This window comes from Rhincodon typus, chromosome 14 (genome assembly GCF_021869965.1).
Source record: "Rhincodon typus isolate 14 chromosome 14, sRhiTyp1.1, whole genome shotgun sequence".
Lineage (NCBI taxonomy): Eukaryota > Metazoa > Chordata > Chondrichthyes > Orectolobiformes > Rhincodontidae > Rhincodon > Rhincodon typus.
In genome coordinates, this window is record NC_063345.1 from 59888204 (window position 1) to 59960292 (window position 72089).

A 72089-nucleotide genomic window follows, 5' to 3' on the forward strand; every position below is an offset into this window, starting at 1 on the left:
GGCTTGGAGGAGAACTTGCAGGTGGTGGTGAAACTATGGATCTGCTACCCTTATCCTTCTGTTTGGAAGTGCTTGTTGGTTTGGAAGGTGCTGTCTGAGGATCTTTGGTGAATTTCTGAAGTACATCTTGTAGATAGTACACACTGCCACTACTGACCATCAGTGGTGGAGGTTTGATGTGGATGTAGTGCTAATCAAACCGCTGCTTTGTCCTGGATGGTGTCGAGTTTTTTGAGTGTTGTTGGGGCTGCCCTCATCCAGGCATGTGGGGAGTACTCCATCATAGTCCTGACCTGCGCCTTGTAAATGGCGAACAGGCTTTGAGGAGTGCATGCCTTGACCATGGTCAATCAAACCCTGGATGACAAATTGACCTTCGCCTTAAATTAGGACAAAGATCATGCTAACCTATGTTAAAACTAATGGTCCAATAATCTCTTGCTTGTCAGGGATTGATTCTCTCTGACTTGGTTTATTAAAACAGTAAAAAACATTGCAAATGATGAAGCAGACAGTAGAGCAGCAGACCAATTTCTGTATATGCAGCTTGGATACCCACTGCAGAAATGGAGATGTCTGCCACCACCCAATGTGATAACCTGAGACCCCTAAAACATTGCTCTTCTGTCATGTCCATGGAGAGGCAGCCACCACCTATACCGTAGATGCAGAACTCCCAACTGCTACTCCCCCATTTTCTGCACCCTGTTTTCAGTCTAGAGACTAGGCCCGAAACGTCAGCCTCTCTGCTCCTATGATGCTGCTTGGCCTGCTGTGTTCATCCAGCCCTGCACCTTGTTATTTCAAGAACAAACTGCTTCTGCTGCACATTACTGTCATATTGGTCACCAGGTAAGTTCCTATATTAATAATGCTGCCACCCATCCTGCTGTGATTCAAAAAACATCCAGCAAACATATATTGGAATAACTCTTTCCCACTAGTCAGTAAGAAAGCGGCTACGCACATTGAGTATTTTTTGTAGTATTTTCTTAAGATTGCTTTAACCTCCTTCAACTCACATTGTGTTCTTGTCTTTCCTTCACTGGCAACTTACAGGAAGCTTCAGATCACAATGCCTGCACGAATAATTTTGAAAACCAGTTGAAATATCACTCCAGTTACGTGATTAACACATTTCACTGGACCTGAAATGTTAATTCTGATTTTTCTCCACAGATGCTGCCAGACCTGTTGAGCTTTTCCAGCAATTTCTGTTGTTGTGAGTGTGATTAGCAATTGTAATTGGCATTGTTCTTGGCCACAACTGATTAACACACACTAGTTAAGCATAGGCATTAGTGGCTTAATGCTACCTTCCCAATGCACTAACATTTTTGTTGTTGTCAATGCCACACTAATATCTAACCTCACACATTTCTCTTGGTTAATACACCCCCTGCATGTGAACTTGTAGTTATGTGAAACTGTCAAACATGTGGACATATTAGGAGATAGTGGTACAGTAGGATTAACTCCTACACCTAATGACACAGAGCTGACCACCATCAACCCCACCAAAATACTCAGTTCCATCTCAACTCAGAACTAGGGCCAACACTAGACCAAAATTGGTTCTGTCACTGTGATCTCATTAGAAAAGAAAAGGGAAGGCTTAGTGGAAATTAGAAGTCATGTATAAAATTAAACTGGCACAAAACAAAATCAATCTATCCCAAACATTCAACAATTACCTATTTTGTCCCCAATTAATATCTAACACACAATCTGTAAAACAACCTTGTTCCTAAATTACTGAGTTTGGAAATGTGTCCTTACCCCAATGGTCCTTCTGCTTTCTCAACTTAATCAACGTCTGACTAACTTTCCACAAAATGCTGCTATTTTGCTGCTGCAACATATATCTGAGCAGGCAGTGAGGTGAATTGATCGAGTTTTCCAGACAGTCAAAGGAGGTGACACAATAAATAACTCTTAAAGTATTTTGTCTTATGCAGGAAGGCAGAACAACACAAAATTAGCTTCAAGTTGGAGCAAGGACATTCAAAGTTGATGTCAGGTACAGTTCTTCACACAAGGAAATCTGGAACTCTCTGCAACTGGTGAACTACTGAGGTGATATCAATGAAAAATTTTAAAACTGTGATTGATCGATTTTTGTTAGATTAGGATACCAAGAACCAAACCAACCAAATTGAGCTAAGGTGCAAATCAGTCATGATTTCATTGAATGGCACAGTAGCCTGAAGGAGCTGAATGACCTACTTCAGTCCCTGTATTCCTAAATTCAGAACTAAAGATTGCACAAGCAACCATAAAAATAATTAGATAGATAGAGTATGGGGCCTTGATGCCTTCTCAGAATCTCTGACTGACGGCTGACACAATTTCTAATCAACCTGTTTATGCTTACAAACAATTATAAATCAAAAACAGATTAGTAAAGTCCCTCTCTTTGGCTTAATATATATTTTATGTATTTTTAAACATATGCCTTTCATCAGACTCAGCCTTCTCCTGAACTTCATAAAATTAAAGGAAACCAAATCTTTCTTAAATACACAGTTGAATCACAGCATGCATTTAAAGAGATTATTTAATTTTGGTAATATTTAATTGAATATTTTCATTATTTAATATTGCAATGGGACAACTTGCTTTTACCAAAAACCTCCAAATGAGGTTGTAAGAGAATAACTCGGGAGCCTACAACCAAATGGTCTCAATGTGGACTTTACCAGTTTCAAAATCTCCCCACCATCGGCCTCATCCCATGACCAATCCTCCCTCTCTTCCTCACCTCCTTGACCTGACACAACCTGTCCATCTTCTCTCCCACCTATCCGCCCCTCCCACCTCACTGACCAATCCCCACCACTGCCTACCTGCACTCACCTATCACCATCCCACTTACCTTCCCCAGCCCCACCCCTCCTCTCTATTTATTTCAGAGCTCCCTTCCCCTTCCCCATTTCTGAAGAAGGGTCCTGACCTGAAACATCAGCTTTCCTGCTCCTCTGATGCTGCCTGGCCTGCTGTGCTCCTCCAGTTCCACACTGTGTTATCTCTGACTCCAGCATCGGCAGTTCTTACTATCTCTTGTAAGAGAACATCTTGTTTGAATCAGGAACATTATGGCAGAAAGTATTCCAATATGTACAGCACTACTCATTATTACAATGTGTTCTTACATTTCAGCTAATCTCCTGTAACTCTACAATTGAAAAGTAGGATGATATAAGCATTGATGCAGCTAAGTGTAACATAACAACATGATGTTTCTTTTTGACTTCCTTTTCCCAACTTCTTGTCTTCCCATGATACCTTCACCTGCTGGGCTGGCTCTTCATCCCTTCGGGGCAGGTAACAAAGCAGTAGTCTCCAGAAGCCTACTGATTTCTGTCTTAATCTTGTTTGATGATTGAGCTTCCATAGAACTCTTGTGTGGAGAATTCCAAAGAGTCACTACTCTCTGGAAGAAGAAATTCTTCTTCATCTCCATCTTGAATAGCTGACCCATTATTGTCTAATTATTTCCCCTGGATTGTGAGTTACCAGCTAGGCAAAACAGCTTATCCACATCCATCCTGTCACACCTTCTATGACTTTTAGACCTTCCATGGAGAATGTCTCTCATTCTTTGAAACTCGAGGGAGTACAGATCCCGTTTCCTCATTCTCCCCTCATAAAACCATCCCACCATCCTCTGGATTAATCTGCTAAATATCCATTGCATTCCCTCAATGGTAAGTATACAATTCACTAGAGAAAAAGGCAAAACTGTACACAATACTGTAGGTGCCATTTCACCAAGGGTCTGCTTACAACTCCAGTGAGACATCTTGACATCAGAAGTAATTCTGTACTTGAATTTTCTTTAAATGAATCACAAAATAGAACCTGCCTTCCTAATTGCTGGCTGTACCTGCATGCTCGATTTAATAACTCATGAACAAGGACAGCAAAATCTTTTTGGATACTCACACATTCCAACATCTTACCATTTAAGAAATATACTAGTTTCTGTTTTTTTTTGACCAAACCAAACAACTTTGCACTTATCCATGTTATATTCCAACTGCCATGTTTTACCCCTTTAACCTGTCCAAATCGCCTTGAAGTCACCTTTTATTCTACTCACAACTTATGTTCCACCCAGACTGGTGTCATCAACAAATTTAGAAATTGTTCCTCACATCTGAATCGCATATATAGATTGTGAACATTTGAGGACCTAACAATATAATTGTGCTACCCCAATAGCAATAGTCTGCCTCCAGAGATTGGGCCATTTATTCCTTTTCCCATGCTTTCTGCTTATTAAGCAATTCCTAATCCAAACCTCTGTATTACCCAACTCTCATGCTTTCATTTAATTCCTGTGTTAAATCTTATCTGTGTTTCAAAATCCTTTTGAAAATCCAAATCCACTGGTTCTCCTTTGTCTATGCTACAGGCAATATCCTTAGAGAACTCCAATAGTTTTGTCAAACATAACTTTCATAAATCCACATTGACTCTTCCCAGTTTTGTTATTCTTTCCTAAATGTCCAGTTATCACATCCTCTATATGACATTATAACATTTTTCATGGTACTGGCGTCAAAAACTAACAGGTAAGTAATTCTCCTCTCTCCTTTATTTTCACTTCTTAAATTATGCTATCTTCTAGTTAATAGTCACCCTTCTAGAATTTTTAGAATTATGAAAGATAATCACCAATGCTTCAACTATCTCCACAGCTACTTCCTTCATCATTTTGTCATGACACTCACCTAATCCATGAGATCTAACAGCCCTTAATCCAGTTAATTTTTCAAGCACAGTCTTGTTTACTAATACTAATTAATTTTATTTCCTCGGTAACACAGGCCCCTTGATATTACAGAAGATTTTCTTTACCTACTTCCATGATGACAGATGCAATATAAATATTTAGTTCATCCATTATTTTTATTGTATCCCACTATAAATCCCACTGTTCCCACATGCAAAGGACTCACTAATACTTTTCCATTCACATATCAACAGAAACTTTTACAGTCTGCTTTTATGTTCCTTGCCAGCTTGCATTCAGATTTTCTTTACTATTACCTTAACAGTTTCTTGGTCTGTCTTTGATTGTTCCTAAATTGCTGATTGCTCAGATTCCTCAGGCTTATCACAATTTCTGACTTTCTTATAAGCCACCTCCATTGAGTTAATGCAATCCTTAATTTATTTCTTTGACCATAGTTGACTCCCTTTAGGTGTTTGTGCTTTAGTGTAATGTATGTCTGTTGTTAGACCTTGTTGTTTTTCTTGAAATACTAGGTATTGTTTATTGGATATCAAATATTTTCACACATTTTCCCAATACACCATTGCAATACCCCATCTCATACCCTCATAGTTTCCTTTGTTCAGACTTAAGACATTAGTTTCAGAATGACCAAAATTGTATTCAAACTTAATGTAAAATTCTACCATAATATGGTCACTATTTCCCCAAGGATCCTTTACACCAAGGTCTCAGCAGCATCTTTCTCATTCCTGACACGATCACTTTTAGCTTCTTTCCATTGCATTTTTAATCCAGTCACCCACTTTTAATCCTTCCTACCAGCCGCCCACTCCCATCTCTCCTGAATTTCAACAAACCTTCATTCCCTATCACCTACATCCACCCAGCTCCACTATGACTACCATCTCCATGTCTCACTCCGCAATGCATAACTTGGCAACTATTCTATCCAACTCTTAATTTTGATCCCAAAAGTGGCTGTCGAGATTGGAGTCTCCTCCTCCTCCACCCTGCCATCTTCACAATCCCTATCTGTTTCCCTTCAGGTGATAAGCAGAATGTAAAATGACCTGGCGGTTTGCTACTGGCCATTTTATGTTACTGCCCAATGTCGGATTTCACATCTTCAGACTTGATCCAAATTCAGCTCGAAACGGCAAAACTCTATATCAAAGCTGAGATAACAAGGTATAGAGCTGGATGAACACAGCAGGCCAGGCAGCATCAGAGGAGCAGGAAAGCTGACGTTTCGGGTCAGGGCCCTTCAGAAATCTCCAGCATCGGCAGTTCCTACTATCTCTGAATCTATATCAAAGCTGTAGCTTTTGAGAGAAGTAAAGCCATTAATAGAAACATTGTTCATCAACAATTTGTAATTTGTTTTTGTTATTCATTTGCAGCTTATGGGAATCCCAGCCCTGACCCTAGTTGCCCTTGAGAAGGTGGTGTTGAGCTGCCTTCTTGAACTGCTGCAGTCTGTGTTGTAGGTAGTCCCACAATGTCCTTACGGAAGGAATTCCAGGATTTTGACTCATTTATGTACTGGGAGAGAACGAGGGTAGTTAAAATTTGTCAGGGCTTAAATTGAATAGCTTCTGAGTGAGAGAATCAGGATTAATTAAATGCATGTCGGAGCACTTAGCCATGGAGGCTCATGCCAAGATTCGAGTCAGTTGCAGTGTTACTTGCTGTAGGACATTAGTCGAAAATAGCCCAGACCAAATAAGAACGTCATGTTTCCAAATCTTAAAAGAACATGATGAACTGATTGGGTTTTGCAAAAAAACCAACGTCTTTGAGTCATTTTTGCTGGTACCAGACTTTTTGTTTTAGACTTATTTTAATAAAAGACCAAATTTATAAGCAATCTTGTTGGCATCTGGGGTCCATTCCCTGGATGATGAGTCCAATAACTAAATTATTGTGTTATCCTAACCTTTGATTAATTGTTGTTCAATAAAAGAAGTTTACAGATTGTCAGATATTTGTCCATATCTGGCTCCACAACAGAAAAGAACTTTCCTCCTCTTAACACTCCAAAGGTGTTTGCAGCAGAGAGAGGTCACAAGTTGTAAGAAAGAACTGGACATTGTGACAGGAGGCGTCCGAGAGATGACTTCATTGAGGAAGCCAAGATTGTAAATTGTTTGAGGAAAGATAAATCCAGAACTTAACTTTAAAATGAGTTAAAAAAGTGGGACATGAGGACTGTGATTCAAACTGGTAAAAAGGTCAATTCAGCATTGACATATTAGATGTCCAAATAGGGTAATGGGATGAAAATTCAGGAATTTTATGAAGTAAGTGAGGGCTTTAGGATCTTTTTGAGTGAAGGTTAGATGGGTCAAATAGCTGTGTTTTTTCACTGTTCTCTTGTAATAAGATTAGATAGATGGGGAGCACAAAGCTGAAAGGCTGAACGGAACTTTGAAAAACTATGCTAGTTCACGATCGTGAAATAAAAACAATTTGAGACTTTAAATCTATTGCCACTCTGTTGTTGAAACATTCTTAAATGACACTGGTGGTTAAAGTAACTTTGCGAAGGAGGAAAAACTCTCAGGAATGAGACTGGAAAATATTAATACAGTGTTCACTATTTATAGTGGTCATGATGGTATTAACACAATAAACTCTTGTAAATATAGAAGTTAGGTTGACCTTGCAAATTATGTGTTTGTGACATGCACAATTGATATACAGAATGCGCAGGTCATCAATACAATTAACGTTGTAACCCAAGTGAAGGTTTTTCATACAGCTCTTCAGTTAAGTTCAAGATTGTTGAATATCTGTTTCTCACCAGTTTAGCAAAACAAAACAGATGTCTTCTATCTGATCTTACTGATCTTAGCTACTTCCTGTGTGCTTTAATTGAGGAATTTAATCAGTGAGTCATGTTCCAGGAACACCATTAACAATTTTTGTCTGAAACTCTTGCATCCCATTAATATTTTTGATATTATGTCTACTTATTCAGTTAAACTATGTCAAGACTAATAGAAGGGAACATTTTTCTACTTTAGGCTTCCAGTCTGAGCATCAAGCACTCTTACGTCAGAAGAAAATTTGATCTCCTTTTATTGTGTTCAAAAGATGTTTTTAACCAACTTTGAAACCATCACTGCATCACATCACCATGGGTTTTTCCATTGCTCTCAGCGATCCTGAGTGGGGCCATCCATTTAGAGATGTTTTGTGGTCAATAAGGAGACATTTTTTGTAGTAGCTGCAGATCTACTAGGAAATGAGTTTAAGATTCATAAACTAATTTTTGGGGGACTCTTAAAGAGAGAAAACCTAGATTTTCAGTCTGCATATATGTCAGACACTGCCCATTTTGCAAAGATTCCAAAGTTTCCAAATCCTGTAATCCAGTTATCCCAGAAACCAGTAGCAAGAACAATTAAGTTAATTTTTATATTGCGTCAGGTTTAGAAGAATTTAAGTACTATGTGAGGAAATGTTCAGGCAAATGGAACATAGGTTCTAAGGCCTGACAGGGGAGTTAAGCATTAATTAAATTGATCTCAAACAGTATAGCAAGTCTCCTGCTCCAATTCAATTCATGGGGTTATGAGGAATAGGATTGATTACTGCTGAATGGTAAGTGTGCCTATTGCAAATGCATATAAAAATATATGAAGGTTAACATGTGCCTAATACAGTGTAATAGGCCTGTCAGTATGTTGGCAATTTCTAACATGTTCACAGGTACGAAGAAATATCAATTGGCAACGTAGAAAATGGCTGGTTTTAACAAATTGAACCATATCCTAGAAACAGTGAAGGAATAGAGCAGAGGGAGAAACATTGATCACCTTTGGTATCCAAGAGGACTGAATTATAATTTTATTCTGAATGCAAATTCTCACACTGACATGGTAAGATTCAAATGTACATTGACAAATCTCAAACCATGCAACAATAAAGCCAGCAACATAACAGCTGTACAACTGCACTTCTAACTTTCCTTTTTCTGCTGCAATCTCAGGAGATGGAGACAATCCAATTCACAAATAATTTACTTTTCTAAACGTCAGACAAAATCGATTCATGACCTTCATTCAATTAGCTGGATTCTGTCTCCACCTGCTGGAGGTAGCCTCAATTCTCAGATTTTATCTCAAAAATTCTTTTGAATTTGTGTAGCTATTGATAACAAAAATTTCTATGAGTTCTATGCCACCATATCTATCAGTGGTTTCAAAATGTGTTCCATATCTTCTACAGGCTCAGAAAAAGTCAAGTGATCCCTTCAATTGTGATAACTGCTACGCAACTTTGTAAGACAATAGCTGGTCCTCAGTAATCAGGCTCAATAACTGCTAGTCACTTAATTAATTCATCCCCTTTCCAATGGAAGATACAAATGTAGAACACGCGAAGAGATTTCTGACCTTTTCCCTTATTTTTTTGGAGATGCTGAACAGATTTTTTTGAAACATACCATACAATAGTTTAATGATCAGAACCACAACCACAATCGCAGACTTTACAAGATTTCATGACAATCTCTCAGCTTTCAGCTATCATTTTATGGTGTTAGCCCAGAAATTGGAAAAGAATTGTGAATTGAAAATCTCAAATTGCTACAGTAGGACTTGAACCTACAAATGCTAGGCTCGAACATTGTAGGTACTAGGCTATTGAAGCATCTCACTGAAAGCTTTTGTTGGAATATCGTAATTACAAAGTTTAACAATGTGCATCACTACCTTCTCTGGGCCAGTCAATAATAATGGCCTTGCCAGCATTGCTTCAATCCTCAAAATGCCAGTACGTTTTAAACATCTGCCTTGTGGTGAAGCATCAAAACTTTGGGTCAGAACTTTAAAAATTTATTTTTGTAGCAGCAATGAATTGTAGAAAATCCTATACCCAATCACAGCTGATCAGTAGCCCACAAAAATGGTAATGAAAATTAAAAAGAAAGGTCATGGAATCTTGAAACCTTACAGCAAAAGCAACTATTTAGTCCACTGCATCTATCCCAACTTCTGTGAAAGACCTGTCCCATTTACTCCTATATTTCCTCATAATGGGTGAGTGTCTTCTGTAATTTTATTTTGTTTATTTTTTCATGAGATATGGACCTTACTGATTTTTGGAGGGTCTGTGCAGACTCGATGGGCCGAATGGCCATTATCTGCACTGTACGGGTTCTATGATATTAAACCTTCTTGATTTTGATTTGCAAATTTGTTAACAAGAGTTTTCTAGGCCAATTCAGGATGTAGTTAAAAGTCAACAGGATTAGTCACATGTCCACCACAAGACCAGGTTTTTGTCCCGAAAGAGGAATATGTGAATCAGGTAGAGTTTTAACGACAATTGTTTCATGGCCATTACTTTCAATATCACATTTATTACTGAATTTAAATTTAACCAGGCACTGTGGTGGGTTTTAAACACACCTCCCAACATGCCTTTAAATTACTAGCTCAGTGATATCACCATTGTTCCACTGACTTCCCCTATGTCACTCTGGAATTTAATTCCAATACCGTTCAGATTATACCAAGGCTCAGTGTGGAAAATATTGTTCTCCCTTCCCCTCTAGTTCCTTTGCTAATGGTTTTAATGCTATGATGTGTGGTTACTGACACATTCTTGAGAGGAAACAGTCTCACCCTAATCGCTACATTTTCATCCATGCAATTCCTGTGCTTTCTTCACCATTCTTTCTTCTGTGTCAATATGGTGTTCCTCACTAACTAGGTACCTTATGTCTCCTACTCATTGCCGCATCTCGGAGTGTCTGCCTCTGTGAAATTAGTTTACAGCCTTCCATCTGTAAGGAGTGTCAGGGTGGCCTTAAGAATGTAGCATCTGTTTGTTTCTCAAACTGAAAATAAATATTTCCTCTGGCTACATTGTCTAGATCACAGGAGAATTATAATTGAACAAGCCCACTGAACTCATTTTCATTCAATTATACTAAACTACCCTAAAAGACATTCATGCAGCACTTAATTGCTGCTCAATGATTCAAGGGACTTTGTATCCTTCCCTCCATTCCACATATGGGTTACTCTTTGTGTGAAGAATTTCTGGCATCTGTTCTTTATTTACCATTTATTGAATTAAATCTGTGATCCCTTGTTTCACTCTCATAACAAGTTAATTTTAGACCTTATTTTCTGATTCACCTTTGTCACACAGTTTATTGTCTCAAATATGTGTTTGCGATCAATCCACAAATGCTTCTCCTTCAAGGTTGGAAAGTCAAAGTTAATCCAGTTATTTCCTCATATTTTATGGTCGTTAAAAGTGACATCAACCTTATGGTTCTTCTCTGGAAGATCTCCAATACGTGAATGTTTCCTTTGTATCACAGTGAGAGGAACTGGATACTAGCCAAGGAATGTGCAACAAAGCACAGTATAGTTTTATCACAACATCCTCTGACTTATGCTGTCATAGTCCAGCATTCTGTTGATATTGGACATTTTGAGTGTTCAGACTACTGAGATTCCTAGATCTTTATCAACTTGATCCTTACCTCCTCCAATACCAGTCATCGAATTATGTGTTGTCCCGTTTGGCTTCCTGTACATAATGTATTAAAGTTTATGCTAGGAGTTGTTTTCTGAAAAAGTCACAAATAATTTTCACAAAAATTTTGGATTTTACCAAAGGTTAGAATTTTCAACATAAAACAGCAGCTATTCACCTCATTATAAGAGTGTCAAGTCTTAAACTTGATCCTCCTATTTTCATAAAGTCAGAGCCATAAAGCCATTTTCTAGCACAAGTGATCAATCATGTGGTGTGTGAATATGTGTGGTAGTAGGGAGATATTATACACACTGGCTGTAAATTATCTGGACTAATGGAGATCTATCAAAGGATACCGAGGGAACTAGGGGCAAAGAAGTGGGAGGGATTATCATAAAGGTATTGTCACTAGACTAGTAATCCCGAGAACCAAGTTAATGCTATAGGGAAATGGGTTCAAACCCCACCTTGGCAGAATGATGGAAATTTGAATTAAATCAACAAATTAAAAGTTAGTCTAAAGGTGACCATGGAACAATTGCTGCAGAAATCTAGTTTTACCAATGTCCTTGAGTGAAGAAAATCTGTCATCTCTAGCCTACCTATAACTACAGATCTCCAAATGCATGGCTGACTCTTCACTGCCAAGCAAGCCACTTCAATGTATCAAATCGCTACAAAGACTCATATAAAAAAATGAAACCAGATGGACGTCCTAACAGTAATAAAAGCACTGGAAACAACAATACTGCACGTAGCTCTGCCACCCATACAAATTCATCCTTCCTAATCCCGGGGGCTTGTGCCATCAGGACACCTCACCATTTTTTACCTACCTGCATTAGCATGCATAGCTGTGCCAACAACTTCTGTCTCACTCAGTCTCTTAGACAGCCCAGATCAGGGCAGAGAGATCCTGTAGAGGTGCATGGGTATTGGACAATTGGGGCACCCCATTCAATAGGAGAATCCTGATCTTCTCAGGAAAAGGCGTGGATTCCGAGACATCTGTGTTTTGCCAATGGGGTAAAACCCACACTTCCTTCAGTCCAATGAACTTCTTACGGTAACTCTGATGTCAGTGTCATTCATTGTATATCACTTCTAATCATTAGTTACAATATCCTCTCTCTCTTTTGTCTTGCAGGTACTGCCAGTCTCTCCATCACCACTGCAGTGAAATGGCCAGCTCCACCAAAAGCCACCTCCTCCTCAACCTCTGAGGACGAGAATCCTCTTGGCTGCCTGCTGCGTTCCCCCCTACCAGCTCAGGTACTGATATCTTGGGTGGGAATCTGGTGAACAGCTCACTGTGCCAGCTCCCAAGTTAGCTGAGGAAGAAAAGCCCCAGGAGGCTGCTGGCACCTGGATGACTACCAGAGACTAGGCCACTTTCTCAGCCCCAGGCAGGAGAAGAGCCTGTAGTGCTGGCAAACAGGGACTACATTCACATACACAGGGAGGAACAAGAACGTGGGGCACAATGCCCTCATTGCCAAGAAGCTGCTGTGGCGTATTGAGTCATGTAACCATCTGGCTATCTCCATGGGTGGGTTGGCAGGGGGCCAGGGAGAACCAGGTGCAGGGCCTGCACTCCATTGCTCCAGTCACTGGTCCTCAGGACTGAAGGTATGGTGATAAGGGGACAAGGAAACTACTGGACCGTCTAGATACCCCTTCCTCACCAGGAGGTGGAGCGGGGCCAGGAGGTACCCAGCTGGATGAGGAACCACGGCCAGCCCCCTCAAAAGCTCCACTCAGGAGAATCCAAAAGAGTTCAAGCCTGTAATCTCCACTCTGCCTGCAGGCACACTCCCCCTCCACCTCATTCAACCCCAGGAAGTTCACAGAAGGAGGGGCAACTTGCATCTGGTGAGAAGATTGTTGGCAGGTCAGCTCTGCCCAGAAACAAGTGCCACCCCACCCCCCTCTCTTGCTGCAGAGCCTGGGAATATAACAACACCCAATGAGGGAGAGGAAGAAGATAACGCATTGAGGGCATTTTGGTGTCAAGGGTACATAGCTTTGCATTTTTTTGCGTAAATGGTACTTTCACCATTCGCCTGATTGCTTGTCTCTCTGTGTAGCCCTGAATGTTATTGTTGTGGCATGAAGCATAACTTTGCGACCATACAAGATGTGCCATGTCCATGTTGAGAGCCCTCTGCAGCATCTAGAAGCAAGAAAAACAAGGCGTATATGGGGCATGGGTGATGCTGACACTTTTGCTCCTCATCCTACCATATGTCTATTATTTCCCTGGCCTCTGTGTCCCAAACTGTAGGTATTGAAGGCTGCCCTTGACTCATTGTTCTGGGATGCCCTCACTGGTGGGTACCCCCATGGACAATGGTGAGGATAACTTCCCATAAGTCTTTGAGACATGGCTGTTTGCTTGATGCACATGCAGCGTGTTTGTCACAGGTCTCCAGGATGAGATTGACGGAGCACCACTCTCGTACAACAAGATGTGAATGAAGGAGGAACAAATTACTGCAGATGTTGAATCTGTACTGAAAACAAAAAATGCTGAAGATCACAGCAGATCAGGTAGCATCCAAGGAGGGAAAGCAAGCTAACGGTTCGAGTCTGGATGACTCTTCATCAGAGCTGAAGATGTGAACGGGTTAGTCAGCAACGCCTGGGCCAGGGAGATGCAAACCAAACGAGGGCAGTCCATTAGGATGGCCAGGGATTAGGGACCCTGCTACTCTGTATCCTGTACAGTGTGTACAATGTTCCCTGTGAAAGCCCTATTATCGGTGGTGGCTGCAGGATCTACCGCTCACAAGTCCAATCACTCCCCCTGCCCACTCTGGATGTCGTCACAGCCATTTCCTTCTCCACTTTTGATTTCTGGCACAATGGAAGGTGACGGTGAGCCCTCCTCGGCCAGTGGCTTGCAGACTTCACCTCAAAGTGTTGGTGAATTCTCCAAACCTCCAAATCCCCTTCTGTAAGCCCCACAGGATGCCCACCTTCCAAGGCAACCTGTCTACATGAGTGAGCACTAGCCCACCGTCTCCTCTCCACCACCCCAGCCCCTGATTTATTAGATGACCACACCAGGGTGGACTATACACCGAGCACATTGTGTTCCTGGTATGGATAAATGGTCCTCCCACATGCCTTCCTATCGTGCCTTTCCATATCCCCAACTTGCAGAAACTGTTGTGCCCTTTCACAATTATCATCCCTGCTTCCTCCCAGCCTCGTGCCCTCAGTAAAATAACATGTGGAGTCTCCTTCCCATGGCAGTGCCACTCCCACCCACCCAACTCCCATTCGCCTGGGTGTCTGGGGATGGATTTTACAGACTGACTGTGGCCCACTTTCTTAATTGACCTAATCACACAACACTGGATGACAGATGCCCAGACCTTTAAACTAGTGGGTATACATCTCCCTGACTGTATTAATACTACCCCTAGACTTGGTCTGATTGTGATCACTTCCCAAACTGCAGTAATATGAATCCCTCACTGAGATCACACCAACTGGATTCCTGACCATGGCCAATTCCCTGGACTGGTAGTGAAGGCTGCCAAGTGTTCTGGGATGCCCTCACTGGTGGGTGGATGCCCCCATGGACATTGGTGAGGACAACTCCCCCTACGTTTTTGAGATACGGCTGCTTGCTTGAACGTGCAGTGTGTTAATCACATGTCACCCAAGGTGAGACATGTGTGACAACAAGATGTGTGCCTCCCTGACTAAAGAGTGCTGACCAGAAAAGCAATCTGCTCGGTTGTGTGACTGGGCTAACTGGCCTGGCTAATTGGTCAAGGCAAGGCAACGTTTGTGTATGCAGGTAAACGCTGAGTGACCACTGGAAGAACAAGCGAGCAGGTAAGAGATGCAGCCTGGTCCAATCAGTGAGCTGGGTGTCTGTCCCTGAGTACAGAGCAGTCCCTTTAATGCAAGTTGCTAGCGAACATTGTAATACAAGTCTGTGCCACGTCAGCATTCTGAAAATGTGTCAGAGAGATGCCATGACGGTTGTGAGGGGTTGACAAATGCCAGATGTCCATGTCTTTAGATGAAGACGGAGCTGGTACTTGTGGATCGAGCTCTGCAGGGCAGTTTGATTGAAGATAACATGAAGGGCCTTTGGAGCAAGCAGCAATCTCACTTCCATGTTGAGATTTCCCAATGTGTAGCTTGTTTGGAACGTTGGATAAGACAGAAATGAGGTGAGTGGGACAATTAAGAAGGTGCTTAGCAAGTTATAAATTCCCCCTCAAATTGGTAAAGCTGCCACTGCCTTGCGAGAATCTCACTGCAACGCTTGTTAAAAACATAAAAGAGGGAGTGAGACACCCCTGACGTTGAGATGGGCCTCACTATACTTCACATTCAATTCGTCACAAATCTCACATCGCTTAGCCCCCATAGAATACAAAGTTTCACTTTATAAAACAAACCATTCGCCCCAATTGGAGTACTGTGTCCAATTTTGATCCACTTAATAAAGAACTGGTTGGCAAACAGGAAACAAGTAATAAGAATAAACGGTCTTCTTTCTGAGTGGCAGCCAGTGGCGAGTTGACTAATGTGGTATTGTAGGGATCAGTGCTTGGACCCCAGCTATTCATAACAGATATTAATGGTTTAGATGAAGGAACTAACTGTAATACCTTCAAGTTTGCAAATGACACACGCTAGGTGGGAGGGTAAACTGTGAAGAGGATGCAAAGATGCTTCAGTGTTATTTGAACAGGATATGTGATTGGGAAAATGCATGCTAGATGAAACATAAAAGGTCAGTTTATTCACTTTGGTGGCAAAAACAGGAAGGTGGATTATTATCTGAATGGCAATAGATTGTGAAAGAATCATAGAACCCCTACAGTGTGAAAACAGTTCATTCGGCCCATCAAGTCTACACCAACCTGCTAAAGATCATCCCACCCAAACACCTACCTTATCCCTGTAATCCCACATTTACCATAGCTATCTCACCTAGCCTGCACATCCCTGAATAATTTAGCATGGCCAATCCACCTAACCTGCACACCTTTGGACTGTGGGAGGAAACCAGAGCACTGGAGGAAATCTACACAGTCATGGAGAGATTGTGCAAACTCCACACAGACAGTCACCTGAGGGTGCAAAAGAAACCCAGGTCCCTGATGCTGTGAGGCAGCAGTGTTAACCACTGTGCCATCCACTAGGGAAGTGGGGAGGAGCAACAAGACCTCTTGTCCTTGTACACCAGTCACTGAAAGTAAGCATTCAGGTGTAGCAGGCAATGAAGAAACCAAATGGCATGTTGGCCTTCATAACAAGAGGATTGGCGTACAAGAGCAGGGATGCCTTGCCGCAATTGTACAGCGTGTTGGTGAGACCACAGCTGGAGTATTGTGTACAGTTTTGATCTCCTCACCTGAGGAAAAATGTTCTAGGTATACAGGGAGTGCAACAAAGGTTCACCAGACTGATTCCCGCAATGGCAAGTCTAATGTGTGAATAGAGACTGGGTTGATTAGGACTATGTTTACTGGAGTTTAGAAGACTTGGGGTGGGGGGGGGGGACACGTACCTCATAGAAACCTATAAAATGCTAATAGGACTAGACAGGGATGAACACAGGAAGAGTGTTCCCAAGGGCCAGGCAGTCCAGAACCAGGGGTCACAGTCTCACCAGGATATTGGGTGGCCCATTTCGGATTGAAATGAGTGGAATCCTTTTCACCAGAGAATGGTGAGCCTGTAGAATTCTCTTCCACATGAAATGGTTGAGGCCAAAGCATTGAATATTTTTTGAAGGAGTGAGATATAGTTCTTAGGACAAAAGGAAATCAAAGAGTATGTGGAGAATGTAAGTACAGGGGACTGAGTTCGATGATCAGCCATGATCATACTGAATGGCAAGGCAGGCTTGAAGGGCCGAATGGCCTACTGCTGCTCCTATTTTCCATGTTCCTGTGCACGAGGCTTTCTAAATAAGTGAAGGCATTAGGGACGGTGCAGAAATTATTTCCAAGAATTGTTTCAAGAACTTCAGTTACCTGGCTAGATTGAATAAACTTGGGCTGTTCAGATTAGAAAAGAAATTTTGAGAGGAAATTTGATAGAGATCCTCAAAATCAGAGCAGGTCAGGTCAAAGTAGCTGTTCTTATTGGTGGAAGGGTCAAGAACCTGACGATATCAATTTAAGATAAATGGCAAAAGAACTAAAGGTGGCGTGAGGAAAAGTATTTTTACACAGGGACAGCATAAGATGTGGAATGCACTTCCTGGGTATACGATAAAGCAGGTTAAATTTTCTTTAATTTTCTTTCAGAAGAGAATTGGATCATTTCCTGAATGGAAAAAAGAAAATTGCAAACCTAAGAAGAAAAGGAGGGGAAATGGGACTGGGAGAGTTGCTCTTGCAGAGAGTTGGTACAGAGATAATGGGCCAAATGACTTGTGTCTGTGCTGTAACTATTCCATGATTCAATGTGCTGTTTTAAAGATTTACTGAACTATGAATTGAAGAACAACTTTTGCTTTAAATGGCATTGTTTTCCAATACTTTGTATCTTTGTATACGATGTTGTAGAAAGATGTGAAAATAATTCTCTAACATGTCGTCATTACATGACACATCAGTGGATCACTATTTGTGGTTTTTGAGCTTTGGACCACCTTGAAGGAAAGTATTTAACTTCTAATCAGAACATTTGACTGGTACAAGAACAAACAGAAAATCAATCTAAGGTATAGTTTGATCTTTTGCTTATGATGATACATTATTCCCACACAGCAGTGTTCCAGTCTCTTTTAAAGTTGGCTTTAGTAAATTTCACATGACACAATTTGTCCAATTATGGTCAAAAATTATCACAGATAGAGAGGATGCAGAGATGTTCTATCTGCTACTCAACCTGCCACTTCCTTCACAGGTTTTATCTTTTGTGCACATAGCACTTCCTCTCAATTATGAAATATCAATAATGTTTCACTTACTTTTATTTAACCAGAGATTTTTTTAACCATTCTTGGGGTGTGAGCACTGTAGGCAACGCCACAACAAAAGACCTTAAGAAGGTGGCTGTGAGCAGTTTTCTTGAACTGTTACATTCCTCGTGATGTAGATAGAGGCAATTCAGTAGAGTTTTAACCACACAATAATGAAAGAATGGGGATGGGGTCTGACATGGAGGGGGATTGTGCAGGTGGGTAGTGCTCCCTTGCATTTACTGCCCTTTTTCTTTCCAAGGTTTTGAAGATGCTGTCAAAAAACACTTTGGCAAGTTACTGTGGAACACCTTTTAAATAGTACACCTTGCTGTCATCGGGTGCCAGTAGTTGAGGGAGTGCATATTTAATCTGGTAGATGGATTTCTTATCAAACAGACTGCTTTGTCCTGGATGGTGTTGAACTTTTGAGTATTGTTGGAGCTGTACTCATCCAAGTAAGTGCAGAGTATTCCTACACATCCGTAGCTTGTGTTTGTCCAATGCACAGACTGTGGGTAATCTATGGTTGCTCTTAAAATTAAAGTAGTTATTTGGCTGGTCTTGATAAGTTTCTGGTCAATGGTAGCCCCAAGATGTTAATAATTACGAGGGGACATAGCTTTAAATTGAGGGGTGATAGATATAGGACAGATGTCAGAGATAGGTTCTTTACTCAGAGAGTAGTAAGGGCGTGGAATGCCCTGCCTGCAAAAGTAGTAGACTCGCCAACTTTAAGGGCATTTAAATGGTCATTGGATAAACAAATGGATGATAATGGAATAGTTTAGGTTAGATGGGCTTCAGATTGGTTTCACAGGTTGGCGCAACATTGAGGGCCGAAGGGCCTGTACTGTGCTGTAATGTTCTATGTTCTATGTTCTATGATAGTAAGGTGTTGATGACAATACCACTGAATGTCAAGGCAAAACTGCACGCTAAGCCCTGACCAGAATGCTATGCTTCAACAAAATTATACAGCATTTGTCATTGTCACTGCTCCCAGTATTTAAAACTGCAGACATTCTCACAGCTATTCTAACTCTTCAAAGCAAAATGGTTCATTAAAAATCTAAGAAATTGAATCCTTAACATATGATACTTTTCAGAATAGTTAAAGAAATACCTAATAAGAATTGATTTGTATAGCATGAAGCCACTTTAGTATTCCACTTTTGGAACACTGTGTTCAATTCTGGCCTCCCTGCTACAGAAAAGAAGTCGTTAAACTTGAAATGGGTTGGAAAAGATTAACATACGTGTTGCCAGAATTGGAGGGTTTGAATTATGGGGAGAAGCTGAATAGGTTGGGGATATTTTTCCTGGAGTGTCGGAGGCTGAGGGGTGACCTTATAGATGTTTATAAAATCATGAGGGGCATCGATAGGGTGAATAGCCAAGGTCTTTTCCCCAGGGTCGGGGAGTCCAAAACTAGAGGGCATAGGTTTAAGGTGAAAGAGGAAAGATTTAAAAGGTACCTAAGGGGCTACTTTATCATACAGAGGATGGTGCGATTATGGAATGAACTGCCAGAGGACGTCGTAGAGACTGGTGCAATTACAACATTTAAAAGGCATCCGGATGTGTATATAAGTAGGAAGGGTTTAGAGGGATATGGCCCAAATGCTGGCAAATGGAACTAGATTAATTTAGGATACCTTCTCAGCATGGACAAGTTGGACCGAAAGGTTTGTGTCCATGCTGTACAACTCCATGACTTTATGACCAGGATTCTGATTCCCTCTTCAGTGTCAGTGCTTATCGGAGAGCTGGCTTCTTCAACTGGAAAGTGGACCAGCAGAGATGGAAGAAGACCCAGGGAGAGATCCCTATGAGTTTGGTCAGATAATGGCATGCTGCCTTCATAAGCTACTGAGATCAACACATTGGGTTTCAGCCATCTGTTCATCGTCTGGAATCAGTGAACTTCCTTCAAGTGTCACAGGTTGTGTAACTTTTTTGTCTACTGAGGTTGTGTATCATATCCAAACTGCTGCTTCTTACCAAATCATCTTAAAATTGCTTACACATAACTGTGGATCCCAAATCTCAAACCTTTCAACACACTGAAATAACTCCACAGAGGCTGGTATCCTGTCACCAAGTCACACTTTATTTACACGTGGAGAGTCCTTGACACTGATCCAGCTTCCTCAGAGCCAGCTCTCAGAGTGAACAGAACCTCTAACCCTCCTGTTTATATCTGCCAGCCAGGGCACTCTGATTGGACCAGGCTAACAGCCTCAAAAAGTGGACTCATATTCTACGATGCCTACCTGTCTGACTTCGTTACAATCACCACACACACAATATTCCCAATCTCAACCAGGGTTTAATGTTTCTTTGTAGTTGGAGAGAACTTACCTTTCAGAATTTCCCTGTGATAATCTTTAGTTTATATTTTAGTAACCAGTATCATTCTCAAACCTTTAATACTTGTAATGAGCTTTAAGGTGCATGGATACATTGTCACCAAATCAATCACTGTCATCTGCCAGTATTCCTCCTTTCACAACATTTCTGTACTGGCTAAGATTCTGAGACTGTCTAATGAAATTCCCAATGATATCCTTTCTGCTTACTCACTCTCCTCTCTTGTACTCCACATCTCAGCCACACTGATTGATAGTTTTGTTCTCTCTGTGGCACAGCTCTCACTGGATCTCTTCTTAAACAGTATTAACATAGCCAATTCTATTTCTGCGATGGTTATTTCTCACTCCCACATAATAGCTTGCAGAAGACTATCTCTGCTCCTTCTTCAGTTGTTCACCAATATTATCTGTGTGTGCTGGATTAATTTCCGCATGCTGATGACCACCAGTTCCAATATTCCAGTATTGTATCACTTCTAATTACAAGAGCCATTGTATTCCCACATTCATTATTATCGAAAATCCAGTCACGGTTGATCCAGATGTGTCTGCAAGTTAATTTGGCAAGACATATAACATTAAAATCTCTAAACCCTTTAGGATGACCCTTTCAATCCTCTTTTAACCCTTGCAGGCACTGAAAGCAATAAACCTGTAATGTATTCAAACATTCCAATCAGCAGAAGTGGACATCAAATCAAAGAAGAAAATTTTAAGACAAGTTTCCAATGCTTTTAAGCAGCAAAGAGAAAGCAGTGAAGAGGAAATTCCAGAGCTGAAGACTTAGATGGGGCCGAAGATTTGGACAATGGAAATGCAGGATGCACGGAAAGGAAAGATTACTCATGTTTTTGTTACCAGCAATGCCCTTCTAGTCAATACTTAGTATACATAAACTGCATTTATTATCAAAACTGATGCAGTCATCTTATCCTAATTCTTTCTCATCAATGTTTGATTTGATATGATTTATTACTGTCGCGTGTGCCAAGGTACAGTGAAAAGTGTTGTTTTCTAGCTATACTGGCAGATTGTACAATATGAGCACATCAGGGTAACAGAACAGCGTGCAGCATACAATGATACAGCTGCTGAGAAGATGCAGAGAGAGACCAATATTAACATTAAAGAGGTCCATTCAAATGTTTGATAACAGCTGGGAAAAAGCTGTTCTTGAATCTGTTTGTATGTGTATACAAACTTCTGTATCTTCTGCTGGTGGAAGAGGGTGGAAGAATGTAAAACCGGGGTCAGAGGGATCTTTGATTACGTTGGTTGCTTTCCCAATGCAGCAGGAAGTATAGATGAAGTCAATGGATGGGAGGCTGGTTTGCATAATGAACTGGGCTGTATTCACAACTCTCTGCAGTTTCTTGTGGTCTTGGGAACAGCAGTTGCCATACCACACTGTGATGCAACCAGATTGGATGCTTTCTATGGTGCATCGACAAAAAAAAGTTCTGGCTTAGCTGCGTGTGTGGCTGTGTGCCATCCATGAAGTTACTGCATAGGTCTTCCTCCGTCTCAAGTTTCACAGAACAATTTAAAGGTACCATGCATTGAAGACCTGGTGCCACACAACATCGACATTTTCAGGGAACATTGCTACTCACCAGTTCACCCATATCCCTTTATTGGTCACTGTATTACAACCAGCTGAGGAGAGGTGCAACGGTTCTCTTCTTTTCCCACTTGTTTGATTTTAACAGAGATTTTGCATATTACAAGGTTGCTTTCGCCTATTCAGAGTGTGTCTATCTGTTTACATGTGAATGATAAAGAATTAGCCAGGCAGGATTTCTTAAGTTAAATAAGTAAGGGGTTTATTTATTTTGCTGAGGCCCTCAGAAGGAAAGATATTTAAAAACTTAAAAGGTAAAGAAACAGCCTGTTTTCCACAAAGCACATACAAGCACATAGCACTCAAACAAACATGCAAGAATACAGATAGATTACAGACTAAAAGAGATTAACTTGAGCCAAATTAAATTCAATCAATAAAATAAGAAAGAATTCAATGGTTGTAGTTGGTTGTCTGGAGTGGTTGTGCCTTTGGTCCTCAGCTTGCAGCTTAAGGTTGATGTCTTCTACTCCTTCTAGAAATGCTGCAATGGAAATGCTTCCTTTAAAAGTGCTCTGCATGCAAGGATGTAGACCCATCAAACTCAACAAACAGGGCACTGCCTTCGAGATAGTAGGAACTGCAGATGCTGGAAAATCTGAGATAAACAAGGTGTAGAGCTGGATGAACACAGCAGGCCAAGCAGCATCATAGGAGCAGGAAGGCTGACGTTTCAGGCCTAGACCGGCGCTGCCTTGGATGGAGGTACAGAGAGAGAGAACAGCAGTTTGGTCTCATAGCTGCTGGAGATCGCCAAATTCTTGGATAAACATTCACTAAGCTTGCTTGGTCACATGACTTCCTCTTTGACTGTCATCAGAAGTTCAAAAATCTATTGTATATTCCAAAAGTAGCTTCCATTAGGTTCTTGTCTGCACAATTATCTTCGGAAAGTCAAGGCATTTCATCAACTTCCAAATGGTTCATTTTTCCACAGTTGAAAACTATAAATACCTCCATTTATAAGACAGGAAGAAAGCTGTTTATAAATTGCCAGTGGGTTACTGTCTTTGGTGGGGCCTTCATAGATTCTGCATCTCCATTCCAATTGAGTGAAATGTCGGTTATAAAGAAATGCTAACTGTGGCTACTATTTCAAATTTTTAAAACATCCAATGTTTGTATCCGGAAGACAAACTGAAAATGAGGAATTGTCATGGACATGCCTTTGCAATAATGGAATCCCATCGTATTTCAGATGCAGGCACTTTGTACCCCTCTTAGCTCACCCTCCCTTTCAACCCACCAGTCGGAGCACAGCCTCATCCCTTTTGATACTTGAATTACAATTCTCTAACAGTCCTTCAAGCCCATCTTTATTTGCGCTCCTCCTTGGTTAGCTACTCTATCAATTTATCATTTTTCTGCTTGGTGCCCTTCTCTCCTTTTCCAAGTGATTGAGCCATTTGGTATGTTCAAGATATTTCTTACAATGAATGGTTCTAATGACCTACACAGATATTACTGTTTCCTTGACAGTTCCTCATTCTTTATGTCCTTTTCTTTTAAATGAGTCTCATCCCCATTCCAGCTACATTATCTCGACCTTCCAGTATATTTTTCTATTCATTTTTTTCTCAAGCACTCATTTACTTTCCTTTTGAAATCATCCAGGTCTCAGCCACTTTGCTGTTCTATTCTCTGAATAAAGAAATTCTCTTTATTTACCTATTGGATTTATTAGTGAAACATTTTTATTTGTGGTGCTAATTTTTGGGTGTCCTGTAAGTAGAAATTTTCCTTCCACATCTATCCTGTCCAACCCATTTAGGATTTTAAAGACCTTTTATCAAATCACATTTAAATCTTTTCTTTTGAAAAAGAAATGTCCCAGCTGGTTCAATTTCTCCCAATAGCCAGGATCTCTTAGCTCTTGTGTTGGTCTAGTGAATCTATTTTGCACCTTTTCTATTGTTTCAATATGCTTTCTACAGCATGTGGACCAGAAAGCTACACAGTATTCTATTTGAACCCTGACCAGAAGTCTATTCGAGTTTAACATAATTTCACTATTCTTAAATACCCCTAGAAATTAATTCCATGCTTAGTTAGTATTTTTCTTTGCTTGGCTTAATATTTTGTTTCATATCTCTTCCACTACTTCTTTACTGATAATTTCCAGTTTTACTGATGTTAGACTGACTCATCTATAGTTGCCAGGTTTTACTCTGTCTACCTTTTTGTATATACAAAATATTAACTGTCCACCAGTCCTTTGGCACTAAATATCTTCAATCAACTTTTTTGTATGTAACCCGGTGCCTATGCTCCTTTCTGTCTAGTTATCTTCAGTATGTTTAGATTGGGTTTTTATCCTATTTTAGTTGTGCTAACTTGTTAATTACTTTCTCCCTTTCAAGCTCAATTCTGCTACGATTCCCATTCTGCTCACCCTCTAGTGGTGTGAATTCCATAGCTTTCTGGAGCAAAAACTGAAGTGATGATCCAATTTTTTTGCATTTCTCTGTCATTTCCTGTAAGCTTAATTTTCTCATCCATTGGCAATCCACTTTTCTATTTCTACTCTTCTTTAATTATGTGTCAATTAATTATTTTAATATTTATTTTTGCATTACTTGGGTAATTTATTTTCGTTACTTGTTGAGTTTTGTATTTTCCACCTGGAATCTTCATATTCACTTTGGTTCCCAATCCTTCAGCACTCAGGAGAATAGGCATGCTTTTACCTACATTCAGCAATCCCATTACCTCTTTATTCATCCACAGCGTCCCATTACTTAATTTTGATTTTCTTGTGGAATATATTTCATTTGAACTATTTATGTCTAAGATTTTCTACTGTTTCTCTACCACTTTGCTTATTTTAAGAGTTTATCCTGTAACGTTAGTTCCAGCCTCATAAATCGATCTTGTCCAATCTCTCACCTTAGTCTTTGTCCTACTTATGCCAATCATCAATCTAACACAGTCATAGAGTCACAGAGATGTACAGCATGGAAACAGACCCTTTCGTCCAACTCGTCCATACTGATCAGATATCCTAGATGAGTCTAGTCCCATTTGCCAGCATTTGGCCCATATCCATCCAAACCCATCCTTATTCATGTATCCATCCAGATGTCTTTTAAATGTCATAATTGTACCAGCCTCCACCACTTCCTCTAGCAGCTCATTCCATACATTCACCACCCTCTGCATGAAAACGTTGGCCCTTACGTCCCTTTTAAATCTTTCTTCTCTCATCTTAAAGCTATGCCCTCTAATTTTTCACTCCGCCACTCCAGGGAAAAGACCTTGTCTATTTACCAAATCCATGCCCCTCATGATTTTATAAACTTCTATAAGGTCACCCCTCAGTCTTTGGCACTCCAGGGAAAATAGCCCCAATCTATTCAGCCTCTCCCTATAGCTGAAACCTTCCAAACCCGGCAACATCCTTGTAGATCTTTTCTGAATCCTTTCAAAAGTTTCACAACATCCTTCCTAGAGCAGGGAGACCAGAATTGCACACAGTATTCCAAAAGTGGCCTAATCGATGCCCTGTACAGCCCCAACATGGCCCCCCAACTCCTATACTCAATGCACTGGCCAATAAAGGCAAGCATACCAAATGTCTTCTTCAACATCCTGTCTACCTGTGACTCCACTTTCAAGGAACAATCTACTTGCAATCCAAGGTCTCTTTGTTCAGCAATACTCCACAGTACCTTACTATCAAGTATATAAGTCCTGCCCTGATTTGCCTTTCCAAAATGCAGCACCTCACATTTATCTAAATTAAACTCCATCTGCGACTCCTCAGCCCATTGGTCCATCTGATCAAGATCCTGTTATACTCTGAGGTAACCTGCTTCGCTGTCCACTACACCTCCAATTTTGGTGCCATCTGCAAACTTACTAACCATACCTCCTACTGTATTGTGATTGCTATTACTACGATGCTCCCTTACTATTGCTTCTCCTATCTGTTGTGACTCATTAACCATTAGAAATTGCAGCAGTGGTCCTTTTATGTATGAAGTTATGGAGTTATACAGCACAGAAACAGACCCTTTGGTCCAAATCATCTGTGTCAACCAGATATCCTAAACTGATCTACTCCCATTTACCAGCATTTGGCCCATATCTTTTATGGTCATTGTACCAAATTAGAAAGGTAGTCCTCATACCCGATATTAAAACTCAGAAATTAAAACAAACAACTGCAGATGCTGAAGGTCTGAAACAAAAACAGAAATTGCTGGAGAAACTCAGGAGGTCTGGCAGCATCTGTGGAAAGAGAGCAAAGTTAACGTTTTAGGTCAAAATGTTTTGTTCTCCAGTGTGCTTCCAGAACTGCTGAGTTTCTCTAGCAATTTATATTTTTGTTTCGGGTTTCCAGAATCTACAGGTCTTTATTTTGCAATTTCTGTTTTAAAACTCAATTCCCTACATCGTCTTGTTCTTTTTACTAAGAATCCTCGAAGGGTTGGTTGAAATCTCTCATAACTATTTGGATATTTTCTAACAGACCTACTCAGAGATGCTGTGACACTCTTCTACAGCAGGTGGGACTTGAACCAGGGACTCCTGCCTCAGAGGAAGGGACATTACCACCGCATCACAACAGCCCTATCTCATAACTATTACTGCAACTTACCTGGTAATATTTCTTCCTTCAGTTAGTCCACCACTTGCTGATACACTGTACATGTCCGGAAGAAGGATGCTTTCCCATCTTCTAACTCAATCCATATGGATTTAGTATCTATCTTATTGTCAATTACATCCTTTTATTCTGCTATTACGTCGACTCTGATCAGTGCAGATAGTCTCCCTCCCTTCCTCCCCGTTCTTCCTAAATCTGTTATCAACTGCCATATTTCGTTGAGAATCGTATTAAATGGAAAAGGCGAAGAAACAAAAAAAAAACCCTCTGCAGATTCTCAGAATTACTCATGCATTATTGAACATCCTACGGAGTTTTAACACGAACAGCTACAACTCTCTCTCTCTCTCTCGGTCCGCCTGCGCAAAGACCTTGTGGCGTTTTCAAAGTGAAACAATCCAGTCCCAGCTCCAACCTGTCAGTCGAACGCATCTCTTCAGAGGGATCAGGAGGACATAAGGTGCTGGAAGGATTTGACCGTCTGCTGACTGAGAGGTGTCTGGAGAAAGCACCGAGAGGGAGGCCAGTGGCCGGGAATAACAGAGACAGAAACCAGGGATACCGTTACACGTAGGAAGCAGAGTCTCTGATGAACAAACTTCACGCAGAAACTGGTAAGTTTTAGCGTGCACACACTGATGGGCAAGATGCACATTTTATTTGGTTCAACTCCTGTTTATTTCTGCAACACTTGGCCTTCCCCCTTACTCCGAATTAGGGAAATCTTGTTAGAAAAATGCTGGGGCTTCTTTTTTGTTTTCTCCTTCCTCTCTTTTTCTCTGTCTTTTACTTTCAAAAGCAGCCCAATCTAGTTTCATCCAACCGCATTTCCATCGCACATTGACACTAACACACACACACACACAACAAAAAAGGCGGAGGAACTTGTATGCCTGTGCAAGAAAAAAAAACACGCATTGAAGACAAGTCGTGTCAAAAGCAGGAGAGAAAATTTTAAAAAAGTCCCCTTTTCTGCCGAGGAGCTGAGCAGCGACTGAAACTGCCGGCTCCCCCGGTGTGAAATGAAAGCCCCGCAGCTTCTTCATTTACATGAAACCGCCACTCGTATGAGCCGAGTGGAAAGCCAACAACATCAAAAAAAGGAAATAACTCACTCGGCTGTGCTCCACTCAGAACCACAGCCCCCTGTTGTTGGTGTCAAGTTGAAATACACAGCGTTTGTTGCAACCTGCAGGTCAGGCGTTCGGTGAGCCTCTGTTTCTCTGTGTGTATACCTCAGGTCGGTAAGTGCCTTTAGTTTTGAACATCGAGGAAGCTTCAAGTTTCGAGATTTGGAATAATCTTAACTGCACTTGGGTGAAGTGGTCTTCAAGGAGGCTAGGTTAGGTACGCGTTTAATTAAGTGATGCAATGTCGCTCCTTCTTAGATTTGCCTTGGTGTGGATTTGAAAATCTAATTTTCTTTTTAACAAAGAAGGCGGCGTTTGCACGCAGTTAGCTGTGGGCTCCACGCTTTGCAGCGAAACCCGTCAAACTGTGCCCACTCCAATAAGTAAATAATTACCAACCGAATTCCTGAATGGAGTTGTTTCGGAGTGACTCCAGGTTTATCAAGAGAAAAGTCGAACGATTAATGGCTAACGCCGGGGTTTAAAGAAATTCAGGGCACAGTGTGTGAAATATTCAGTTGATTGATAGTTGCCTTTTGCTTAGTAAGATATAACGAGGAAGTGACGCTGAGATCATTGAGTTATCACTCAAAATTTACCCAAAATTTATATTTAGCCTGGTTCGATTGCATTGAATAACCCAATTGGGTGAGGACAGGTCGGAGGGAGTATCCTGTATACATACCAGGGTCATTGAATTCTGCCACATCATGTTGTCGTTTTAAGAAGTGCCTGAAATCATTATGTCTGTGTATAGTCCTTTTCTATGGAGTGTACTATCTGTTTTAGCATCTTAGCTTGGTGGGACTGAATCACATTTTGTAGTAAATGTCTGGCTGTAGTCCCTTCAGGTTAGGCAATATAACTATTTTGAAGTTAAGAGGCTGTCCCCTGAACCCACTTCAATATTTGTAGACGACATTCCCCACCCCCAACAGAATTCGAAGCTTGGCCTAGATCCTTGGTCAGGTTGCATCTGGAATATAGCATCTAGGTTGAAGGATATACTGGCGTTGGCAGAACAGGTTCGGCAGAGTGATACTAGGGGTTGAGGAGTAAGTCATGAGGATAGATTGAGCTGTCATGTATTCTTTTCAGTATTCTGTCAAAGATTGATGTACGATCTAAGCCAGGTTAGGATCGACTAAGTAAGGGTGTAGAAAGCTCCTCTTTAGCATAGTGGTTAGTATTCTTGCTTATCACTATGGGGGAGATCAGCCTTCAGTTCCCTGATGGGGAATAGCTGATTTCTGTGTGATAGACTGTGTGCACGTAAAGGTATGTTATTTAGTTAGGGCTGTTGTGACAACGGTAGTGTCAAAGAATCATACAGCATGGAAACAGACCCTTCAGTCCAATCAATCCATGCCGACCATGTTCCCAAACTAAACTAGTCTCACCTACCTGCATTTGGCCCATATTCCTCCAAACCTATCCTTCTCATCTACAGTACTTACCCAAATGTCTTTTAAACATTGTAACTGTACCCAAATCCACCACTTTCTCTGGAAGTTCGTTCCCCTCATGAGCCACTCACTGTAAAAAAAAAGCTCCTTGTGTCTTTTTTAAATCTTTCTCCTCTCACCTTAAAAATATGCCCCCTAATTTTGAACTCCCCCACCTTAGCTAAAAACACCTGCCATTCACCTTATCTATGCCCCTCAGCCTCTGAGCTAGGATGCATAATTTCAAGTCCCACCTGCTCCAGAAGTATGTAATAACATTGCTAAACAGGTTGATTAGGAAACAACAATAAGTAAGGCTGTTGAGGAATCTGGTGATAAGGCAGTTAAATGAAGCTGAGGTAGAAATCAGTCACACTCTAATTGAATGATCGATCACTTTCAAAGGTTTGAATTACCTCTTCCTGTTACTATGTTGTACAGATTTTTCAAAAATCCATATCCACCCATATATGGCGCATTCAGACATACATGCTGAAAAACAGAAATAGAAGTACCTCTGGTCAAAATCATTTAATCTTTTATAACTGAAGCAAAGCAAATGAGAAAACTTAGTTCAAATTTGGTTAACAATGAAGCTGACTAAATAGCAGTCCATTATCTCACAAAACTACCTTTGTATAAGCTTCACCAAGTAAAAGAAAGTACACTTCAGTAAATCAATAATTCTCAAATAATGTTCACTTAAGGTTGAGTGAGTGTCTGAGCAGACCGCAAGTCAAACTGTTTTGAAGAAATTACAAATTGCACATCAAAACAAGCAACAGACTGAATATTACTGAGAGATATGCCTCTGAGTTTCAGTAACGTTCAAGTTCCATACCACCAAGCAATTGTTTGTGTAGTTAAGAAAGGGATTCATGTTAGAATTTATCCAATTGTAATCTTTTTTCAATTACCGCACAGATATAAGTGTAATTCAGCCAAGTCAAAACAGGTCAATCAAAAGAGGTTTGGAAATACTGCAATGTTAAAATTTCACTAACACTGCGTGGGAAAATGTTCAGTTTCTTGGAAGCACATCTTCTAATTGTGCATGGGATTCAAAGATGGAAAGACTGTTTTCTGTTGTTTTATTCGCAAAATCTTTTTACCATTTGGCCCTTTGAACTCTCTTCTGTTATGATTATTCTGAGCTACATGTTCATCATGCCACATGATTAATGTTCACCATTGTCAGTACCACATTTCACTCATTTGATATGTTAGCATAAATTGGAGATGATAAATCAACTAGCTTCAAAGAGCAAGATCCATGTAAATGGAATTATCAGGGGACAGTTTATCCATTACAAACATAATGGACATTTTGATTGAAAATGAAGATTATGGACAAAGAATTACATGATATAGATATCTAATATTCTATCAAATGCATCTGACTCATTAATGCTGCCTTAATAAAATAACATTTGGAACAGCACTGTCAGGTCTTCATCATCTAATTGAATAAAAGAAAATAAAGTATATTAGTATTCCGGTCAGATTGGCACAGATTTAATGTACGTAAAGTTTGTATTAAGGAGAACAATCTTATACAGTAGAGAGAACAGGATGATCATCAAAACTAATAAATTCTCATTGGATGTATTCAAGACTGTAAAAAAAAACTTCAGAGCTAAGCAAAAACAAAGTTCAACATTGGCAAATAGTGATATGCTTACTTATCGCTGTGGAATGACTGTAAATACAAACAATCAACTGGACTTCAACTGTTGATGGTAATGGAAAACAACAATAACAGTTGGATGGGAGTTTAAATAGAGTCATATTGAATGTCCAAAACTTTGAGAATTTAGTGGCTTCAGATTCACACTGTGTTAGAATGAGTAAAATAAACTGGAAAATCATGTCAATTTCAGATCACAGGCATACTGTCACAGGAAGGAAAGCAAAAAACAATTAGACCCTTCTATTTCAGGAACTGAGAGAATTGAGAGATCACCAATCCTGAGGTGCTGATCTGCAACTCTCCTCTATAATTGACCAGAATGATATTTGCAAAGGTATTAATACAAATCCATAGCTTATTTTCCATGTCAAAGGTTAGTCAAGTACTAAAGAAAATAAATCAGCACATCAAAGGTGGGTGGCATAATTCAACCAATAAATTTGAAACAAAAATCAAGTTTTAAGGTATCATATTTTTAATGTCTTTATTCCATAGTCTACCTACGTCCTATTATTGATCAAAAAGGATATGTTTTCCCAGGTTGCATAGCCTAAATTTAGTAGCAACTGAGCGAAACCCCAGAAATACATTGCTGAAGTGAGGAGCTGGTTATGATAAAATTGGCACCAACATTCAAGCACTGTTTGACTAATGTTCCTATCTTTGTAATCACAGCTGAAACAAATGGTTCACTACACACATTAAATATGTTCTCTGAGCACTATCATATCTTTCTGTCCTCCTTTTTATAATTAAGGGTGCATTTAGACACTATCTTCTGTGAAACTAGAATGATTCCTGCTTTACAGCAACGTGACAGACAGCGCAAGCTGAAATTCCCCTGGGTGTTTGTGGGCGGAGGGCAGAATGAAATAGGTATGGGAATTTGGAAGTACTGGATTTTCACCACCTTATAAATGCCTGTAGAAGTGGGTGAGATCTTGCATTCAACCCTCTTTCATTAACAGCTTTTATTTGTTGACTGTCTGGGACATTCCCCATCCACCTAGCACTCCTGTTTGCTCAGTGGGTGAGTGACTGCATTGTGTGCTTGCTAAAAGTCCTAAAACATAAAGAGAACAACGGTAACCAATTCTGGTCGAATTCCTGCATTGCTCCGTAAAGAGAAAAAAGAAAATTAGAGCCTTGAGCTCCCTCACTCAGATTGGCAGGACACTTGATCAAATTTCCAGGCTGCCAGCGGAGTGGGTGTCTCGATTATATTGTATAGATGTATGGCACCCCACCCTAGATATCGCAATGGCCCAATCCCTGGATTTTCAGCTGGGATTCTGACCAATGCTGACAGAGATCCTGCCACTGCTTCAGTAGAGCGTCTAGAAAGCATGGGCTTAATATAGTTCAATGAAGCTGATATATGTGTTCATGTTAGAAACACCACAGTTCTCAGAGTTGAGCAGTTTTCAGCATGCTGATACCAATGGGATAAGTTAAGCAGAGCCATTGGAAGATTATTTCAGATGTCTCAATTAATTCCCCAACGAGCAGTCTTTCCTATGGATAACGCTAATAACTTGGTAATATTAGCGTTTACAAAACTATGTGTCATAACATTGCATTGTCTCCAGCGCATGCTAAGTCAGCTCCATGTTTGATACTTCCAAAGGTGAGTTAGCTCTTCAATCTGAAACCAAACTGGGACAGTGATTCAGACCCAGTCTGGTTGCTCCTGTGAATTCATTGCAATGAACTCTTCAAGCTGCTTGGTTCTGGCAAAATGAAGGAGACAAGTAAGAGATTGCAAAGACTTTTTGGGAGCCAAAGATTGCTAAGATTATATCTTGATTCAGTATGGTTCCAGGTTTTATATTTGGCTTTTAAGTAAAATTGAAACCTAAAGGGATAAAAGCGAAGTTAGCAGACTGGGGACAGAACTGGCTACAGGATAGAAAACAGAGTTGAGGTGACTGGCTGCCTTTGTTCTGGAGGGACATATACAGTGGAGTTCCCCAAGGTTCGATACCAGGACAGAAAGTGTTCAGCTTGTTCGGCAGCATCTGTGGACAGAGAAACAGAGTTCCTGTTTTGAATCCTTTGTGACTCTGCTTCAAAACTGGGTTCCAAGCTCCAAATCAAACCCAAAAAGTTAACTCTGTTTCTCTTTCCACACTTGCTGCCAGACATGCTGAGTTTCTCCAGCACTCTGAGTTTCAATTTAAGATCTCTAGCATTTGCAATATTTTGCTTTTACTTCAGTGCTAGGATCACTTCAACTTTCAGGGTATGCATTAATGATTTGGACATAGGGTACAGAGCACAATTCCAAAACTTGCAAAGGGTTCAAAACTTGCAGGAGTAGTACAAAGTGAGGAGGATGGTGATAGACTTCAAAAGGATATTGTGGCTGTTAGAATGCATGGACACAGGGCAAGGCAAATTCAACACCCAATAATGAGCGGGGCCATGCTGTGATAGAAAGAATGAGAAGAGACAATCTAGGCTAAGTAGTGCACTTTCAAGTGGAGTGCAAGAAGAGAGAAACTGTTCATATTTGTATACAATTGTTTGACTGTGACAGCACAGGTTAACAAAGCCTATGGGCAGCATGGTGGCACATTGGTTAACACTGCTGCTTCACAGGGTCAGGTACCTGGGTTCACTTCCACCCTTGGGTGACTGTCTGTGTGGAGTTTGCACATTTTCCCCGTGTCTGCGTGGGTTTCCTCTGGGTGCTCCGGTTTTTTTGCCACAGTTCAAAGATGTGCAGGTTAGGTGGATTGGCCATCGCTAAATTGCCCATAGTGTCCAGGGATGTGTAGGCTAGGTGGGTTAGCCATGGGAAATGCAAGGCTACAGGGATAGCATGAAGGGTGGAGGGTAGTGAGTCTGGGTGGGATGCTCTTCAGAGAGTCGGTGTGGACTCGATGGGCCAAATGACCTGCTTCCACACTGTAGGGATTCCATAATTCATATGAATCCTGGACATTACAAGTCAAGGCATTGAATACAAAGATCAGGAGGTTGAATGTTTGGACTGAGCAGCATATTTGCTGGAGTTTTCTGGGCCCTGTAATGAGGAATGCATCAAAGTTAGATTCACAAGAGGCTGGTAGGAAGATGTTATACTATGATAATCCACACAGTGACTTGAGCCAATTAATTTACTAATTGAAGCCAATTTTAGGAATTTTGTTTTTAATTTTGCCAGCAGTGCAGGGTTCAGTACCAGGGTCCTACTAGATATCTGAAGGCAGCCAGCATTTGCCGGTGGTCATAGTGTTAGCCAGGGATAGTGTTGCCTTGGATAGGAAGATAGAGCAGTTCAGGTATGGGACATCACTGCCAGGGGTGAGGACTAAGGTGCCAGCACAGCAGGGTTGGTGTGGGGCATCTGGGAACTGATTCAAATGGTGAGGAAGAGGGTGTAGCTTAGGTAGCGTTGAGAAGCTGCTTGGTAATAACTTCTGTTGACTGCAGTGCTCATCTGCCAAGGGCATTGCCACAGGAGGAACCAATGCCAAGCCAGTGCATCAGTGAGAGAATGCTGCAGCTACAGGCAGCAGGAAAGCATTAATCTCAAGGCCAACCTGAGCGGTCAGGAAGGAGAAGGGTGCAGAGGGTGCTGCCAGTAGCCGCCTCCTAGGATATCATATCATTGAGGCCCTACAGTGCAGAAAGAGGCCATTTGGCCCATTGTGTCTGCGCCGACCCTCCAAAGAGCACTCCACCCAGACCCACCCCCTCCCCAAAACCCCACATTTCCCCATGGCTAACCCACCTAACCTACACACCCCGAGAGACTATGGGCAGTTTAGCATGGCCAATCCATCTAGCCTGCGTGTCTTTGGACTTTATGAGGCAACCAGAGCACACAGAGTAAACCCACACAGGCACGGGGAGAATGTGCAAACAAGCCCAAGGCTAGAATCGAACCCGGGTCCCTGGTGCTGTGAGGCAGCAGTGCTAAACAGTGAGCCACCCCATCTATCATCAGAGGACAAGCTGGCTTCAAATACCAAAGCTACAGGACACTGAGGATTGCACCATTCTGGGTGGCCATTACAAACCTGTTTGCCATGATGGTGGACAAATTGTCTCCAATGACGATGTTGGATACCCAATGCCAGTGGTGCTGAAGGTTAGCATATTTCTAAACTACTACACCGTTGGATCATCCAGTGACCTGCTGGAACCCTGTGTGATAGCTCCCAGTGAGCTGTATATTGGTGGATGACGGCAGTGACCAATGGCCTCTTGAAGGTGGTCAGGCAATTATTATTACAACGAAAATCCTTATTGCACAAACCTGAGAGGTCCATCTGTTTCAGGGCCATCACTAGATAGCCGCAGCTTCACAGTGTGAATGACTCCATTCTGTGTCAATTTCTAATTCCGTAGACTAGCCAACAGTCTTCATCAACACCAAGGGCTTCCATTCACTCCATGCACAATTTGTCTTCAGCTATCGCTATCAGATCCTGAAGATGTGCATGGTTTCTAGAAGCAGCCATCATGCCTGTGTATTCAGGCCATTTCCAAGTACTAGCCTTATCAAAAATAAGCTGCACATTTTGGTGGACACTGGGAGACAAAGGCTTCCCAATAAAGAGATGGGAACTTCCTGTTGTGAGGATCCCACACGGTGCAGAGGAGAGGTTCAACGCTTGGCATGGGGCAACCTAAGTGAGTATCAAGCAGGCCATTTGTCGCTTAATGTTGTGATCTAGGTGCCTTCATCGCCTGGGGTGGAGATCTTCAGTAGGCTCCAGCGAGGTCCTTTTGTATGGTGGTTTTGGGCAGTGATGTGCAACCCGGCACTACAGAGGGCCAGGCAGCTCGTAGAAGAATGTAATGCTTCCTGTGATATTGTGGATGTGGAAGAAGCTGCTGACTGGTCAACACCTCACTAAGGGACCCAGGAGTAATGTGATGGTTGGAGCAGAGGCTCAGAACATTGCAGGCACCTCATGCTACCTGACCTTTCCATTTCAGTAAAGTGTTGCCCTTCTGCTGCACTATTGTCATTCTCCTTCGTTTCCTGCTCCATTGCCCCAGTAAACGCTTCGATCCCCAGCATGGGGAAATCGACGGCCACGTGTGGTATGGTCCCTCCCAACTTGCCTGGTGTCAGTCGGGGGGCTCCTAAGGTTCTGGAGAATGACAAGTAATGGAAAGGATTTAATCGCAGAACACAGAAGGCTGAGGAAGAAGACCTGCTGTCTTTCCTGAACAGTCTGGAGTAAAGTCTGCAGGGAGACCTACTGGGACCACCAGAGATCTTCCTCCTGACGGCTTCCTTCCTCAGGGCCTCAGTGGGCTTGCTATAGTCAGGAGCAGGGCCTTCTACAGAAACAGTGCTGTTTAAAGGCAGCGGACTTCCTCCACCAGCAGCTACGACACTCCATGTTTAAAGAATGCTGGCTGCCCTATTAATATAGCGCCAGAACCTCTCATACCATCACTTGATGTTTCATGATCTGCCTCGCTGCCCTCCCAGCTGGCCGGCCACTCTGCCTACTGCCGATTAGTTGGCCGGCCAACTTTTGTACTGGATCCTCCAGGTCTTGCAAAGCAACAGCGGCATCCACGTTCAGTCTCAGGATCTCCAGACTACCCAGCAAAGCCCTCAGAGAGAAAATAACAAACTTCAAAATGAATGGGCTGGTCATACTGGAACTCCAGTTTGAAGTCATAAGATGGATTGGGGCAGTATGAGTGACTTGTAAGGATTTTCCTTCCGGGATTATGTCTAATACTAGATGTCACAATTAAGGAAAGACATGAAAGCTCCTGAGAGGTGTAGAAAAGATCTTTTCAGATGGCTTGGGGGATTTCAGTTGCAGGACGTGCAGGAGAAGTTGAGGTTATTTTCCTCACAGCAGAGAAGGCTAAGAGGAAATTTAATGGAAGCGTTAAAAATCATGAAGAATTAATAAGCATGAGTCACCAATTTAGGCCGATTGGCAAAAGGACTGATGGTGACGTAAACCTCTTATGTACTTTGAGTAAGTTAGGTTCGGAATGCACTCCCTTATGGAGTGGTGGGAAAAGATTCAACAATAGCATTCATAAATGAATTGGATAAACACTAAGGAGAAAAATGCAGGGATACAGGGATAAGATTGTAGGGGAGTGGAACAAATACTGTTCTTTAAAAGAAACAGCACTGTCTTGACATCCTGAATGACTTCCTTCTGTTTCCTGCTTTCGATAATTCTGTGCGAGTTCAGTTGCCTAACTGTTTATAGTCTGGCAATTTAATTTTGGTCCTGGCTTAAAAAATGTGATTGTAACACCTCCTACCTCGCCCCACCCCTATGCTCCCATAATTATGGTCACAAAAAAAGTAATTCAATTCAATTAAATCATAGACAAAACATTTCTTATCCTTTCTGAAACATAATAATACAAACAGGAAACTGAAGTTGCAGCCAACTGTTTATAGTAAAGAGAAGACAGAAAGATCAGAAGGAGAGAAGGATCGATTGCAAGGACCAGTATCTTATACATGAGACAGTTGAAGTTAGACAGATGTTACAAGTCTGGAGATTGAGAGTAGAATCCACAGGGTACAGGGTAGCACAGACATCATTTGTTATTCTGTAGATTTAAAATCTGATTTTCAATGTACTAACTTGCAAAATGAGCTTGTGGGCACAATGTAAGTGAAAGGTGACAAGAATTTTTTTTTAATGACCAGGTCATGGAATCTACTGGAAGAGAAGGGAAATAACCTAAACCAATTCTGGAACAAGACTTGGTGCTAATTGGATATGTGGAGATTTCTGATTGCTTGCAAACTTTCTAACTTGTTACAATGATGTTGGGCCCCTGATATTGCCCCCTATGCAGAGGAGAGATGAGATTTTTTTATGAAGTGAGATGATGTGTAATGGTAGGAGCAGATTCAGTCACGACCTGCAAAGGGAAATCGGATAAATATTTGAAAGCCAAAACCTTGCAGTGTCATGGAGAAAAAGTGGATGAACGGGATCAACTGATGATCTTTTTCTGAAGATCTGCCACAGGTTTCTTCTATGCTGTAAGATCCAGTCATTCCAACTATGCAGAGCAACATATTTCATTTTTAAAACGACAACTTTGCCTTCATCATCATACCCCTGATTTCCAATTTGAGAAGATATGCAATACAACAAGTGATTACAACATAGAAGGCAAACGGAATATTGTCATTTAGTGCACGGGAAATGTAATATTAAAACAAAGGGAACTAAAAAAAAGAACTGCAGATGCTGAACGTCTGGAAAAAAACCCAGAAATTGCCAGAAAAACTCGACAGGTTTGGCGAGAAAGTGGAGTTAATGTTTCACATCCCATGACCTTTCTTTGGAAAGCTCCTAATCTGTATATTCATTTGTTCTTATTACAGATGCTGCCCAAACTGCTGAGTTTCTCCAGCAATTTTTGTTTTTATATGAAAAACAGGGAAGTTTTGCTATGGTTGAACAGAGCCTTGTTGGCGTCATGTCTGAAGTGGTCTGTGCATGGTTTCGATCTCCTTATTCAAGAAACAACGTAAATGCATTAGGTGTCATTCAGAGAATGTTCACTCAATTGATGCCTGCAATGGGTTGCTGCGATGTTAGCTTTGTTTGGATGGGCTGGGCTTGTATCCACTGATGTTTAAAAGCATAAGAGGTGATCTTATTGAAACATGTAAGATCCTAAAGGCACTTGGCAGGGTGACCAGTAAAATGAGAGACTAGAACGAGGGGATATAATTTCAGAATAAGGAGTCATTCGGTTAAAATGGAGATTAAGAGAATTATTTTCTTTCAGAGGGTTGAATGTCTTTGGAACTCTCCCTTCCCCTGAGAGCAATGGAGGCAGGGTCTTCAAATACATTTAAGGCAGAGGTAAATCAATTCTCATCTGACAAGGGAGTCAAAGACTACTGGGGATAGGTAGGAAAGTGTGTTGAGACTGTCGTAAAATCTGCCATGATCTAATTAAATAGCGAAGCTAGCTTGTGGAGCCAAATAGCCAATCCTGCTCCTAATTTGAATGTTCATCTATTTATATTACATAATAATTCTAACTTCTGAATAAATATTTTAACTAATAATGCAGGCATATCTCTTAAATCTAGGCTATCTCGCTTCATGAAAGTCCAAATTCTTAAGTTCAGATGATTAAGCCTGTATTTCTGCACATTGCATCAACCACATCCGTAGGGTCAAAATGCAAGTGTAACTTTTTATAGTGTAATCAATGTGTGGAACTCATAAATGTTCAGATATAATGCAGGGTCTTAGTTTATGTTCAATGATTTATATTCAATACTCAAAAACAAATGGTATAGAAAATACCTTGTCAAGTTCTGAAAAGTATAACAGATCTCCTAGTTTTAATGGTAAAATACAAAGTGTGAACATTCTGTCTTTGCAAAACACTTAAGGCAAAAATTCTGCTTCGTGCAAGAATTGATTTGTAAATTGCAGTTTGTGTATTTTATGTGGAATGTAAGCAGCAATATTGTGATATACTTGTGGGTGAGCCATTTGGAATATGGGACTGGTCACTTTTTGGCTCAAATTGTAATGCGTGCAGTTTTATTTATATGAAGGCGCAGTCTGACCCCTGTTTAAATCATATAGTGCTGGATCTGCAAGAGTAGTCATTAAGAGAAAACAGATTTTTACATAATGGAGTCAGTTCCTTGAAGGGTGGGAAACCTCCAGTTCATTTAAAAAAAAGCGTACGAGGAAAAAGTTACTTTGATTTAAGTCACAGAATTGTTTGAGATAGAGCAGCGTGACATGATGCACTTTATTATAAAATCCATTTTTTATTTTTGTGTAGAGGAAGCAAGCAACGCAGATGTAAGTTATTGAATATTAGTCTGTTTGTTATAATTTCCATCCTTACTAACCTCCTTTGTCACTGACATTTTCCCATAGGATGTGCGTGAATTGGATAAACAAATAAACACTGCATTTGCACTTACGCATCACAGTTTGCTTGCTTGGTACCTGCATTGATTTCCTGTGGAATAATTTGCCATGCATTTCCCCACTAATTTATAGATAGAGCTCATGTTCAATGACGTAAAATCATCTGACTGCTTTTAACAGCAGAATTTATGACAGTTGCAAACTAGGGGAAGGCAAAGATAGTCTTTTATGAGAGAAGGGTAAGATTATAATTTTTGTCACTTTGCCTTTTGTCACTATTGAGTAGCTGTACCAATATCATATTAATGGTATTGAATTTGTCTGCTAATGTGTATATTTAATATAATGAACTTATCTGTTAATGTACATGTTAACATTGAGAAATTCAGTTCTATTTTCTCTGAAAATGGCTGTAAGATGATAAGATGTAAGAATAGAAGTAGGCCATTCGGCCCATTCAGACTGCCCTGCTATTTAACGAGATCATGGCTGATCTTGGTAATCCTCAACTCCACCTTCCTGGCTTTTCCCCATAACCCTAGATTCCCTTACTAAATTAAAATCTGTCAGCCTCAGCCTTGAAAATACCTAAGGAGCCTAATGAATGCTTTTGAAAATACGACTGATTTGACGGTGAGTTTGAAGAAACTGTTTCCACTTACGGGTCAGCCCAGAATGAGTGAGGTAAAATGTAAGATAATTACTAACAGGTCGAGTAAGTCATTCAGAAGGAATTTGTTTAATAGCAAGAGCAGTGAAAATGTGGGACTGCCTGTCACATGGTGTTAGGGCTCAGGATTGAGGGGAACACATGAGCTAAACACAAGGGCCTGTTCTCCAGAGTGGTGGGAAGTGGGGGTGGGATTATTGGCCATGTAGCAGCACTCAAAACACAGGGAAGAGGAGGGAGAATTTGCCGCCAAATGCCAGGAAAAGTACAATCATGAGGGTGCGTAAGTGAAGTGGACAGAAGTGTTTCTTGCTGATAGAGTCGTGACTGAAGCAAAGCCAGAGAGCTGGGGCCAAGGTGAGAGTTCCTCAGGTTGACTGGTTGGGATGAGATGCGGGTGGGGGGAGGTTGTAGTGGAAAGTGGAGGGAATTGACAGAGCGGGAGGCTGTAGCAGTGGATGGGGTCAATTGAGAGAGTTTGGGGGAGGCTGTAGGGATTGAGTGGGGTAGTTGCGAAACAGAGGGGGATCTGCAGGGATTGGTGCAGGAGGTGAGGGGGAGGGACTGCCAGAGACTGGAAAGGGGGTAAGAGAGAGAGGGAGGGAGGGGGCGAGGCTGCAGGAGTTGGTGTGGGGAAGCAAAAGAGGGAAAATGCTGTAGTGGTCAGTGGGGGGTGGGGAGGAGTGAGACAGGGAGACGGCACAGGGTAAGGGTAAAGAGAGAGGGAGGGGGTGGGGCAGTAGAGAGGAAGAGGGGAGGGTTCAAGGAGGGTGAGAGAGGAAGGCTGCAAGAATATAGAATGGAGCCTGGAGGGGATGTGGGAGAGGGAAAGAGGTGACAAGGGGTTGGGGGAGTAGAAGGGGGAGCTGCAAGGTTAGAGAATTCTTTTAAACCAGTCCCCAAAGGAATACGTGGCTAACTAGGAGTCAGGAAAGCTGGATATTAATGAGGCTATGATTCCATTGCAAACGAATTTAGCATCTAAGGTTGTATATTTTCAGGAGCTATGATATGGATGGCAGGGAAAACTTTCGGATACTGTTGTCATGAGCATTGTATCAATTCTTCAATTTAATTCTGGCATACAGTGAAAAGTGTAGTAATTGCTTGGTTAAAAAAATTCAAGTGTTGGAATATGTGATGGAACACATTAGCTATGACCTCATCAGTCTGTGGAAGGTGTGTTTAGGGTAATGGCTTTTTGGCTCCACAAGTCTGTCACATACTTTGAAAAGAAACCTAAATTGCTTCAAACTGATGATCTGTAGTCTTGTACCAATTTAATACTAAGGAGCGCAAAAAATTAATGCTTTCATTTTGTGTTGTAACTTTAAGCTCAGTGGAGTGTTGGTGATTATTGAGGGTATGAACAAATTCTTCTAATTCTGCTTCTGTGTGAATCCAAGTACCCGATGCATCAACACACAAACATGAGATGTTGTCCTTCTGTAAATGCATTGTTTACTAAATGAGTTAGTAAGCGTGAAATGGTAGCCTCAAATCAAGGGTATCTGTCAAGAAAATCTCAAAAAGAGCCCAGGGTGGAAGGAAAGGGGAGGTGGAGGGGAAGTGACCACCGTTTCAGTACTGGCTGAATACTGCAGTAGGCTGAGTTGCCTACTCCCGCACTTCATTCCTATGTTCCTAATGCTGATAGTTGAGCGGGGGAGGGAGGTTAAAAGTTGGAGTGAGGGGTGGAAATGAGGAGCCAAGGTCAGTGTCTTTCCTCCCTGGCCCTGCATGGTGTGACTGAAGCAAGTAGCATTGGTTCATTTCAGAAGAGAATTGATAAAAGAAAAAGTGCAAAGGAGGAAGAGGGAGACAGGGCAAGTTGGGAAGAGGAGATTAGCTTCGAAGGAACATGTTGAGTATAAACACTCATATAGGCGAGCCAAATGGACTGTTACAGTAAGTGCATAAACCATGTAATCTGTGTGCGATAAGGCAGTTGTTATAAGATCAGATGCCATGCAGATTCACCCTGAGATATGTGCTAGCCATCAAATTCAATAAAATAGTGACTGCTGTGATAGTGAGTCTAGATTTAGGTTTAGACTTTATTGTAACATGTACTCAAGTACAGAAGCACAGTGTAAAGTTTTGAATGTCACCGCACAGCGCCATCATAGGTACAAGTACCTAGGTACAAAACTTAAGAACAAGGTAGAAAGAAATAAGGAACAAAGTTAAAACATTACAGTCACTCTTAGAAGAGTGTTAAAAAACTAAAGAATTGAAGTTAAATGTTAAATATTACAGTCCTTCTTTGTATTAATTTGAAAAATAATTATGGCAAAAAGATGTAAAGCGAAATGATAGGACTATAACTGAATGACACAGTTTTGTTCATGTTATACTGTTATTTTTCTTTTCTGACATTCCCATAGATATCCAAGAGGTAGCACAGAGGAACACTGTACAATCAAATCCATGATCCTGATGACTAAGAAGTAAAATGAGTCAACAATGAATGTCAGGGTCAACAAAACCAAATCAATACTAAGTAAGTTTTATTGATAATTGGAATTTCCTGACTATGATTCACCGATTTTTCTATAGTTAGTATGGTGTCGTTCTTATGTTTTTTCTTGACCACATGGGTCATAGTTGCCGTAACAGTTTTGTCTTAAGTTGGAGAAAAGAAATGTTGGTGAATCGGCCAAAATAAGTTGCTTGCAAATTACTCATATCAAATGTAAATGATGGCCGAACCTCAGTAACCCATTATAGTAGAAGGGAGTTTCCCCATCCCTCCCCACTGAAAATAGAAAGTGAATATAATCAAGAGTGTCCAATTTTTGATGCAACTGTTGCCACTGTGATAATCACATTTATTTTGTGAATGTCCCTGACTAGCCCAGCATTTGTTGCCCATCCCTAAATGCCCTTGAACTGATTGGCATTTTAGGTTAACAGTTTGCTACAATGCTGAGAGTCTGGAGTCACATGTAGAGTCTTAGAGTTTTAGGGCATGGAAAAAGGCCCTTCAGCCCATCGTGTCTGCACCAGCCATCAAGCAACTTTCTATTCTAAGATAACACATGTGGAGCTGGAGGAGCGCAGCGAACCAGGCAGCATCAGAGGAGCAGGAGAGTTCACGTTTCGGGTCAGGACCCTTCTTCAGAAATATCCTAATCCTGTTGTCCAGCACTTAGCCTGTTGCCTTGTTTGCAACAGCAGTCCAAGTGCTCATCTAAATGCTACTTAAACATCTTGAAGGCTCTTGCCTCTACCGCCCTTTTAGGCAGTGAGTTTCAGAGATCAACTACCTTCACCGTGAAAAGATTTATCCTCAAAACCCCTCAAAACTTCCCGTTCCTAGCATAAATCTGTAGCCCATGGTTATTGGCTCCTGTATAAGGGGAAGAAGTTTCTCTCTATCTTTGCTGTTAATAACCTTATACACCTCATACAGGTCCCTCCTCAGCTTCCTCTGCCCTAAGGAAAACAACCCCAGACTACCTAGATTCTGTAAGTGTATCAGTCCAGCCTATTCTTCCTATAGCGTGGTGATCAGAATTGCGCACAGTCAAGTTGCTAGAGAACTATTGGCCTGCTCTCAGATTAGAGAGACAGAGAGAGAGAAAGACAACTGGTGGTGAGTTTAACCTGAGAGTCATCGCACCTCAGGTGAGGGACGAGGTTGACAAAGTAAGGTCTTCATGGTAACTTCAACTGGTGCACACAGTGTATTCCAGCTGTGTCCTACCTAATATTATATACAGTCCATCATGACCTCCCTGCTCTTATATTCAATGCCTCAATCAAAAAAGTCAAGTATCCCAAATGTCTTCTTAACCAACTTATTTACCAGTCCTGCTGCCTTCAAAGATCTCTGGACATGTATGCTAAGGTCCCCTCTAATTCTCTATACTTACTATGGTCCTGCCATCCAGTGGGTACTCCCCTGCCTTGTTAGTCCACCCAAAACCTATCACCTGAAATTTCAGGATGAAATTCCATTTGCTGCTGGTTCGTCTGACCAGCCTGTCACTATCTTCCTGTACACTAAGGCTATCCTCCACATTATTTACCATGCCATTAATTTTTGTGTCATCTGTGAACATACTGATCGTACCTCCTACATTCATGTCTAGATCATTGATGTACACAACAAACAGCAAGGGAGCCAGCAGCAAACCTTGCAGTACGTCACTGGACATGGATTTCCAGTCACAAAAATGCACTTCAATCATCAGCTGCTGCCTCCTACCGTTAAGCCAATTCCGATCCAATTTGCCAAATTGCCTTCTTTCACATGGGCTTCTAGCAGGTGACATGGTGGCTTAGTGGTCAGCACTGCTGCTGCAAATTGCCAGGGACCCAGGTTCAATTCCGGACTCGGGTGACCGTCTGTGTGGAGTTTACACGTTCTCCCTGTGTCTGTGTGGGTTTCCTCTGGGTGCTCCGGTTTCCTCTCACAGTCAAAGATATGCAGGTTAGGTGGATTGGTGATGCTAAATTGCCATAGTTTAGGTTAAGTGGATTAGCCATGGGAAATACAAGGGTAGGTTAGGGGGGGGGTGAGTCTGGGTGGGATGCTCTTTGGAGAGTTAGCATGGACTTGTTGGGCTGAATGGCCTGTTTCCACACTGTAGGGCTTCTGTGATTCCTAACCAGTCTACCATATGAGACCTTATGCATTTAGTCTACATCAACTACTTTACCCTCATCTGCACACCTAGTCAGCCCCTCAAAAATATCAGTCAAATTTGTTTGACATGAACTCCCCTTTACAAAGCCATGCTGACTATCCTTCATTAATCTTTGCCTCTCCAAGTGGAGATTAACTCTGTCCCTCAGAATATTTTCCAATAGCTTCCCTACCATAGATGTTATACCTGATGGCCTGTAGTTTCCTGGCTCATCCCTCCCACCTTTTATTGAATAGTGTTGCAACATTATTTGTTCCTTCAGTTCTCTGAAACCCCTCTTGTGGCTAGAGAGGATATGAAAATTACAGTCTGAGTTCCTGCAATCTCTTCCCTTGCCTCCCACAACAGCGTGGGATACATCTCATCGGGGGACTGACCCACTTTCAAGCCTGCTAAAACTTCTACAACCTCCTCCCTCCCAATGTTAAATTGTTCAGGTATACCACAGTCTCCCTTCCTGATTGTCTTTCTCTGTGGTGAATACAGATGCTAGGCACTGATTTAAAACCGCAGCTGTGTCTTCCTGCTCCACACACAGATTGCTGTTTTGGTCCTTAATGGGCCCTACTCTTTCCCTAGTTATTCTCTTGCTGTTAATATATTTTTAAAAAAACCTTTGAATATTCCTTAATGTTGCCAGCCAGTGCTTTTTCACGTCCATTCTTTGTTCTCGTAATTTCTTTTCTAAGTAACTCCCTGCACTTTCTAATTCCTCCAGGGCATGCAGGCCAGACCAGATTCCATCTCTGAAGGATATTAGTGGGATTCTGTAACAGTTGGTGAAAGTTGCCACAGTTAGCATTATGAAGACTAGCTTTATATTTCAGATTTATGACTTAAGTTTAAACTCCATGAGCTGTCTTGGTGAGATTTAACCTGGAAAGAATTCTAGATTACCAATCCAGTGATATTAACGCTAGATCACTGGCTCCTGCCCTCCTGTAAACCAGTGTAATACATCGCTTCTGATGTCCATCTGTACTGATTGTAACAAGGTCAGTGAGGCGGACCTCATAGAATATATGAGTTCTCTGATTGGACCAGGTTAATGGCCCCAATCAGGGAACTCATACTCTGTGAGGCCCACCTGGCTAACTTCATTCCAATCACTACATTGCTCCCCCTTTTAAGTCTGGGGAAGTAGGCCTGTTCTTCCACTTGTAGCCTGTAGAGGGGCATTTTCACACCGGGTCAGATACAGGCGGCACGTACCAGACCGCATAGCCTGCCCCTTGCGTCCAGAGTGTCTCGGAAGAAATTCATCATCTCCTTCAGGTGGTAAAGGCGTCGAGGCTGTGTCATCAGCCATGTCTGTCTCAGACTCCGAGGTTGCTTCAACGCTAGGATGGAGGGGAAGAACCCACGGGTTCTTCTGAGAGGCCAGGTAGCTTTTGCTCCTGCCCCATTTGCGGCTTATGAGGTCCATGTGCTTGACCAGGACTGTCTTATCTCCCTGAACTTTTGTACATCGCAGCACCTAACATTCGCGTTGACCATGCCTCTTACCCATGCAGGGCCATTTCCGTGGTTGCAGCACCAAACTTCATTCCCTGAAGCCTCTCTTGCTTACAGGAGTCTTGCGTCCCGCAATGGCATCCCTGATAGCAGTTCCATATCCACCCTGCCCTCCCCGTCACCCCCGCTCCCTACTGCAGGTCCAGGAAGATCAAATTTAAGCTGGTGCGGTGTCTTCTCCCCATTAGCAAAGCTGCTGGAGCTGTCCCTGTAGTTGCCTGATGGATGGTCCGATAATCAAATAGGAACCGGGACCCATTGCAATTGAGTGAAGCGGTTGCCTGTTTCTTTGAGCCTGCCTTCAAAGTTTGGACTGCTCTTTCTGCAGATCATTGAATGATGGATGGTATGGAGCTGTCCTTGTATGCTAAATGCCATTCGACTTTAGAAAATACTCCAATTTGGCACTGGTAAACGATGGCCTGTTGTCTGTGACCAACGCATCCAGGAGCCCGGGTATTGCAAAAGATGCTTGAAGCTCTTCTATCATAGTCTCCGTGTCGGACAGTTGAACTCTATGCGTGTCCAGCCACTTTGGGTAGACATCCACAATGACTAAGAACGTTGAGCCCATGAAAGGTCTAGCGTAGTCGACATGTAATGAAGCCCAGGGTTGACCTGGTCATTCCCACAAATATGGTAATTTCTGTCCTTGCTGACACTCTGGGCAGTGCCCCACCAATGCAGTTAGGTCTGCATCCAATCCTGTCCACCAGACATAAATTATGCCAACATCTTCATTTTGGACACCCCTGGATGACCCTGGTGGAGTTCAGCCAGTATCTGGCGGTGACCTTTGCTCAGGACAGTCACCCTTGCCCCCCCCATGATAAAGTGCTGCCCTGTACGCTGATCTCGTCTCACTGGATTCAGAAAGGTGTCAATTCTGGTTGTGATATGTCTTTGGTTTCCTCCATCACCACCAGCTGTTTTAGTTTTGCCAGGACAGGATATTTTTGCATCCACGGTCTGACTTTGTCAGCAGTGACTGGAAGGGTATCCAGAAAATTTAAAGCCAGAATGGACTCTTCCAGTGGTGGTACCACCGGGGGTGTACCCGCCAGTGGGAGGCAGTTCAAGGCATCCACATTTGCTACTTGGCCTCCCAGATGATGTTCCAACTTGTAATTGTACGCACTTAGAATGAGAGCCCAGTGCTCAATTTGACCTGAAGCTATGGATGGCATGGCCTTGTCCTTTTTCAGTAGCCCTAGCAGAGAATTGTAGTCTGTTACTATTACAAATTTATGTTCATAAAGGTATTGGTGGAGCTTTCTCACACCAAAGATGATCACCAAACCTTCCTTCTTTATCTAGACGTATTTGCACTCCGCATCAGCTAAAGTCCAGGAAGCAGACACTATTGGGCGTTAGTCTCCAATGGGTCAACTGTGAGCCAACCCTGATACCGTACGGGAAGGCATCGCATGTCAGGAGTAGATCTCGCTTGAGATCATAATGTGCCGACAAGTTAGACAATGATAGTTATAACACAGTATGGAGCTGGAGGAACACAGCAGGCCAGACAGCATCAGAGGAGCAGGAAAGCTGACGGTTCGGGTCGGTACCCTTCTTCCTGCTCCTCTGATGCTGCCTGGCCTGCTGTGTTCTTCCAACTCCATACTGTGTTATCTCTGACTCCAGCATCAATAATTCTTACTATCTCTGAGACAGTGATAGTTGTTTCTTCACTTCCCTAAGGTTACATCTTGGCCACGAGACCATTTCCAAGGCTGACCCTTTTTCAATAGCAGCTGTAAGAGTGCCAGGATGGAGGCCAAGTCACGTATGAACTTTTGTGATAATTCGCCAGCCCAAGGAAAGACCTAAGCTCCAGTACAGATGTGGGAGCTGGGGTACCTTTGATCACACTCACTTTATTTTCGATGGATGTAACCCATTCTTGTCCACTTTGTAACCCAATTAGGTCACTTGGGATGCCCAGAACACACATTTTTCACTTCGAAGACGTATGGCCACCATGGAGAAACGTCTGAGTTTGTCCAAGTTCTCTTAGTGCTCTTTATTTGTCTTCCCTGTTATTAGTATGTCATCCAGATAAATGGTGACCTGGGGTAGACCTTGTAAAACGTTCTCCATCATCAGCTGAAAAATTGCACAAGCTGATGATATCCCATATGGCAGTCTCGTGTATTGGTACAAACCCTTATGGGTACTAATTATAGCATACCTCTGGAAATCCTCTGGAAATTGGAGGTACACATGACTCATGTCCAGCTTCGTGAAGGACAACATCCACCCAACAGCTTTGCATATAAGGCCTCTCAGCCAGGCTTTTGGTATTTATCCAGTTGCGAGAAGCGGTTTATCGTTTATTTAAAATCCCCACAAAGGCGAACCAACTGATCGGGCTTTATAATCGGTATGACTGGTGCTGCCCATTCCGCAAACTGGTCTGGTTTGATGATTCCTTCACTTTCCAGCCTCTACTTTTGCCCGTAAGACAAATGGCACTGGGCAGGCCTTGCAGAATCATGGAATTGCTTCCTGGTCAACATGCAAGGTGGCCTTGGCTCCTTTGATTGTCTTGAGACCTTGCTGAAAAGACTTCTGAGTACTTAATTAAGATTTCACTCAGGCGGCCATCTTCTAATCCAAAAATGTGGAGCCAATCTAGGTGAAATTTTCTTAAACAATTTCACCCCATCAGGCTTGGGTTCAAGCCTTTTACTACAATTAGTGGGAACTGAACCAATTGGCTCTCATAAAAGACTGGAACGAAAGTTATACCCTTAAACTCTAAAGGTTTCCCAGTATAGGTTCCCCGGCCTAGCCGAGGTCTTATGCAAACTTAAGGATTGGAGCCCAGAGCGAATTTTATTAAGGACTGGTTCTGCAATCACTGATACAGCCACGCTGGTATCAACCTTCATTATAACCGGGTAACCATTTAACCAGATGTTTATTTTGATTGGTTCTGATTTGGATGTTGCTAAGCAATTTAACTGTGCCAAGCCAGATATAGGTGGGCTTTCCAGGGTGTGTACTGTCCTAGATACCAGGCTAAGAGTTCTCTTACTCAATTCAGGCCTAGTAGGACTCTTTTGCTGTCTCGAGTCCGCATACCAGCAACAATACAATGGCTTGTTGGCCCAGATCCTGAAGCAAATGTTAACTGTTTGACTTGGCTTGGTTTTGCTTTGGAGTTTTGCTGTGGGCTGACCTAGCGTCCCTCTGTTCAGGATATGTCCTGAGTGAGGCTGTGCGATTGCCTTCACTCAAGTGGTGTTTCCCAAGCTCAGTCGGCCTGTTGAGGGTGTCCACTTCCATCGGCATAACCCGCAGCTCATATGCTCCACTTGCTGCATTTTCTAATGATATAGCCAGCTGTAGTGCCTGTTTGAAATCCATTTGGGCTTCAGCTAGTAGGTGCTTTTGCAAGGTCACATCATTAATCCCACAGGCCAAACGGTCTTTTAGCATCTCATTAAGGGTTAAGCCAAAGTCACATGCCTCTGTCAGTTATCTTAACCTCGTTAAACGTCCAATATGGAACCCACTGATTTTTGAACTGTTGAGTAAAACCGATAGCGTCTCAGAATTAGAGGAGGCTTGTGGTTGTAATATTTCTTAACTAAATCCGGCAATTCATGAAGGTGCCTCAGGAAACGTTAGGCTCCTGATAACTGAAAAGGCTGTGGCTCCACAAGCCGTCAGGAAAATTACTCGTTGCTTTTCAACTACCCTAATGTCATTTGTCCAGAAAAAAATAATAATTCTTTTTACATTCTGAGCCCAGTCTTCAATGGCAGGATCGATTGAGTGAAGCTTCCCAAATAGTGGCACAATGCCAGAAATACTTACCCTAACTCAAACGTGACTGTTGCTAGCAAATTTCTTCAGGAGCATATTTTTTCGTGCGTCACCACTGAAATAACTCCACCGAGGCTGTTATCCCATCACCAAGTCACTCTTTATTTATATGTGCATAGTACTTGACACTGGTCTGGCTTCCTCAGACCCAACTCTCAGAGTGAACAGAACCTCTGACAGCTGGCTCTGAGGAAGCTGGACCAGTGTCAAGTACTGTGAATGTGTAAATAAAGGGTGACTTAGTGATGGAATACCGGCCTCTCTGCAGTTATTTCATCATCCTATCACAGATCCACTCTTTTCTTCTTCCTTTCCATCAGTGCTCCCTTCCGAACCCTCTTGTGGTTCTTACCTTGCCATCTAATTATACTTGCTTACAACTGGTAAATCTGTGATCTTTCAGGTAAAAGAATACCAACCTGAAACACTCACTCTGTTTGCAGTTCACGGATGCCTTTCAATAAATTTTGCTTCTTCCTTCGAAAGTTCATCATTGAGTGTATTCTGCTCAAGTTACAGTCTACTGAGGTGAAAGGCATTATAGAAATATATACTCTTTTTAATTAAAGTGTTGGACAATTAGTGCACCGAAAAATGGACATTCATTATAAATCTCAAAGCTGAACAAAGTCTATATAATCATTTAAGTAATGGTGTATTAATCTCCAAACATAAAGAACATGATTCTGAAGCCTCTCGTGTTGTTGCAGTAATCTATGTGTACACTTAACACTCAACAAATCCATGAATACAACAACAACGTTTAGTATAATTTCTGTTCAGGCAAGCAATGATCACTTGGGTTGAGCTTAATTTCTGTTTTAAATCTGTTCCTTTTCCAGAAAGCTAGCTTCGGAGAAACCTTTGTCAGAGCAGCTGAGAAGAGATTTGAAATGTGTTGAATAATTCTCTCTTATCTGAACCATCAACTGAATTTCGTATGGGAGTAGGTCAGAGGAAACGCTTCTAGACATTACCCAACACAGCTCTCACTGAATAAAGCAGAAGTGAGCTTTGCCAGCGGCAATATCACAAGAGAGAAAACACAGAGTATTCGTCTGAAATGTCACCAAGCGATAACCAAGAAGGAAAATGGGTACGAGAAGAGCACCATTAAGCAACAGTGGGGGTACATTGAAGGATATTCTTAGGCACCCACACCAAGCCAATGGCAAGAACTCATTAAATTCCGTACATCCATTTTGTCTCTGGGTTTTCAAACCCTACACATAAATATCAATTACAACCTGAGTTAGCATTGGATCATTTTCAACTTCCAATCAAGTTTAATCATTCAGAAAGACCAAGCAAATTGAAGAGTTGACATTGCTGGACTCAAAGATCTGAGAATTGGCTTTGTCTTAAAAATTTCCTCCATTGATTTTCTCCTCTTCCCAATCGCAGAATATATTTTCCCACATTTATAGCTCGTACACCCAGACTCAGCCCAATTCATTCTCAAGAAAAAGGTGATTGAAAAATGTCAAACGATTCATCCAGCTGCAGCGATGATCGGAGTACAACTAACTTCTTGTACGCCATCATGTACGCTATAATATTTGTGCCGGGCTTAATAGCTAATGTTCTGGCGCTCTGGGTGTTCCACGCTTATGTCAAGGAGACAAAGAGAGCAGTGATATTCATGATTAACTTGGCCATTGCTGACTTGGCACAGGTTTTGTCTTTGCCACTCCGGATTTTCTACTACTTGCACCAGGAGTGGCCTTTTGGCAGCTTTTTGTGCATGTTTTGTTTCTACCTTAAGTATGTGAACATGTATGCAAGCATCTTCTTCCTGGTCTGCATCAGCATTCGACGGTGCCTCTTTCTGATCCAACCTTTCAAATATAACGATTGTAAACGCAGGTATGACATCTATGTGAGTATCGTTGGGTGGCTCCTGGTGGGCGCCGCTTGCCTGCCCTTCCCGCTAATGAGGCTTGACACAAGAAACAGTTCCAGCAACTTCAACAGCTGCTTTGCAGACCTTCCAATAATCAAAATTGGTGTCCCTACCTCCATTGTCATGGTAACTCTGGCTGAACTAGGAGGCTTTGTGCTACCTCTAGTCATCACGTTGATCTGCTCTTGGAAAACCATCATGACCTTGCGAGAGAAGAACCCAGTTCTACAAGACAGTGGAGAAAAGAAGAAAGCCTTGAAAATGGTGCTGACATGCAGCATGGTCTTCCTGGTCTGCTTTGCACCATATCACATTACCTTCCCCTTGCATTTTCTGGCCATAACAGGCCGTATTGCAGACTGCTCCATCAAGAAGATCATACTGACCTTTCATCCAATCGCGCTGTGTCTAGCCAGCCTGAACTGCTGTCTGGATCCCGTTATATACTATTTCACAACAGACGAATTCAGGAGAAGACTGTCACGGCAAGAAATCTGTGAAAATGATATTCAGCTCAACTCCAAGGAATACGGTTGAAGGAAGTGCTGTGGATAATGTGTTCAGCATTCAGCTGCTTTGCAAAACTAAACATGAGCGACATGGAAAGTCTCCTTCTGTGTCAGCCTGACTGCCATGGTGTAAATTTTATTTTTCACTGTTATTTAGCCTATTTATATGATGTACTTGTATATGTTGTTTTTTTTTCTACAGTAATGTGAATCTTTACAATGGTGAAGAGTTTAAAAATACTTGTGTTAAGTGTTCTATTTTGAGAATTTTTCAGAGGAAAACCAAATGGGCTCAAAGAGTCGGCAGATCACATGTAGTGATCCCTCTGTTGCCCGGTGACGTGCCTTAAATAGATTTGCAGAGTGACATTTCAGTTCCGTAGTGACATTTCCACTTCCTACTTCAGTCATGATGGTCACCCTGAGTCTGCTGTATTAGAATCAAGCCGTAGGGGAAACACGTATTAGTTGGTTTAAAGTTTGATATTGACTTGACTGAAGACAGGTTTAAGAAGTCATTCAAAATAGGTATACATTACAGCCAATTATTTGAGCCCAGATATCTAAAATAAAATGACTTTGATTTTCTTTTTAAAGAAATCTATTTTCGTCTTTGCACCTTTTTAAAATCTTTTTCCATTGTGAAACAATTCATTCTCTCATAAAGCAATGGTTCGGCACCAAACAATCATTAAGTTATGCACACTAATGGAAACACAGTGCTCCAGGGTGAATATCCAAATATTTAAACCAGAATCAGTTACAGAATCTTGGAGTTGAGAATCAGGGCTCCATTAAAAGGATGGGTCTTTATTGGTGATGCGTCCTAGTATCAGGAGAAAAGCTGCTACTCCTCCGTTGAGCTTTTCCCAGCTGTGGTATCTGACATTCCTTATTAATGAGTCATCACATCCAAAAGAAACAAGCTCAAACCCAAAAGTTCAGGTTGCTTCTAAAGACAGGCTGTAAAATGGGCAAATTTCTCAGCAGCTGCTTTGATCACTGAAGACCTCATGAATATTTTGAGTAACTAGATTGAAGGACTGATCATTTACATCATAATTAAATGACCAGAGTCTCACATTCTGCAAAATATTTTGAACTTACTCATAACAACACTACTTACTCAGCAGTGGGATGCATGGCCCAATGTGCTGACTTTGCAATGTTGATTATTTCTGTCTAACTCCAGCTCATAAATAGCTCTACTTCTGAAATAAGACATATACAGACTGAATTAGACAAGGCACCCTGCTCCCAGCGCTGCCTAAAATGTCAAAGAGACCTTTCTTAAGAGACAAAAGGCTGCCCCTCAGTTGTTAAATAACCTTTTTTTTTAATTCACTCATGGGATCAGGGCCCGCATTTATTGCCCATCCCTAGTTACTCTTGAGAAAGTGGTTGTGAGCTGCCTTGTTGAACAACTGTAGCCCACCTGCTGTGGGTCAACCCACAATGCCCTTAGGGAGGGAATTCCAGGATTCTAACCCAGTGACAGTGAAGGAAAGGTGATACGTTTCCAAATCAGGATAGTGGGTGGCTTGGAGGGGAACTTGAACGTGGTGTTCCTATGTACCTGCTCCCCTCGTCCTTTTAGATGGGTTGGGAAGGTGAAGCCTAAGCATCTTTGTTGAATGACTGCAGTGCCTGTTGTGGACGGTACACACTGCTGCAAGTGAGTGTCAGTGGTGGATGGAGTAGACGTTTGTGGATATGGTGCCAGTCAAGCGGGCTGCTTTGCTCTGGATGGTGTCAAGCTTCTGGAATATTTTTGGAGCTGCACCCATCCAGGCAAATGGGGAGTATTCCATCACACTCCTGACTCGTGCCTTGTGGATGGTGGACAGGCTTTGGAGAGTCAGGAGATGTGGTACTCGCCACAGTATTCTTAACCTCTGACCTGTTAGTTATTGGCTGGAGGCAGGATTTCTGCTGCTGATGGACAGGAAGCCGCCATCTCAAAGAGCAGTCTGTCATACAGAATGATGGCATCCTCCAGTACCAGCAGCACCAGGAGGAGCAGTGGTCACTGCTGGTACTGCACCTGGGGTTGCAGGAGGAGTTCACTGCTGGTTTGGAATGTTGTAAACGTCTTAGGGGTGGGTGTCTGGTCTCGGAGGCCATGGGGATGGAGAAATCTGGGAAGGGTTATACCTGGGCAGGAGGGGCCCTCCCACGAGCTCAGTTTGGAAGACTATGTTCTGCGCTTTCCCCCCCCCCGAGTCAGCAGAAGCTAGCCAGGCTGGCCACTTGCTGTGTCGTTTCTCCTGCTGCCATGTGAATTGCCCACTTGCGGTTCTCAGTTGACCCACCAGGCAACGCAGTGTCACTCAGTCAATGGTAAAGTGCTGGTAGGGGCAGGGGAAGGAAGGTAGTGTTGTGGGGTTCAGGCCAATCACTGGATTCAATATGCCCCGCCCACACTGACAGGGGAAAATTAAATCCAACCCTATGTCTGTTGGAGAGACATCCAACTTATTCTGCATTTTGTACACTTCCATTAAACGCTTTCATAAAGAAATACACTCTGGAAAAGAAGTTAACGAAATGGTGCTCAATGTAACATCGTAATTTTATGTCATAATCAGTAACAAGATCAATTTGTGGCAGATTTTAACCGATTTGAGTTTATAATGTAGCTTTGATCAGCCTGATTCAATTGATTGTTCGTTTATCTCAGGACAGGAGATTGTGAGTTCATATCTCACATCAGGATTTAATTGTACAATCTATTGCACTATGGTGCAGCACTGAGGGATGGTGCATTATTGGAGGCACTGCATTCTTTTATCATGATAAATCAAGCATTTGTCCTTTTAGTGGGTAAAAAGTCAATGTCGGCATTTGAAAAAGAGCAGGGAGTTCACCCCATACCCTACTAAGCAAATCATGTTCCTCAAACAACACTGTCAAAATACAGACCAACCATCCATTCATCCCATTTGCTGCTAAAATAGCCTATGTTGGTTGTGAGAAATATTCAGCCTGCATGAAGACAGTACATTAAAGCACATGGTTGCTTTCTTCTCTGATGAAGTGAAAAGTTAAAAACTGGATTCAAAGTGTGCTTAATATTACAGCACAAGCCTCCTGTGCAGTTTTGATAACGTGGTATTATAAATAGTTGTCTATTTGAGTGTTACCTAGAAAATACCCATTTTGTCAAAGCTTTTCATGTTGCATTTATCAGGACAATTTGCAAGAATGCCAACTCAAGGAGAAAACCAACATTTATAGCATGAGGAGAGAGTGCCGATAGGTTTTTAAGTGAACTCTGATTGGTAAAAGTTTGCCATGGAGAATGCACTCATTATCAAACAAATGTGATTTGTGAATTTTGGTGCCACTGAAATACCAAGCATATAGGCCATACATCCCAAAGATTGGTAGATCTTATCATCCCTTTGGCTGTTCACATCGTTTGTTGCTTGTGACTATACCTGACCAGTGTACACTTGCAAAGCATGCAACAGTGTCCAACATTAGACGTGATTCTGCAAGTGGACAACATTTGCTGGATAATCCTGTGTGTGCAAAGAATTATGTTGACAACTAATTTAAGATTGGTCACACATTGGTACATTTAGGTGTACTGGATATGTTAATGTGCAGGGCCCTGTTCTTTGTAGGGGGAAAGAACATGTACATGCATTGCAGTTAATTCAACTCACAATATAAATCACAGTCATTTGCTGGCTTATTTCCCAAAGCAATGCTGTGACTGAACAGAGTCAACTTGCCTGGTTTAAAATCTAAACAAATCTTGACAGTTCACTGTCAATCAGCATTAACGTGTACATTCTCCATAGGAATGCCTGTACCAAAGAGTCCATTTGATAACAAGCCACCACTTTCCTCTCATACTGTATAAATATTAGTTTTCCCTTTAAATTGATATACTTGCAAATTGTTCTGATAAGCGCAAGATAAAAGCTTCTATAAAAAGTGTATTATGGAGGGTCTATCTGAAGACACCCAGGAACAGCAGTAGGGGTCTGCAATGCCGCTTTTACATCAAAACAATGAAACTGTTGAATATTACTTCATACATTATCCACCATTTCCCACTCAAACCAATAAGCAGCTGGTCTCACTTTGTGCTTCACCCTCAGTCAGTGTCGCACACTTCATAATTTCGGGTCATGCATTAAATAAATGACTCAGGATAGCACAGGCATTTTTGAGTTTGAAATTTCAGGAAGTGAAAGGTGATCTGAACCCCGGTGTTTAATATGCTGACAGGGTTCATTAAAGCAGATGGAACAAAACCAGTGTGGGAAATTGACAATAAGGGGACATCATTTTCAAACGAGCACTGGACCATTTCTGAATGAAATCTGAAAACTTTGTGTCTCACTCAAAGAAAAGTGAAAATTTGGAAAGCTGTCTCCTACAAAGGTCAATGACAATGTAGACATAAGGAGCTTTCAGGACTGAGATGAAAGTGTTCTGGGGTAATGTATCAAGGAATATGGAGTCGGGGAATAGGGATTAATGGAATAAGTGGAATAGGGATATCCAAATTAGACTGGTTGAATAGCTAATTCCTCAAATTCCTACATAGAAAAGAAGTGGAAAGGCAAAGTTTAATCTCAATGACCCATCAATCTAACCAAAAGTCCTTGATCCCAAACAGTAGGCAGAATTGCCAAGGTGATGGTGTCTGGGTTCATTGTCCACGTGGATTAAATCTTCGGGAAATGCCAGTGAGTTGGAAAACCTCCAAAATTCCACTCCCTACTAGGTTCCAGTGGTTGGAGGAGAGCAGTAAAGCATACCGCCACCCCACCCTGGATCCGTTGTGTTGGTTATTTAGATCTGTAGCTAATCGATTAGTTCAGACTTTAAACCTGAATTCAGCAGCCAGCCCAGAGGGATTTTCCAAGCTCTGTAGAACCCGTCAGGATCAACATGGCCTGCCTATGGGAAAGGTTTGTGCTCATACAATGTAAGAGCCTAACTTCACAGCTTTACCCCAGTGATTTCTAACTTTTTAGGAGTCTTTTCACCCGCGTTGGACTTTACTCACTTTGGTCTGCATTCCTCTGCTGTCAGCCTTCACTGCAGCATTGGAGCAGTTTATCTAGCACTGGCTGTCATCCCCTCAGCCACATTCCTACCCCCACACAAACGGGATCTAGCTGCAATGCACCCAGTAGGAGTGTCTGCAGGCAGAAGATCAACCTTGTTGATAAGTTGGAGTACCATTGCTTCAAGAGGCTCAGACTATCCTGGCAGGTCATTGCTGATTCTTCCAGGCAGCCTCCTAGAGGAATGCTACTGTAGATCAGCCACAGACACACACACACACCACACACAATACACACACACACAGCCACTGACCTCCTTAAGTGGCTCTGACTGAACCCTGAGCCCACCAACAACACCAGTTCCTTGCCTTTCCCTAAAGTTGTGCGCTGTCTGTTGCAAAGTGACAAAGCAGAGAGTTAAGAATCCAAGAGGCAGAATTTGTGTGGAGAGGATGGAATGGCAGTATTTGCAGGGGAGTCAGTGTGAGATGGTGATGAGAACAGAGAGAGTGTGAGAGTTGACTGATGGGAGCATGCTTGCAAAGACAGGAATGAACGGAGCTGCAAGATGTATTCTCAAGAATGGTATGCAGGAAAATGCTGGCTGAGTTAGATTGTGGAGGCTGGTGCTGGAGATTGAGATGCCACTCACATATCCTGGCCTCTTGAGATCAGTGTACTGCTTGCTTTACTGAATCCAGGTTGGAGGGATCACAAACCTGCTGCTGCTCACGTCCATCCACAACTATTTGGTTCAAGAAGTTAGCCTTATCTGACTGGGGATAACAGTATTTCACCGTAGTTCCTCACAGCCTGTAGCAGAACCTAGAGGGAAGAGTAAGAGGCCTGGGAGATGGGTGATAGAGGGAGACAAAATCTTCCCACGTCTCCCTTTCATTGACCTGGTTGTTGAGATCAAGGGAATAAATGCAGAATAGTCTTTCCTATCATTACCAGGGTGCTTTTGGCTCAGATCCTTCTTTTGATAGAATGCAGATTGTTAACATGTCCAAATTGTTATCAATCAGGAAACCCAAAATGGGTACGTTAATATCTTGGATGAGTTGAAGAGCCAAAGTGAAGCTTGTATCTCACAATAATTAGATCCTGGAACTGCTGCCTCTCCACCTCCTTCCTCTCTTCAAATGTATTTATTTCATTAAAATTCCACCTGTTGACTTAAGTTCTGTCCCCACCAAAGCTACCTGACCCACTGGGTGTTGCTGCCATTTTTTGTTTTGTTTCAGATTTCCAACTTTTGCACATTTTATCAAGTGTGTTTGCTTCTGATGACGTCCTCTTGCAATGTTAAATATGACACTTCTAAAGCAATTGTTCCAAAGCGAATGTTTTGGGTATGTCTGGAAAACCATCCAGCTTCAATTACATCAGAAACATAGACAAAAATTGATGGAAAATCTCAGCGGGTCTGGCAGCATCTGTGGAGAGAAATCAGAGTTAACGTTTCGGGTTCAGTGACCCTTTCCCAGATCTGATTCAGACATCAGTTCTGAGGAAGGGTCACTGGACCCGAAACGTTAACTCTGATTTCTCTCCACAGCTGCTACCAGATCTGCTGAGATTTTCCAGAAATTTCTGTTTTTATTTCTGATTTCCAGCTTCTTTCATTATTGATTTTCAATTAAACCAGCCTTCAAACCCTCTGACAGACTGACGAAGAGCTGTAGCAACACTGTTAGAGCTAGATAGAGCATGTGGGCTTATGTTTTAGTACAGCACTGAGTTGTGGTTTACAAGAACATGTTCAGAGGCTGTCTAACATGAGCTTTGTTTGTCAGAACCCTAAAGATTTTGCAGTCTTGCAGTTTTCTTTCTAAATGTGTTGTGGTTTTGAAACAGTGAATGACAAGAGCTGGCATGGACTAACTGGGCTGTTTGATCTCTTGCTGTGCAGCGCATTGATTGTAATCCCATAATGCAGAATGTCACTGGACGACTAAAACAGAAATAATGCTGCCTAACCACTGCCTTGCAGCCATTCTGTGCACTGTTATGATTAGGTTAGGACGGGCAATTTGCTCCACTTTTTTTAACACCCTCTCAGCTGGTCACGGCAACTTGTTTAAAATTCCCTTTTAGGAAGAAGCTATTACGCTTCACTGAAAATGTAGCCACTGGAAAATGAAGGAGCCGACGACCAAGGTTTTCTCAAGTGAAAGAGTGAGGAATCTTATTACCTTGCAAACCCTGAGAAAAATAAGAAAAAGTGAGACATCAAACACACACACACATCTAAATATAAGTAATTAATTTAAAAGAAGACTGCTACAGACAGGAGATACAGGTTACACATTTAAGCAGTCCTTAGAGTCTTAGATATGTTAAACCGTTAACTTGAGAGCACAATTGTTTAATTGCTGGCTTGTATCCTCAGTGTATTGAAGTTTATAGATATCTTCAAATTCTTGGTGAGATTGTTTTCCCAACTTCCTCTTCTATTGAGCATTGTTTTCCAAAATGATGAAGAGAAACAGGAGAATGGAAAGAGACTTCAAGCTCTTGCCACAAATTCATTTTTGTTTCTCCCTGCTCTGTTGCTCACAAAGCAACTATTGAAATATAGTTTTGTGTGTATTCCAGAGTCTAGCTTCATTGTCTTTCCAAGCTGGTTAACTGGCAGGCATTCATCTTTCTCAATAATTGAAATTACCATACACGTGGGAATTAAACACGAGATGCAAAATTTTTGACATGGATTCAATTGCCTGACTTTGATGTACAATGGTAAATTCAGTTTAGTTCATTCTACAAGCATCTCCTGAAATTTGCCACAATCTATGGTCAGCCATTTAGGTCCATGTTCCCACCCTTTTTAAAAATTGTTTTAGTCCATGAAAAGATGTGGGGATAACAAACAGCTGACAGAAGTTAAAATTTGATAGTGCACAATCATCGTGATCATAACAGCACAGAATAATCTACTAAATCACAAATTGGAAGTGATTATTTTGAGAGTGTTTAACTTACAGTGCAACTTCATTGGCATGACAACATTGAGCTAAATTGGTCAAACAATAGCTTGTGCCTCTGTTTATGTAGCTTGTGTCTGCTGCTTGCTGATAAGAATTCCTTCACTGCACAGTGACAAATTGGTTTAAACTATACACTTGTTAAGCACGCTGAAATGCTGGAACATATTCATACTGAGGTTTATTTTTCTAATTTTTCCAGTTAAAGATACTAGAGTAGGAGATATGATTTTGAATGGCCAACTGTCAGATAAATCATATCAATAGCATTTATAAAGTTATTAAAGAGCTGGATGAATGACAACAAGGAACATGAATGGGACTGGGAGTGGGGTGTACCTGCTGTAGCTTAATGCAGCACATCTGTCTCCTTTAAAGCCAGCTTGATCTAGCACTGTTGAAGAATGACTGAATCATCCTACTGTGGAACTGGTCGTTTCCCCCTATGAACATGAACCAACAGACTTATCCCCAGTTTGAGGAATTGTAGGGGCTGATTTTACACCTGTAACATAAACATGGATAGGATTTTAGTTTGCAGGTGAGTTCTATTTGGACAGAGGTGAGGTTGGGGAGGGAAGGTGGTTACTTAGGGTGTTTTTTTTTAATCAGGATATTTTGCAGTATCACATGCAGATCTGCTTTAAATGCATCTGGGTGCCAAAATCAATGAAAACTGGAACATTAGGGGAGTGAAGGAGACCATAGGGATGGGGTGAGGGTGCAAGGGCCACATGTGGAGGGAGATCACTGGGGCCATCTTGATTGTGGGGAATGGTCTGAAAGTCACAGTAGCAAAGCTCCAGCAGTGGCCATGTAGTTGGATCAGGGGTGGGACTATGGGGAATGTTGACTGTGGGGTAGTGAGGTGTAACAGACAGACATCAGCAGTGGGTTTCCCTGTGTAGCTTGTTGGGCTTGCATGAAGCATGCTCAGGACCTCCTAGCCCACAAGCAGCGTCATAAAGCCATTCACTTTAAATTTTCAGTCCTTCTCGCCGTGTTTAAGTTACCAAGGTTCCCAAGGCCAGGGAAACCGGCTGTCTGGATCTAAAAAACAAAATGTGCCGTTTCAAATAAAGGCCCATAGCTTTGTTGCAATCTTTAAATGATCAACACACTTCCTGTGACTGCATTATCTCTCCTGTTAAGCTTCTATCAAAACTTGAGTTGGGGGAATTCAAGTTGGGGGTGGTTCCTTTTTCCAGATAATTTGGCTACAGCACAATCCCAAAATCTCTTCTGTCTCCCCCTGTTCATTGACCCTCCACCACCAACGCTCAGTAGCAGCAGTGTGTACTATCTACTCGATGCAGTGCAGAAATTCACTGAAGATCCTTGGACAGCACCTCCAAACTCACGACAACTCTCATCTAGAAGAACAAGGGCATCAGACATACAGGAACGCCACCACCTCCAAGTTCCCCTCCAAGTCACTCACCATCCTGACTTGGAAATATATCACTGTTCCTTCATTGTCGCTGAGTCAAAATCCTGGATTCCCTCCCTAATAGCACTGTGGGTTAACCCACAGCAGGAAGACTGCAGCAGTTCGAAAAGGCAGCTCACCACCACCTTCTCAAGGGCAACTGGGGATGGGCAAGAAATGTTGGCCAGCCAGTGACGCCCACATCCCACAAATGAATAGGAAAAAAAAAAAAATCCAGCTTAGTATTTATCCCAGTAGAACTTCTCACAACCTCACCACATCCCAGCATTTTACAAGGAAGTAGTTTTAGTCAGCTCTGATGAAGAATCATCTAGACTCGAAACATTAACTTGCTCCCGTTCCACAGATGCCTCTTGACCCACTGTGACTTCCAGCACTTTTTGTTTCCAGTAGTTGTGTCAGAGAAAACGCAACAGTCAATTTGTATGCAGCATATGAGATAGTATTCTGACAATGGCCAGACTTTTCAGCAGAGGCGATGGCCCTACGCTCCTGGTGAAAGGTTAGAGTACATGCTCAGGAAACCCTGTTTTAACAGTTGGCTGCTCAATCGGCAGTCGGCCATTAACCAACCTGCAGACATTGTGCCAGAGTTTGCCTCAATTGTGCCAGGGTGAGTGGACCATCTGACTCCTCCTCTGGTAAAATTCCAGCAGGTGCTGATAGGTGACAGGAATGTTAACCAGTCGTGCCACCCAACATTAACTCCTACACAACCTTTGGGGAGGGGTGTGGTGTGCTATCACTAGGAAAACAATGTGTTTTAGTGGTGCTGGCTGTGGGGATAAACATTGGCCAGGACGTCACACAGAATATCATTGCTCTGCTTCAATTTGTTGCTTGGGGAGCTTCTCTGGGCAGTTTTAATATCTCATTGGAAAGGCTGTGCATCTGGCAGTGCAGTATTCTGTCAGTACTGTGCTAGAATGTCAAGCTAAATCTCGAGCTCAGGTTTCTGACATGAATCTTGAACTTCCTCCACCATTCTGTCTCAGAGGTAGTGATGCTCACGGCATCCCACTGAGACAAGGCTGGCATACTTATCTCATCTGTGCCTTCTTACAGAATGTTGCACCAGAATAAATGGAATTATTGATAACAAGGTGTAGAGCTGGATGAACACAGCAGGCAAAGCAGCATCAGAGGAGCAGGAAGGCTGACGTTTCGGCTCTGGACCCTTCTTCAGAAATGGGGGAGGGGAAGGGGGTTCTGAAATAAATAGGGAGAGAGGGGGAGGCGGATAGAAGATGGATAGAGGAGAAGATACGTGGACAGGAGACAGACAGGTCAAAGAGGCGGGGATGGAGCCAGTAAAGGTGAGAGTAGGTGGAGAGTTAGGGAGGAGATAGGTCAGTCCAGGGAGGACGGACAGGTCAAGGGGCAAGATGAGGTTAGTAGGAGATGGGGGTGGGGCTTGAGGTGGGAGGAGGAGATAGGTGGGAGGAAGGACAGGTTAGGGAGGCGGGGACGAGCTGGGCTGGTTTTGGGATGCGGTAGAGGGAGGGGAGATTTTGAAGCTTGTGAAGTCCACATTGATACCATTGGGCTGCAGGGTTCCCAAGCGGAATATGAGTTGCTGTTCCTGCAACCTTCGGGTGGCATCGTTGTAGCACTGCAGGAGGCCCAGGATGGACATGTCGTCTGAGGAATGGGAGGGGGAGTTGAAATGGTTCGCAACTGGGAGGTGCAGTTGTTTAGTGCGAACCGAGCGTAGGCGTTCTGCAAAGCGGTCCCCAAGCCTCCGCTTGGTTTCCCCGATGTAGAGGAGGCCACAACGGGAACAGCAGATACAGTATACCACATTAGCAGATGTGCAGGTGAACATCTGCTTGATGTGGAAAGTCTTCTTGGGGCCTGGGATGAGGGTGAGGGGGGAGGTGTAGGGGCAGGTGTAGCGCTTCCTGCAGTTGCAGGGAAAAGTGCCGAGTGTAGTGGGGCTGGAAGGGAGTGTGGAGCGGACAAGGGAGTCCCGGAGAGAGTGGTCCTTCCGGAAAGCAGATAAGGGTGGGGAGGGAAAAATGTCTTTGGTGGTGGGGTCGGATTGCAGATGGCAGAAGTGTCGGAGGATGATGCGTTGGATCCGGAGGTTGGTGGTGTGGTACGTGAGGACGAGGGGGATTCTGTTTTGGTTGTTATTGCGGGGAGAGGGTGTGAGGGATGAGTTGCGGGAAATGCGGGAGACACGGTCGAGGCGTTCTCGACCACTGAGGGGGGCAATTATTGACTACTTTTCACCCCTTTTGTCAAACAGGTAGATGGAGGAGATTCCTGTTTGAAATGGCCCACTGTTTCATCTTCCTGTGCTAATGGCCAGTAGGAGGATTGTGAGACTTTCTCTGCTTCTCTGCATTCCTATGGTTTGAGCTAACAATACTTCAACAGGATGACCCTATCAATAGGCATGCAGGGATGCTGAGGGACACACAGGAGATAAGTTTAACGGGTCACGAGTAACAACAACAAGTAATTTGGGAGCCCATTTTCCTTACCTTTTATTCTTCTGATATTTAGGCTCTCAGCAAATTTGCAGCAAATGTTGTCAACTTTTCTTATCCTAGAACCACGACTGTCACTGGTGGGTCTTCCTATTGCCGTCCAATACTTAGAATAAAAGATGGCTATCTGAAAGGATGCCACCTGCAAAGAGCTTCTCAATAACCATCAGTTTAAGAATACAAGGTTTCCCTTTTGAGATGGAGTTGGAGACCATTTTTCTCATAGTAGGTCATTGGTCTATGAAATTCTCTGCTCCAGAATTCAATAGAGGCTGCATCATTTAAATTATTCAAGAATCAGATGGATACATTTTTGACAAGGGAATAAAAGATAATGGGGACAAGTTAGATAGGATAGTGGAGCTGAGGCCATGACCAAATCATTGTGATCTTGTTGAATGATAGATTAAGCTCAAATATGTCCACCTGTACGTACCTCACTTTTAGTTAATGCATAAGGAGGTTCTAGCTCTAATGGTAGGTTGAGAGTGGACCCGATCACGCAGATATATGCAGAAGATGGTAACTATAATGTAAATTATTCAGAACCATCCCAATCACAATACAGAGACTTTACATGGTGTTTCATGTCAGAACGATTGCTATTAAGAAGAGAATTGTCCATTTCCACCATGATGCCACCAGCGATATTTTTGCAGGCTCCTCTCCGGCAGTGTCTATAGTGAAATAACATTTCAAAGTTGAAATCTGCAATGGCAGGAGCAGAGTTAAGTTGCCTGCAATAAAACCAACTAACATTTAGCTGGCACTGCTAGTGACCTAATTGAGACCAGTAGAGTCAGGACCACATGTGAGGTTTCCTTTTCCTTCATTTATTTAAACCGTAAGGTAATAAAGCATCAAAGCAGAAGTAGGCCATATGACCCACTGAGTCTGTTCCATCGTTCAAAGAGACCACAGCTGATATGATAATGCTCAACTCCACTTTCTTCCTTTTCCCCACAATCTCTGATGTGCTTAATGATTAAAAATCTGTCGATCTCAACCTTGAATATAATTAACAACCTAGACTCAAAACTGTTAAGTTGAAACAAATTTCACCAACTCACTACCCTCTAAGAAAATAAACTTCTCCTCTTCTCTATCTTAAATGTGTGTCCCATAAGGACAAACAACCTCTCTGTATCTACCTTGTCAAGCACCCCAAGAATCTTATATTTTTAATTATTTTGACAATTACTCTCCAGAGCCTTAGGCTTAGCAAAGGGTACTAATTATTTAATTTAGAGATAGTAGGAACTGCCAATGCTGGAGAATCTGAGATAACAAGGTGTAGAGCTGGGTGAACACAGCAGGCCAAGCAGCATCAGAGGAGCAGGAAAACTGAAGTTTCAGGTCTGGACCCTTCTCCAGAAATGGGGGAGGGGAAGGGGACTCTGGAATAAATAGAGAGAGTGGGAGGAAGACGGGTCCAGACCCGAAATGTCAGATTTCCTGCTCCTCTGATGCTGCCTGGTCTGCTGTGTTCATTCAGCTCTACACCTTGTTATCTCTAATTATTTAATTCACTTGTTTGAGCTCTTATGAAGCTGTTGGAATAGTTATGCCCATCTTGTGACACTGCAATTTAGTTATTCCATGCCTTTTTAAATTTCATTTATATTCGGTGCCCCACTACCCTCAACATTCATTTGCTCTGTACAACTGAAAGTAAATCTGGAAATAATTATGCAAATGAGTTCACCCAGAAGATTTGAAGCCACTTTGTACATATCCATTGGGGAAGGCTTTGCGCCATTTCTTAATGATTTACGCCAGCTGGCATAAAATAGTGCCCCTGGGTTTTGTAACTGGCACAGCGTGCGTTGGTTGTGAAGTGTCTGTGCTGTACAGTTGTCTGTATTATTTCTTTAAATGCTCCAACTTTGACTCTTGTTATTTCCTACTCAAACAAATAATTAAAGAAAGACTGAATGATAAATTTGCTTCCACTTGCTGTCTTGTTAATACTCAGAATTACATAAAATTGGAACTCACAAGGCACAAAATGGAGTTACAAGATTGCACATCAACTAAAAAGATCTGGCTACATCATAATGTGAAGACATTTAAGGTGTTTTAGTAATACGAACACAATGTACAATTCATCTCCAGCCATCCAATTTTTAATAAGAAGTCTGAGTGAATTGTTGTGCCTGACTGGTGAGTGTCTTACAATCATAAATATATGTATAGCGGATGTTTCTTTGTTAAAGGCTATCATGATTTTGACATCAATATTGCAGTTGTCTGGTGCCCTTTGTTGAGACAGAGCAAAACATTACTGTTTTGCAAGTGACCCATGTAGCAGTTGCTGACTGCTGGTGAGAGTGACACATTGAGATGTTAGTGCGAGTTGAAACTGAACCGAAGTGATCCTCATCTACTGCTTTCTGAACCTTTAGTAATTCACATTTCAATGTGTACATGTTACCAGTGACCTAACTGAGAGCGGTAGAGTCAGGACCACACGTGAGAAAACGGTCCCTCCAGAATCTATAGGTGGAGTACTTTGGAATATTGAAACAATGCATTGTAAAGTATGAGAATATCATGGAGAAAAGATGAGTACCATCTTTCAAATCTTTAATATTGTGAGAGCGATACCAGTGCAATCTTAATCATTCAGCTCAGGTTGCTTATGATGGATGAAGTTGAATTTGAAAAGACTGGTGTTAAAAAGAAAGCCATGACACCAGACCTTGGAAGCTTGGTCCGAAGCTGCCATCTAGATTATTGCTGTCACAACAGTGCAGTGGAATGGCCAGCGGTGTCACAAGAACTTTAATGCCCTTCTCTGCTCTGCCAGGGTAAGTGCCACAATCTCCTCTCCACTACTCCACACTCCATCCCTGTTACTGCACCAATCTCCCACCAAGACCCATGCTCCACTACTCTCATTATTGCCTGCACTACTTTCCCAGCTCAGGTACTGACACCTCGGTGGGACCGTCGGTTCTACAAAGTGTGGGAGCACAATGTGGTGAGCACCTCGCTGGGGCAGCTCCAACGCTAGTCGAGGATGAAACAGCCCAGGTCGCTGGCACTCAGAGGACTGTCAGATACCAGGCACCCATTCATCCCCAGGCAGGAAAGGACCCTGTGAGGTCAGTAATCAGGGACTTGGCCCACATACACAGGGAGGGACAGGAGCGGCAGGCAGGAACGTGGGGGCAATGGCCCTCATTGCCCAGAGGCTACTGCAGTGCAGTGAGTCATGTAACCCAGCTGTCTGCCTCCATGGACAGGTTGGCAGCTGCCAGGGAGAGGCAGGCACCAATAATGCAAAACAGGGGCTGCTGGATACCTGCTCTCTATCACCCTGACAACTGGTCCTCAGGACCGAATACATGGTGATGGGATCGGGGAGGGGAAGAGACGAAGAGACAAGATGGCGCCAGGAAACTCCCACATAGAGAAGGAACCACACACACAAAATCCCTCTCAGGATGCTTCAGAGGTGGCCAGGCCCTCCACCTCCATCCTTCTTGTCCGTCTTTGACGTTGCTGAAGAAGGTTGACTAGCCTTGGGCAAGAAGACCCTCAGCATTTCTGGGCAGCCCAGACACAATTACCCCTGGCATTGCCCAACTAAACCTCCAGGGCCAATGATCTTCACTCTAAGCAGGCTCCCTGTAGCCATGCTACAAAACCAGTGATTACACTAAGATGTAAAGGGAGCGAAAGGGAGAAGTAAATCTATTGAGGGTACTTTCATGGTAAGGGTGACAATCTGTACATGCTCACTCACATTTGTATAAATGTCATTGTGTTGCACTCAAACATGCCTAACTTCATGACTACACAGAATGGACCATAGATCGATGTCTAAAAACAAGATGAATAAGGTGGTTCCAGAGCAATGCATGCTGCTGATGAAGCTACAACACAGTACTACATGTGTGCCAAACAGTGGAAGCTGTGTGTGATGCAGTGCTAAGTGATACCATAACCAAAATGTATCAGGTCTAATCTGGTTATGAATGGTGGATTTTGATTAACCGCCTAACAGCAGATGGGTCCACATATAGCCCCACCACAAGGACAGAAGCAGTTGAAGAAGGCAACTCTGTACCACCTTCTAAAGGCTCAGTAATAAAGGCTCACCTAGCCAGAACCACCTACACGCTGTGAAATGAAAAACATAGGTTCTGGGAGCTTCCAGCCGGGAGAAACAGCCACTCTGTATCTACCTTGTCCAACCCTCTATCCACTTTCGATGTTTCATTAAACTCATTTCTAATTCATCTGAATGCCAAAGAATATCGGCACATTCTATCCAATCGCTACTCACCGGGACATTCCTCTCATCCCAGGTATCAATAGTGAACATTCACAATGAATATAACGTCAAACACAATGTAGAAATGAAAATAAAGATCAAGAAGGAGAAGTGGGATCAAGAGGGAGATGGAAGAGTTTGAAAGATATGAAAATGTTTGTTTTTCTCAAAATATTCAAAAGTAATTAAAATCTGACAGAATGAGACTCCATACTTATTAAAAATTAACGTTTTCTACTTGAAATGTTGCTTGGCCATGATTGAGACTCATTACAATGATTAGAAAAAAAAGGTACTTACACTGGAATGGCCATGCCCTGACTTGTCTCAATGTGCTTATTGATTTCTATCATAGGATTGCTTCAATCTCATATCTTTCCATGTGTTTCAATGCTGAGTTTCTCAGTGAGATAACAGTACTGGAAACATTAGGGAGCAAGGAACATAGAAAGAAAATTCTTGATTTCCATATTTAATAGTAAATAATTAAAGTCGCCATTATCGCAGAGGGCCATGGGGCTACTCTCTCATTAAAGATGGACGACTGGTGGTGAGTTTAATCTGAGGGTCACCACGTCTCAGGTGCCAGGAGAGGTTCATAAGCTTTGACCTTCATGGTGACCTCAGCTGCTATAGTAATTGAACTCATACAGTTGGCATCACTCTGCATCACAACCTAGCCATTCGGTCAACTGAGCGAACTGTTCCCTTACCCATGTTTAATATATGGCACTGACTGAGGTTCCTGGCTGACTCACATTTTAAAAGCAATAAGTGCTGTTAAGCGCAAAATCTGGCCTACTGTAATTTTTGCAATGCTGAAGATTTGAAAAGATCCACATGTTCTAAACTTGACAACAACAATTAGTCTTTTTCAGCTTCTATCAAATGAAGTTTCCAAGGAACATTTTTTTTACCTCATTTAGTCTTACAAGTGAATTAAACCTGAAACATGACCACTGTTCCCCTGTTTTGCATTATTGCTTTCTGCAAGCTTCCCTCCTCGGTCAGAACTATTTGTAATTCATTTATGGGATGTGGTCTTCCTTGACAAGATTAGTAATTGTTTCCCATCTATAACTGTCCTTGCAAAGATGGCGGAAAACCGTCTTCTTCAACTGCTACGTCCCTGTGTGGTATATAGCTGTTTGGGAGGGCATTCCAAATTTTGGCCCAGTGATGATGAAGGAATGGTGATATTATTTCCAAGTCAGGACGAGGTGTGCCTTGGAGGGAAATTTGCAGGTGGTGCCATTCCTCTGTATCCATGAGATCATAAGACTCTAAGGTGTAGGGGGCAGAAGTGGGCCATATAGCGCATTGAGACTACTCCATCATTCAATAAGATCATGCTAATCTGATCATTCTCAGTTCTAAGGAAGGGTCACTGGACCCGAAACATTAACTCTGATTTCTCTTCAGACCTGCTGAACTTTTCCAGCAACTTCAGGTTTTGTTTCTGATTTGCGTCCACAGTTCTTTCGGTTTTTTATTCTGATAATTCTCAATTCCACTTTCCTGCCTTTTCACCATAACCCTTGATTCCCTTACAGATTAAAAAGCTGTTTATGTTAACACTGAATCTACTCAACCACCCAGTTTTGACAGCCCTCTACGGTAAAGAATTCCATAGATTCACTACATTCTGGAAGAAGAAAAATTCGCCCTCATCTGAGTCCTATATGGGCGAACCCTTTTTCTGATTTGGTCATTGACTTGCCCACAAGGGGGAAACAGCCCTGCAGCTACCTTGTCAAATTCCCTAAGAATCTTATATTTCAATGAGGTCTCCTCTCATTCTTCTAAACTCCAATAAGTGCAAACCCTACCAACTCAACCTCTCCGCATAAGAAAATCTCTCCATACCTGGACCAACCTCGTGAACCTTCTACCAATCACTCACTGCTCTTGTTCTTGTCGGTGATAGTGGTCACAGGTCTGGAAGGCCCTGTTGAAGAAGCCTTATGGAGTTGCAGCAGTGCATCTTGGAGGTGGTAGACAGTGTGGCCAGTGTTGGAGGGAGTTAATGGCACCTCATCCAGTAGCTTAAACAATCAGATAGCTTGCTTTGACCTGGATAGTGTTGAGCTCCTTTGAATGTTGTTAGATCTGTGCTCAAGCAACCAAGTAGAGATTATTTAATTACACTCCTGACTCGTACCTTATAGATTGTGGACAGAGTTGGGGAGTCAGTAAGTAGTTTCTTGCAGAAGAATGCCCAGCCTCTCACCTGTTCCAGTTAATTTTCCAGTCAATAGTTGTCAGGATGTTGATGGTGGGAAATTCAGTGATGGTAATACCTTTGAATATTGGACCACTTGAATGGTGCAAATGTTATTTGCTGCTAAATCAGTCTAAACTTGAATACTGTAAACTCACTGCATGTCAGCACCAGCTACCTCATTATCTGAAATATTGTAAATGGAACTGAACATCGTGCAGTAATTAATAAACATCCCCACTTCTAATCTTATGTCAAACAGTAAGTCATCAATGAATCCTTGTGGAGTTCAATATGTTAACAATGTAAACTGCCCAGTGTGAAATGTTTTCATATGGTTCCTGTTATTATATTTCCTAATGACCAGGAACTGATGCAATATTGGCATAACAGAGGATAATACCTTACTGGGTCACCAGTGATCAAAACATTTCAGTTTCACAATTCTTTTTATTCAAGCTATTACTCCCTTTGCATCCACATTTGTACTTTTGACTCCAACAGCAAAACTATTAGGAATTCAAATTATTAGGAATTCAAATCTCATTGAGATTTCGAAGATTGCCGATCAAGCACGGTAGTTCTGTTCTCCTAATCT

General features: G+C 42.1%; 1 protein-coding gene across 2 annotated transcripts; it reads left to right on the forward strand.

Annotated features, from left to right (window-relative positions):
• Positions 1-27016: 27016 nt before the first annotated feature.
• LOC109936646 (probable G-protein coupled receptor 174) lies at positions 27017-53627 on the forward strand. Of its 2 annotated transcripts, none has more exons than XM_020535241.2 (3): positions 27017-27410; positions 42995-43110; positions 51454-53627. In XM_020535241.2, the coding sequence occupies exon 3, from the start codon at positions 52092-52094 to the stop codon at positions 53049-53051; it is 960 nt and encodes a 319-aa protein (XP_020390830.1). In that variant the 5' UTR covers positions 27017-27410; positions 42995-43110; positions 51454-52091; the 3' UTR covers positions 53052-53627. The 2 variants fall into 2 exon arrangements, with proteins under 2 accessions (XP_020390830.1, XP_020390831.1); XM_020535242.2 differs by lacking the exon at positions 27017-27410 and adding an exon at positions 27862-28040.
• The last annotated feature ends 18462 nt before the right edge of the window (positions 53628-72089 follow it).

What these genes read in the sequence shown, in the direction of transcription:
- LOC109936646 (XM_020535241.2), top strand. Translation starts at nt 52,092, where the DNA reads ATGTCAAACGATTCATCCAGCTGCAGCGATGATCGGAGTACAACTAAC.